Source organism: Leptodactylus fuscus, chromosome 4 (genome assembly GCF_031893055.1).
Source record: "Leptodactylus fuscus isolate aLepFus1 chromosome 4, aLepFus1.hap2, whole genome shotgun sequence".
Taxonomy (NCBI): domain Eukaryota; kingdom Metazoa; phylum Chordata; class Amphibia; order Anura; family Leptodactylidae; genus Leptodactylus; species Leptodactylus fuscus.
The window spans coordinates 215,265,950-215,331,713 of NC_134268.1; the positions used below are offsets into that span (position 1 = coordinate 215,265,950).

Below are 65,764 nucleotides of genomic sequence, written 5' to 3' on the forward strand. Positions count from 1 at the left end.
TTAACACATAGGCTACTTTTATCCCGGTAAATGACATGACTTCATGACTGTTCTAAATTTATGTTCACATACTATATTACACTGCTCCTGCAGCAACTTATCTCAGATTCTGATAAAGCCAGGTCTGTTATCTCTCTGTGTAAACACTCAGCTAACCCTCAGTGGCTTCTGTACAATCATTTGCATATTATCTGATCTGCTCCAGGCAGTGCTGACAAACTGACATGGGAAAACACCTTCAATCCAAATTGGCAGTTTGCCAATTTTAAACATGCCTGAAAAAAGAAAATCTAATTTGTCACAAACAACGAGAGCTATGAAGGAAGCCAGAAGTCACATAGTTCTCCTCAAGCGGAGCTGAGGGGGATCATCGACGCCAATACCAAGCTCATTATATGGCGTCCCAGCAAGCTGCTGAAATGCCAGAACAATCATAGGCACGGTGTGAGGAACAAGGTCAGCAGCAGGACAGCTTAAGAGCTACCGAAACGCCGGAGCAGGCAAACCATCGCCGGTTGCAACAAGTCACTGCCGAAGTTTTCCCTGGCCAATTGAAAATGGAGACCACGATTTTTCCAATGACGTTAACTCTTGAGAAATCATTCACTAGATATTTACTAGAAGTCTCCTTATTTTCAATAACCATTTTCACAGACCATAAACCCTTTCATATATTCATTCTCAACGCTCGCCAAGCCCGTTGCGCTTTGTTTTCACCGTGCAGTAAATACCGTAAAAACAAAACCTGTAAAACACACTGAAATCACATTACTTATCAGATTTATCCTCATAAATAATGGGGGGGTTTCAGTTTCCCAATAGATTGTAAAGAACATTAGATGGCACCAATCCAAAATGATTTTGGCCACAACTCCAAACTGGACTGCCCTATGACTCTTTCAATAATGGGGTTATTTTACAACCCCACAGTTGCTGAGAGCAGGGGTGTCGCTATAGGGGGTGCAGTGGTAAGCGGTTGTTTCTAGACCCTGACGCGATCCCAAAAGTCCCACTGCCACATAACATATACCACTATTGTAAATGGCACACGTGAGGCTAGCATCAAACAAAAGAGGCGCAAAACATTGGTTATGTCCTTTTTTGGTTGTTTCATGCATCCTTGGGTGCAAAAAGGCCGTGCAAATGTGTCACAGCCTTCTTGCGCCCAAGGATCCATGAAATGACGTAAAATAGGACATAACGTATATTTTGATGGCCCATGACAACAGACCGTCAAAATAACGGTCCTGTGAAGAGCCCCCATTCACTGACAGTGAAATTAAAGCTGCCAGGTGACGTCCGTTAAAAAAAAACAGATGTCAGGCCTCGTTCACATTTGCGTTGGTGATCCGTTCGGAGGAGTCTGAATGCATTTGCAGGCAGTGTGAAGTGAAAGCACATGGACCCCATTGACTATAATGGGGTCTGTGTGCTTGCTGCGAGATCTCCGGATGGGAAAGTACTTCACAATCTACTTTCCTGTCCACAAGATTCATGCGGGCAGCGCGCGGCAGGCACACGGACACCATTATAGTCTATGGGGTCCATGTGCTTTCACGGCACACCGCTTGCAAATGCGTTCGGTATTCCGTTCGGGGGGGTCCTCATGCATTCTCCCCAAATGGATTACCAAACACAGATGTGAACCAAGGGTCATATGGCCTGTATTCACTGTTATGCAGGGCTAGATTTTTTGGTGACTACAAGTTGCCGTCCCAGCATCTTCAGACGTGCGCTGTATCTCTATTCACTTCCAGTAGTGAGGGAGCCATTGTTATTTTTGATGGCACATACCTAGGCCTAGCCTTAGGGATCTGATAGCTTAACCCCTTGAGCACCAGACCAATTTTGCTTTCCAGTAAAAACCTTTTTATTATCAAGTAGACAAAGCCAAACAAGGCCATGTTGTTTATAGAACGAGTAGTTTTTGCCCTATTTTTTATTATTAATATTGCCGTAATTATATAATTTTCTTTAAATCCAAAATTAGGAAATAGCAGCGTTTCCATAGGTATAAATAACATGTTGCAATTTAAAACAACAACACAACGAATCGCAGCATTTCTGCAGCAGATTTTTTCTGCAATATGTGAATGGGGTTAGCCGGAATCCCATCCGCTTTGCAGGTCATGTAAAATGCTGCGTTTTTGCAATGTTGGGCCACGTTCTTAACCACGTTTTTATTGCTGCACTTCAACAACAGACTCAATATCTGTAGACAGCCCTGGGCTCCTTCACCGGACCCTGATCTGTCCATCGATGGATGTGATAGCTGCCTAAACAGTGCAAATAAAACAGGGAGCAAAACTAGTGCAAATAAAACATGGAGCTGTTGCCAAAAGCAATCAGATCACAGCTGTAATTGATTAAAAAATGAAAGCTGCAACCTGATTGGCTGCTATATGTGGCTATTCAACTCCTTCAACTAAGTCCTGGAGCCGTGGCCATTAGCAACCAATCAGATGTCAGCTTTCATCCGTGCAGGACATGATGGAAAATGAAAGCAGGAAGCTGATTGGTTGCTTTGGGCAACCAATTGATTACATGTACAAGGCCCATACTGTCTTTATAATAGCTATAATGATAATAGCCAGCACTCTATAGGGGAATAGACTCTATAATGTCCAGGGCTAGCAGATTAAAGTCACACCCGCAAGTTTCTGACTCATTATATTTAGCTATTTGATTAACCACGCCTCTTAGCCGGAACGTGAGCGACGTGATGACGTAGTGACGTAAGTTTCACTTGTGCTGGGTCAGATTTAGAAGCGGACGGGGTTGTCCTGTATCACCGGTGACACCTGGCCGCTCCGGGGGCGGCGGGGCCTGCTGCTCATCCCGAGGAAGGTAACAACATGGCTCTAGTGCTGCAGCTGCGACACACCCGGAGACTGCAAGGAATGCTGGGACTTGTAGTTTCACCGTGGCTGCCATTATGGCTGTATAATATCTGCAGGGTCACGTAGTCTGTGTGTAATTCTATGTATATAGTTATATATGTGTCCTGGAGTATATAGCTATCTGTACTATGGAAGGTTCACTGCAGGAAAACTGCTCAGCGCTCACTATACATACACTGTATTATACTCCAGAGCTGCACTCACTATTCTGCTGGTACAGTCACTGTGTACATACATTACATTACTTATCCTGTATTATACTCCAGAGCTGCGCTCACTATTCTGCTGGTACAGTCACTGTGTACATACATTACATTACTTATCCTGTATTATACTCCAGAGCTGCGCTCACTATTCTGCTGGTGCAGTCACTGTGTACATACATTACATTACTTATCCTGTATTATACTCCAGAGCTGCGCTCACTATTCTGCTGGTACAGTCACTGTGTACATACATTACATTACTTATCCTGTATTATACTCCAGAGCTGCGCTCACTATTCTGCTGGTGCAGTCACTGTGTACATACATTACATTACTTATCCTGTATTATACTCCAGAGCTGCGCTCACTATTCTGCTGGTGCAGTCACTGTGTACATACATTACATTACTTATCCTGTATTATACTCCAGAGCTGCGCTCACTATTCTGCTGGTACAGTCACTGTGTACATACATTACATTAGTTATCCTGTATTACACTCCAGAGCTGCGCTCACTATTCTGCTGGTACAGTCACTGTGTACATACATTAGTTATCCTGTATTATACTCCAGAGCTGCGCTCACTATTCTGCTGGTACAGTCACTGTGTACATACATTACATTACTTATCCTGTATTATACTCCAGAGCTGCGCTCACTATTCTGCTGGTGCAGTCACTGTGTACATACATTACATTACTTATCCTGTATTATACTCCAGAGCTGCGCTCACTATTCTGCTGGTACAGTCACTGTGTACATACATTACTTATCCTGTATTATACTCCAGAGCTGCGCTCACTATTCTGCTGGTACAGTCACTGTGTACATACATTACATTACTTATCCTGTATTATACTCCAGAGCTGCGCTCACTATTCTGCTGGTACAGTCACTGTGTACATACGTTACATTACTTATCCTGTATTATACTCCAGAGCTGCGCTCACTATTCTGCTGGTGCAGTCACTGTGTACATACATTACATTACTTATCCTGTATTATACCCCAGAGCTGCGCTCACTGTTCTGCTGGTACAGTCACTGTGTACATACATTACATTACTTATCCTGTATTATACTCCAGAGCTGCACTCACTATTCTGCTGGTACAGTCACTGTGTACATACATTACATTACTTATCCTGTATTATACTCCAGAGCTGCGCTCACTATTCTGCTGGTGCAGTCACTGTGTACATACATTACTTATCCTGTATTATACTCCAGAGCTGCGCTCACTATTCTGCTGGTACAGTCACTGTGTACATACATTACATTACTTATCCTGTATTATACTCCAGAGCTGCGCTCACTATTCTGCTGGTGCAGTCACTGTGTACATACATTACATTACTTATCCTGTATTATACTCCAGAGCTGCGCTCGCTATTCTGCTGGTACAGTCACTGTGTACATACATTACATTACTTATCCTGTATTATACTCCAGAGCTGCGCTCACTATTCTGCTGGTACAGTCACTGTGTACATACATTACTTATCCTGTATTATACTCCAGAGCTGCGCTCACTATTCTGCTGGTACAGTCACTGTGTACATACATTACTTATCCTGTATTATACTCCAGAGCTGCGCTCACTATTCTGCTGGTACAGTCACTGTGTACATACATTACATTACTTATCCTGTATTATACTCCAGAGCTGCGCTCACTATTCTGCTGGTGCAGTCACTGTGTACATACATTACATTACTTATCCTGTATTATACTCCAGAGCTGCGCTCACTATTCTGCTGGTGCAGTCACTGTGTACATACATTACTTATCCTGTATTATACTCCAGAGCTGCGCTCACTATTCTGCTAGTGCACATTAATACTTTAAATTTATTTGTATTATGATCTTTGTCGTTAATTTACATATTTTTTGGGTTTTTTTCTTTTAGTTTTTGCTGACCTATAACCATGAGTGGGTCTAAGCCGGACATCCTGTGGGCCCCCCATCACGTGGACCGGTTTGTGGTGTGCGACTCTGAGCTCATCCTCTATCACATTGAATCCAGGGCCAATGACAACTCTGAGCTGAAGGCCGGATCGTTACGACTCTCAGAAGAGACCACCGCCACCCTCCTGGCCATAAACTCTGATACCCCTTATATGAAATGCGTTGCTTGGTATCCAAAATATGACCCCGAATGCCTCTTGGCCGTGGGCCAGGCTAACGGCAGGGTAGTACTGACCAGCCTGGGCCAAGACCACAACTCTAAATGCAAAGATCTGATTGGTAAGGAGTTTGTCCCCAAACACGCCCGGCAGTGCAACACCCTTGCCTGGAACCCCCTGGATAGCAATTGGCTGGCGGCGGGCTTGGACAAGCACAGGGCTGACTTCTCGGTATCGATTTGGGATATCAGCAGTAAGTACGCCCCTGACATCACCGTCCCCATGGAGAAGGTCCGCCTTTCGACTGGTGACAACGAAACGAGCTTGGTGGTGACGAAACCGCTGTATGAGCTGGGCCAGAATGACGCCTGTCTATCCCTCTGCTGGCTTCCTAGGGACCAGAAGCTCCTGCTGGCCGGGATGCATCGTAACCTGGCCATATTTGACCTTCGAAACACCAACCAGAAAATCTTTGTCAACACCAAAGCGGTGCAAGGCGTGACGGTGGACCCCCACTTCCACGACAGGGTGGCCTCTTTCTTTGAAGGCCAAGTGGCCATCTGGGACCTTCGAAAGTTTGAGAAGCCGGTGCTGACTCTTACCGAGCAGCCAAAGCCGTTGAGCAAAGTAGCCTGGTGCCCGACACGGACGGGGTTACTCGCCACCTTAACCCGGGACAGTAATATAATCCGCCTGTACGATATGCAGCACACCCCCACACCCATCGGGGACGAAACGGAGCCCACCATCATCGAAAGGAGCGTCCAGCCCTGCGATAACTACATCGCCTCCTTCGCGTGGCACCCCACCAGTCAGAACCGGATGGTAGTAGTCACCCCCAACAGGACCATGTCAGATTTCACTGTGTTCGAGCGCATTTCTCTGGCCTGGAGCCCTAACACGTCGCTGATGTGGGCGTGCAGCCGACAGCTCTATGAATGTACGGAGGAAGGGAAGGACAGCTCTCTAGAGAGGGACATCGCCACCAAGATGAGGCTCCGGGCCTTGTCACGCTACGGCCTGGACACGGAGCAGGTCTGGAGGAACCACCTGCTGGCGGGCAATGAAGACCCTCAGCTCAAGTCTCTGTGGTACACCTTGCACTATATCCTTAAAATCGTCACCAGATAGGTCGGTACGGTTATGATTAGTTAGGCTAGGACTAGATGGCGACTTTGGTCGTGCAACGCTTACGCTAGGTTCACACTAATGTTCGGGGACTCTGTTCTCCATGTGACCATGCGAAGTGATGCCACCATGACCCTAAAATCTCCCCAATGTCACCCTATAACCCTAGCCCACTTGACAGATATTTTGCAGAAACTTCACAGGGCCGATGCCGCAGTAGGTGCAGGGACTTCTGTAAGCCCCATGGAGCAGTCTTGTGCGGTTTATCACATACGGATACCATAAATATCGTGTGAGAACGCTGAGAGATCCGCGTACCTAGAATGAAGGCGTTGCGGCATTTAGTATATGGCTATACTGAAAGCGTAACGTCACATGAGGGCTCTATGGCGCCACCTACTTCAGCAATTTTATAATGCATAGTGACAGGTTTTCTTAAAGGAATCCTATCACTGGATTCCTTTTTTCTTCTCCCGAACACGTAGGAATAGCCTTAAGAGAGGCTATTCTTCTCCTATCTTTAGATGTCTTCTCCGTGCCGCCGTTAAGTAGAAATCCCGGTTTTCTTCAGTATGCAAAGGAGTTCTCTCGCAGCACTGGGGGCGGGCCCCAGCACTCAAACAGCAGTGGAGGCGTCCCCAATGCTCCAGCACCGCCTCCATTTTCGTCTGGAACGGCCTCTTCCGGAGCTGGGTTTCAATCTTCTAGGCCTCAGGCAGAGCCGACTGCTCATTCCTGGGTCACAAGAAAATGGCCGCTTACACAGTAGGCAGTTGTAAGCGGCCATATTCTTGTGGCCGGCAGGCATGCGCAGTCGGCTCTTCCTGAGGCCTAGAAGATTGAAACCCAGCTCCGGAAGAAGACGCGTGAAGAGCCCTTTCCTGAAGATGGAGAGTTCTCTCGCAGTATTGGGAACGCCCCCAGTGCTGCGAGAGAACTCCTTTGCATACCGAAGAAAACTGGGATTTCTACCAAATGGCCGCGTGGAGAAGACATCTAAAGATAGGAGAAGAATCGTCTTTCTTAAGGCTATTCCTACATGTTAGTCAGAAAAAAAGGGAATCCAATGATAGGATCCCTTTAAGGCTGAGGCTCCACATTGTAATGCCCAGACCCCCTACTGATCAGAGCTGCATTCCCAATGCTATGTATGGTACGACGCTGTGCTTGGTATTCCGTATTGGCGTCAGCTGATTGGTGTCGTATCCCCAGCGATCACAGTATAGGTGTCCTGGAAAGCCCTATAGGCTAAGGCCATGCATTGCAGCAAAACCAGTGTATATCTCCCCCCCCCCCCCCCTCCCCCCGATTGGCCTCCGCCGTAGATTCTCCCATAAATGTAGGGGACAAATGAATGATTTTTGGGGGTCTGCTGGGATTCATCCTCAGAATGTGTGACCGTTATTCATAGCACGGTCCTATAAGACATTAGTCCCGGCCTGTTCCCCCACCAGCCACTAGGGGCAGTAGTGATCTGCTGTATACCGTAGTCTATGACTTTTGCGCTGTTTTCCTATACCTCTTGATACTTATGAAGCAGTACGCCGAAGACATCGACCAGAAATCTTCAAGTAACAAAGGGTCGCTGGTTTATGCCGGGATCAAGGCAATTGTGAAATCCTCATTGGGTAAGACGATGTTATGGACTGACCTATGGTTATCTTATCTCCATAGATAAGCGGCGCCAGACAGTAGTTGATACAACTGTAGCAAACACTCACCTGTAGAAAGTCTGCGCAAGAAGTATCTCTGCCCCCTGACGACGAAGATCTAGCAAGTTATTGCACAGAGATGACCCTTCACGTCCACAGATGTAATGATATATTCGGTATATATGTATAAGTGTCGCTACATTGTCTTACAGGGGCGACGGAGAGTGTCCGGAGTAGCTGGAGCGGCTCTGACCGCCAGGCGGACGCGGTCCATTACGTCAGCGAGGAGCGCAGTTTGGCGCTGCAGCTTTGCGGCTGGAGAAAGAAAGGGTCGGACACAGATATCGGACCGTTCCTGAACTCGCTGGAACAGGAAGGCGAATGGGAGAGAGCGGCGGCCATCGCGTTGTTTAACCTGGATATCCGTCGGGCCATCCAGATCCTGAATAAGGGGGCGTCCACTGGGAAAGGTAGGGGGCGCCACGTCGCCTAGACCATCACCAGATAAATCCAGTTTTTCTTCTTTGGCTCATTTAATACATCAACGCAGTCTTGAATTTGCAGCTGTCTCAGTAGGGGCCTTGGTGCTGCACCTCTAGGACGGGGTAGGGAACGCACGGCTCTCCAGCTGTTGCAAAACTACAACTCCCAGCATGCATACTTGCTCTGCTGTTCTTGGAACTCCCGTGGAAGGGATTGGAGCATGATGGGAGTTATAGTTTTCTTTTAGTAATGGCTTGCCTTCATTTTGCAGGCGATCTGAATCTCAACGTTGTAGCGATGGCGCTTTCTGGATACACAGATGAAAAGAATTCCCTGTGGAGAGAAATGTGCAGCTCCCTGCGAAACCAGCTGAGTAACCCTTACCTCGCCGTCATGTTTGCGTTCCTCACCAGTGAACCCGGCAGCTATGACACCGTTCTGGTAGGTCGGTCAGTCATACGAAGTCATAAAAGGGGTTAATGCAAACTAAAGTCTTACACATATTAAGTTATTTGTATCTTAAAGGGACCAAATCTCTTGTCACCTTTTAGTGGTGGTAGGAAGGGTCCTATGACATGTCCCCTTTTATGGTGGGCTTGGTCTCATAATATAGACATCACCCATCACATACCTCTTGCTGCCTCTGCTTCATAGCTCTCTCCTCCATCACTGTATCTGAAGGGATAATGTTTCACATGCTGGGCAGCCATATGTGCAGTGTTCGGTGAGCAGCAGATCAGTAGAGCTGTGTTATATGAATTGTCATTACAGACCCAACTTATACCTTGTCATAGAGAGGCAGGCAGCTGTAAGTAGACACCATGGGGCAAACAAACTAAAACTGTACAACTCTTAGACAGTTTTAAACTGCACCAAATTTTCCAAAGTGTCTACTGCTGTGTGATAAATCTGGTGCACTTTTACATTACGTCTGGTCTAACTTTAGACCACATTTCGGCTTAGTTTACAACACAAATTTGACGCAGCGGTTGACATCTTGGCACAACTTCGGAAATTCTGGCCCCAAGTCCTGCCCACATGTCATACGAGGATGTCTAAAACAGACAGAAAATACGGTATAAGGCACGTACACCAGTTTTTGTCCAAATTTTAGCAGCTTTCTGGTGCACATTTATTAGTTTATCTGCCCCCCAATATCTCTGATTGGGGAGAACAATGATGGGATCCATAGTATTTCACTGGTGAGCAAGCCCTGGTAGCATCAAAACAAGGGTCCTGCACAGGATAATGGCAAATCACCTCCGACCCATGTGGTTTCACCAGATGATACCAACCAGCCACATGTAGGTCCTAAATTTTTCGGAAGGTCAGATCCATTGGGTTCTATTGACCCAATGAAGGACAAAGGAGTCTCTTTGGCTTCTCAGACCACTATATAGAGGGGGGAGGGGACATTCAGGTTTCTTGTCTGTACTAACTAATGTCCGGCTTTCCATGTTGTTTCAGTTTGAATGCACTATGGCCGTGAGGGATCGGGTGGCCTTCGCCTGCTTGTTCCTAAATGACGCTCAGGTGAGATATTAAGGATTAAAGAGGATTTCTGTGAGTTAAATATTGATGATCTACCCTTAGGCTAGGACACCGGTATCTGATGAGTGCGGACCTGATACCAATGACCCCCACAGATGGGTATGTGAAGAGTCTGCAGTGTTCAGGTGAGTGCTGCGGCCTCTTCACCGAATACCAAGCACAGCGCTATACATCGTATAGTGGCCGTTCTTGGTATTGCAGCTCAGCCCCTCTCACTTGAATGGGTCTAAGCTGTAAATAAAGCAGCTGATCTATGTTGGTCCCAGATGTCAGCTCCCCACCCCCACAATGACCTTTTGTTGAGATAGGTCATCAATATTTAACTCTTGACAACACCCCAAATGATGGATTTGTGCCCCATGGGGTAAGCGATATCTCTGCAGCGCCAGAGGTTTGATCTCTATGGAGTCGTTCAGACGGTCCTTCGTTTGTTTCAGCTAATAAAATACATTGACAAGCTGACTCAGGACATGAAGGACGTCGGGAACCTTGAGGGGATCGTCCTGACCGGGCTGACGAAGGACGGCGTGGACCTGATCGAGAGTTATGTGGATAGGACAGGTGACGTTCAGACGGCCAGTTACTGCATGCTGCAGGTCAGTACTCCCTGTACTCTGTATATTACATACTCACCCTGATCTCTGCACACTTCTGTATTGTCCCTGACACCGTGGAGGAGATACAGCCTCCAGCAACGTCCTTCTAGTCCAGTATCTGGGATTGCTGAGGTGTCTGCTTATGTGAACTATTTATTTATTTTATTCCACAAAGATGAGACCTCCAGATGGCGCGCTTCACCTGCCACAGACTACACTTTTTAGGCTGAAGCCCCACAGCGGTTTGTTTGAGCCAAAGCCAAGAATGGCTACAAGGGAATGGAAAATGTACAGGAAGTCTGGAAGTTCTTCTTCTTCTTCCGTCTGCTCAATCCACTCCTGGCTTTGGCTCTAAAAAACGCACCAAAATCTGCAATAAAAAACAGCCAGTTGTCCACAATGTGGGACCTCAGCCTTAGGCTCCATTCACACACAGTAACGTTGGCGTTTTTTGTGCTTATTTTGGCACTTTGCGCCGCGTATACGCCGCGTTTGCGCCGTTTAACGCGACCGCAAAATAGCGTGGCGTTAACGCGGCGCTATGTGCCAAAATAAGCACAAAAAACGCCAACGTTACTCTGTGTGAATGGAGCCTTAAAGAGGACCTTTCATCAGATCGGGCACATGCAGTTCTATATACTGCTGGAAAGCTGACAGTGCGCTGAATTCAGCGCACGGTCAGCTTTCCAGCAGTATATAAAACTGCATGTGCCCGATCTGATGAAAGGTCCTCTTTAAAGGGATCCTATCATTGGATACCCTTTTTTTTTTTTTTTTTCTCGATAACACGTAGGAATGGCCTTAAGAAAGACTATTCTTCTCCTACCTTTAGATGTCTTCTCCGTGCCACCATTTGGTAGAAATCTGTGTTTTCTTTGGTATGCAAATGAGTTCTCTTGCAGCACTGGGGGCGGTCCTCAGCGCTCAAATAGCACTGGGAGCGTCCCCAAGGCTGCGAGAGAACTCTCCAGTGCCGGCTAAATCTTCTTCTGGAACGGCCTCTCCCTGTGTCTTCTTCCGTCCTGGGTTTTCAATTTTCTGGGCCTGGGCCCGAGCCAACTGTCGCATGCCCGGATTACAAGAAAATAGCCGCTTACAGCATAAGCAGCCATTTTCTTGTGGCCCAGGTATGCGCAGTCGGCTCGGCTTGAGGACCGAGGCCTAGAAAATTGAAAACCCAGGACAGAAGAAGACGCACAGAGAGGCCGTTCCAGAAGAAGATGGAGGCAGCGCTGGAGAGTTCTCTCGCAGTATTGGGCCCGCCCCCAGTGCTGCAAGAGAACTCATTTGCATACCAAAGAAAACCGGGATTTCTACCGAAAGGCGGCGTGGAGAAGAAATCTAAAAGTAGGAGAATAGTCTTTTCTTATGTGTTATCGAGAGGATCCCTTTAAAGCATTTTTTCAGGACACGCCTATTGGGATAGGTTAATATGTGATTTTCTAGAAGTCCACAACCCTGGATCCTACTGATCGATGCCTCTTGTGCACTGAATATCAAACATTTCATAGGAGCAGAGCTTTGTATTACAGCTCAGACCCATTCACTTGAATGAGACTGAGCTGCTGCCGTGCCATGTGATTGATTCAGGTAACGGCACAGGGAAGAGGCCTCGGCTCTCCTGAGGGCTGCACTTCTCCATGCAGGACTTTGCGTCCGTCCAAAAAAAAAAAAAAAGAGGAGAGGCTGTAAAGACACCAGTGGATTGCTTTAAAAACCCATTGAATTGACTGTTTGCAAACCGTTCCCAATCTGTTTTTCTGCCATTTCGGCGGGTATGTGACGGACAAGTGTGGACACCCCCTAACAGGAAGGGTTAATAGGAATTGCACTATAGTAGTGTGGTGTCCTCAGTTGCCAAAAACCCTGAATTCTTTGTAAGGATGTTGTAATGGGGAAAAAGTATCTGAATTTTTATTTATTTTTTTTTGCTATGTAGGGATCCCCGTCTGATGTTCTGAAGGACGAGCGGGTCCAGTACTGGATAGAAAACTACAGGAACCTGCTGGATGCATGGAGGTTCTGGCATAAGAGAGCCGAATTCGATATTCATCGGAGTAAACTGGATCCCAGCTCCAAACCTCTTGCCCAGGTTGGTATCAAGAATAATAATAAGAATTATACTACATTTATTATTAACTAGCAAAACCCGCGACTGCGTCCGCGGCTCGGGTTCCCGCCCTGCTCAACACACCTGGAGCGCGCACCCCCCACCCCCCATTGCCTTGCAGCCGTCGCAATCCCGGCCTCCCCTTCCCACCTCCAAAACGCGTCCTCAGCTTCCTGTGGCCACCCTCCCTGCGACCCCAACCAACCGCCGACCCTAACCCCGCCACCCTCCACAACACCAACCTGACTCCACCCCCCCTCGGGACCCCGACCAACCCCCTTCCCAAGGACCCACTCCCGCCCCACCCCCACACAGCATCTGCGGTCATGCACAGCGGATGCCGGGCAGTCTGTGGGTTTGTGAAGTACGCTGCAGCTTCAGTGTGTGAACTTCGCTTCTCACCCGGACTTCCCTGGCGGACTTACCGTTCCGCGCACCGGCCTCCACCGATGCTGGCACGTGCGGCACTTCGCATATGCGCCGCCATGTAATTTGTCTCGCTTGGCGGCCGGCTTGAGATGCGATAGCTCCGCCCCCTGTAAAGGCCGGTCCAGTCTTAGCCCAGCGTGATGGCTCTGCGGCCGGCGTGAGTCTCTCCAGCTCCGCCCGCTCCATCATTTGCTCCAATTGCAGTTCAGCATCATCTCAGGTCCGTGCTTGCGGTTGGGAAACCCGGGAACCTGCGGGCATGGTAAGGCGCCTATATTTCCTTCCGGGCGCCATTCCAGGTGTGAAATCTCACTGTAATCCATTCGGCCCTTTGACTGTGATTGGGAGCAAACATCCAAACCCATTATAATATTAGCAGGATTAAAAAAAAAAAAAAATGGACACTGAAAAACTGTAAGATCTCACTGATCCTATATAAAGCTATATATACTATATCACCCCTATATACTATAGTGAACAGAGTAACCAGGACCGGTAGGATACCTCCATCAATAGCCATTGGAGCTCCCCCCTCTACTTACCCGTTATGATTGGTCTTTCCTTAAAGATGACCTTTCACCTCTTGGGGCACATGCGATGTAATACACTGCTAGAAAGGCAACAGGGCGCTGAATTCAGTGCACTATCGGCTTTCCCGTTCTCTGCTGGTACCGTAGCTCTTCAGCGTCAGACAGACAGTCTGTTACATTGCGGTTTTTATTAGACTCCTCTTGTTGACGTCACGGCCAGGTTTCGTGACCTCATCGTACCCTATATCACTCAGACCTGGTGTACACAGCCTTCTATATGTGCCCATAGGGGTGTGATCATGTGACCAGTAAAACCGGCTATAGATCATGTGTGACCCTTCACCTAAAAAGCCTCAATACTATTAGGGCTAGTTCATACAAGTTTTTGGCAAGCCGATTTTGTTGCAGAATCCGCCTGCCAAAACGGCTCCCATTGACTTCCATGGGAGCGAGCCCTGCTACATTGCACTAACCTATATGCACATGGCTTGTCTAGGCTGGATAGAATTCTAGTATTAGGTCTGTCCATTCACTGACAGCAAGCAGACATCATGGTGAGGACACATAAACATAGTAAGCGGCAGTGCTGAGAACTTACTTGGTTGGATTTTCTTTCCTTGCAGGTATTTGTGAGCTGTAATTTCTGTGGGAAATCCATCTCGTACAGCTGCTCCTCCGTACCGCACCAGGGCCGAGGATTCAGTCAGTATGGAGTCAGCGGATCGCCAACCAAGTCAAAGTTCACCAGCTGCCCCGGCTGCCGGAAGCCTCTTCCCCGCTGCGCCCTGTGTCTTATTAACATGGGAAACCCGGTCTCTAGCAGTCCAGGTAACGCCTGCAAAATCCTAAATTATAGATCTAAGAGGGGTTTTCTGGAACGCTTTTAGCGGATAGGTTATCTTAAGGATGTCATCGGGTGTAGATCAGAGGGGGCCGACACCCAGGACCCCCCTCATAGGTCACATGGTCTGATTGCAGCTCAGTTCCATTCAGATGTAATACCAAGCACAGCCACTATACAATGTGCTGTGCTTGGTAAGGACTTACTAACCCTGCAGTCTCTGCAGCTGATAGGCCGGGGTCCAGAGGTAAGGATAGGTCCCAGAAAAATCCACTTTAGGCTGGGGCCTCAAATGGCGAATCCCATCCACACATCATGGAAAAATATGCGCAGTGGATACGCTGCAATTTCCAAAACGGTTGTGGTTTTGGAAAGTGCAGCATTATACCTACAACCCAGTTTCCCTATAAGTTTCGAGGAAACCCCTGCAAACTTTCTGTGGAAAGTGCTGAGTGACAGACCATGCTGCATTACTGCCGCAGTTATTCCAGCAGCATTTTTTTTTTTTTTCTTGCTGTGGCCTCAATGTTAATAAAACTTGAGAGGATTCTATCATTAAAATCATTTTTTTCTTGAACACACGTAGGAATAGTCTTAAGAAAGGCCATCCTTCTCCTACCTTTAGATGTCTTCTCCGTGCCACCCTTCGCTAGAAATCCAGGTTTTCTTTGGTATGCATATGAATTCTCTCGCAGCACTGGGGGCGGTCCTCAGCGCTCAAACAGTACTGGGGCGTCCCCAATGCTGCGAGAGAACTCTCCAGCGCCGCCTCCATCTTTGCCTGGAACGGCTTCTCTGCGCATCTTCTTCCGCCGCTGGCTTCAAACTTCTAGGCCTGGGGCCTCAAGCAGAGCAGACTGTGCATGCCCAGGCCACAAGAAAATGGCTGCTTACACAGTAAGTTGGTGTAAGTGGCCTGTGGGCATGTACAGTCTGCTCTGCTCGAGGCCTAGAAGTTTGACCCCACCACCCGTGCCGGAAGAAAACACAGGGAGAGGGCTGGAGAGTTTTCTCACAGCATTGTGGACGCCCCAAGTGCTGCGAGAGAACTCATTTGCATACAGACAAAAAACAGGATTTCTACCAAACAGCAGTGCGCAGACCTCTAAAGGTAGGAGAAGAATTGGCTTTAAGACATAATTTCTATGTGTGATTGAGAAAAAATGTGATTTTAATGATAGAATCCCTTTAATCTCTATAAAGCCAGAAGGAAAGTTTCTACAATGTTCTCATAGACTTTCTGCCAGAATTTTTCACTATTTCCAAGTTCTCTGATAGTGAATGCGAGGACTTTTGTCCATTCATAGTCAGCAACCCTGTATACGGCTCATGTCCCGGTCTCAGCTCATATATTTGGTGATGTGCTGAGCTCACAGAGCATTGTCCAGACTGGATACAATTTGGCCTCTGAATGACCACAGGAGTCTTCACAGTCGCTGACAGTGAGCAGACATCTTGAACGTTGTAAAAATTAGAAACACAAAGTGTATTAGAAAATCATTAGACAAGAGTTTAGTTACAGAAGCAGTAAATTCCTCCCCCCTTCTCCTTTTCATCATTATAACCTGGATGACCCCCCCCCCTGACCCGGATCTGTCCTCTACACAGGAGCGTCCAAGTCTGACGAGAAGGTCGACCTCAGCAAGGAGAAGAAAGTGGCGCAGTTCAACAACTGGTTCACCTGGTGTCACAACTGTCGGCATGGCGGTCACGCCGGGCACATGATGAGTTGGTTCAGGTGAGGGGGGGGGGAGCTACTTAACCACTTAGTGATCGGGTTATTTTCCCTGGTTCATGACGGGACACGTTCAAGTTTTTGAAATGTTTTTAAGTAATATTTTTTTAATATGACAATGTCGAACAGGAAAAAAACATAGGGGGAAATCTATTTCGTGTATTCGTAGCAATTCTTCAGATAGTTTTGTGTTGCTGGGACGGGGCTAGAACCTGTGTGTGGTCCATACTAGAGATGAGCGAGTACTGTTGGGATCAGCTGATCCGAACAGCACGCTCGCATAGAAATGAATGGACGTAGCCGGCACGCGGGGGGTTAAGCGGCCGGCCGCCGTCAAAGCAGAAGTATCAGGTGCATCCATTCATTTCTATGGAGCGTGCTGTTTGGATCGGCTGATCCCAACAGTACTCGCTCATCTCTAGTCCATACACTATCTAATGGAAAGAGAACCCAATCCCTGCAGAGGGTACGTCTGTGTCCCCTGGGAATAGCCCTGCTGCTGGCCCTGACCCCACAGGATAGTAGAGTTGTCTGCAGTCTCATTCTTGCCTATGTTTTGCAGAGATCACACGGAGTGCCCGGTTTCGGCCTGCTCCTGTAAGTGTATGCAGCTGGATACAACGGGCAACCTAATACCTGCAGAGACTGCACAGGCCTGAGTCTGAGCCGGGACAATGAAGACGGCCGCCCTGTTGTGTACAAGGAAATGTGATGGACAGCTAATATTACTGACAGTGTTAGAGCCATGAAGGATCGGAGTACGGACAGGAGGACTGTGATCTGCACAATGCAGCGTGGTACAGAAAATTGTATAAAAGTATAAATATATATTTTTAAAAGGGACATTCTCAGTTTCTGGATTCTTTCAATTCACAACTCCACATGCCTTTTACTAAGGCTGGCTATAGACTAGAGGGGGGAGGGGATCTGCAGTTCTGTTTCCCCAATTTATTGCCGATTGATAAGTCTTGTTACACCTAACTGAAAAATAATCTATGGAAATGCCAATCTGTTTCATTGTGTTTTATTCCTGCCTTAACTGTATCTGTATTATCACATGTGACTGTACAACTACAGCCATTGTCAGTTTACAGAATAAATCCACTTTATAAATAATTAACTTATACCGATTCTGTATTATACTCCAGAGCTGCGCTCACTATTCTGCTGGTACAGTCACTGTGTACATACATTACATTACTTATCCTGTATTATACTCCAGAGCTGCGCTCACTATTCTGCTGGTACAGTCACTGTGTACATACATTACATTACTTATCCTGTATTATACTCCAGAGCTGCACTCACTATTCTGCTGGTGCAGTCACTGTGTACATACATTACATTACTTATCCTGTATTATACTCCAGAGCTGCGCTCACTATTCTGCTGGTACAGTCACTGTGTATATACATTACATTGCTTATCCTGTATTATACTCCAGAGCTGTGCTCACTATTCTGCTGGTACAGTCACTGTGTACATACATTACATTACTTATCCTGTATTATACTCCAGAGCTGCACTCACTATTCTGCTGGTACAGTCACTGTGTACATACATTACATTACTTATCCTGTATTATACTCCAGAGCTGCGCTCACTATTCTGCTGGTACAGTCACTGTGTACATACATTACATTACTTATCCTGTATTATACTCCAGAGCTGCGCTCACTATTCTGCTGGTACAGACACTGTGTACATACATTACTTATCCTGTATTATACTCCAGAGCTGCGCTCACTATTCTGCTGGTGCAGTCACTGTGTACATACATTACATTACTTATCCTGTATTATACTCCAGAGCTGCGCTCACTATTCTGCTGGTACAGTCACTGTGTACATACATTACATTACTTATCCTGTATTATACTCCAGAGCTGCGCTCACTATTCTGCTGGTGCAGTCACTGTGTACATTACATTACATTACTTACCCTGTATTATACTCCAGAGCTGCGCTCACTATTCTGCTGGTACAGTCACTGTGTACATACACTCACCGGCCACTTTATTAGGTACACCTGTCCAACTGCTCGTTAACACTTAATTTCTAATCAGCCAATCACATGGCGGCAACTCAGTGCATTTAGGCATGTAGACATGGTCAAGACAATCTCCTGCAGTTCAAACCGAGCATCAGTATGGGGAAGAAAGATGATTTGAGTGCCTTTGAACGTGGCATGGTTGTTGGTGCCAGAAGGGCTGGTCTGAGTATTTCAGAAACTGCTGATCTACTGGGATTTTCACACACAACCATCTCTAGGGTTTACAGAGAATGGTCCGAAAAAGAAAAAACATCCAGTGAGCGGCAGTTCTGTGGGCGGAAATGCGTTGTTGATGCCAGAGGTCAGAGGAGAATGGCCAGACTGGTTCGAGCTGATAGAAAGGCAACAGTGACTCAAATAGCCACCCGTTACAACCAAGGTAGCCAGAAGAGCATCTCTGAACGCCGCACAGTACGTCCAACTTTGAGGCTACAGATGGGCTACAGCAGCAGAAGACCACACCGGGTGCCACTCCTTTCAGCTAAGAACAGGAAACTGAGGCTACAATTTGCACAAGCTCATCGAAATTGGACAATTGAAGATTGGAAAAACGTTGCCTGGTCTGATGAGTCTCGATTTCTGCTGCGACATTCGGATGGTAGGGTCAGAATTTGGCGTCAACAACATGAAAGCATGGATCCATCCTGCCTTGTGTCAACGGTTCAGGCTGCTGGTGGTGGTGTCATGGTGTGGGGAATATTTTCTTGGCACTCTTTGGGCCCCTTGGTACCAATTGAGCATCGTTGCAATGCCAAAGCCTACCTGAGTATTGTTGCTGACCACGTCCATCCCTTTATGACCACAATGTACCCAACATCTGATGGCTACTTTCAGCAGGATAATGCAATGCCATGTCATAAAGCTGGAATCATCTCAGACTGGTTTCTTGAACATGACAATGAGTTCACTGTACTCCAATGGCCTCCACAGTCACCAGATCTCAATCCAATAGAGGAGCATCTTTGGGATGTGGTGGAACGGGAGATTCGCATCATGGATGTGCAGCCGACAAATCTGCGACTGCAACTGTGTGATGCCATCATGTCAATATGGACCAAAATCTCTGAGGAATGCTTCCAGCACCTTGTTGTATCTATGCCACGAAGAATTGAGGCAGTTCTGAAGGCAAAAGGGGGTCCAACCCGTTACTAGCATGGTGTACCTAATAAAGTGGCCGGTGAGTGTACATTACATTACTTATCCTGTATTACACTCCAGAGCTGCGCTCACTATTCTGCTGGTGCAGTCACTGTGTACATACATTACGTTACTTATCCTGTATTACACTCCAGAGCTGCGCTCACTATTCTGCTGGTACAGTCACTGTGTACATACATTACTTATCCTGTATTACACCCCAGAGCTGCGCTCACTATTCTGCTGGTACAGTCACTGTGTACATACATTACTTATCCTGTATTATACTCCAGAGCTGCGCTCACTATTCTGCTGGTGCAGTCACTGTGTACATACATTACATTACTTATCCTGTATTATACTCCAGAGCTGCGCTCACTATTCTGCTGGTACAGTCACTGTGTACATACATTACATTACTTATCCTGTATTATACTCCAGAGCTGCGCTCACTATTCTGCTGGTACAGTCACTGTGTATATACATTACGTATCCGGTATTATACAGATAAGCACACCCCATGTATTGGACACTAATGCTTTATGCACAGTTGGGGGACAATCCCTAATACAGATATACGCCTGTTTTGGCCTCAGTGCAGATTACGCTCCTGTGCAGGTATCTGGGGTGCCTGTTCTGCTGCGTTCCTCCCTTTTACTTGGCTGTGCACCACTTGCTGACAACACTGGATGTCCACCCCCCACATGACGGGTCATGAGAGTAGAATACACATGGGGGTTTGGGTGGCCTCTTTAGTCCATGCCTATAGAGCAGCTGTAGTGTCCCAGAGCACAGACAGCAGCGGCCATGACCGTCCCAGTCTCGTAGATTATCCGGCCCGTTCACCGCTATCCAGCAAGGACGTTACTATCTGCTGGGATTTATCATCCCTATCCAGTGGTGGCAACAACTGGCGTTTCTGCTCATAGTCTCCAACACCAGCAGGGGGCACCTTTCCAAAAATCTGATTTAGAACCCAGTGACACACACAAGAGTAAAGACATTCTAAAAAATAACAGAACTGTATTTCCATTGTGAACACATGACATTTACAGAAGAACGCCCGGACCCCCCGTCCCCTCACCCACCAGTGTATCCAGGGCAGTCTATAACAAACATAAATGGATTTTTCTCCGATTCTGTTCTCATTATATACCAGGAAAAAAAAAAGCAGACGCCGAATCCTGCTGCTGGAATACAATGATAAATAGAGGAGGGGGCCAGGCTGCAGAATCCAGACATCCAGGGGGGAGGGGAGAACATTTACTCCATTCCTTTCTGTCCAAAGGGATAATACTGAGGAAATTCCTGTAATATCTTCACGGCTTCATCATACAGGCCCAGGTCTGGGGAAATAGCCAATAGGAACAATGAGAACAAAGCCATACAATCATAGACATGGGCAGACATGAGGGCGTCGGTCACTAGGGGGCGTCCTTCAGTTGTCTTGAAAGGATTTCCCCACAAAAGCAAGTCCCCTATTGGGATTAAAGGGGCTCTATCAGCAAAATTATGCTAATAGAGCCCCATATATGTGTGAATAGACTTTAAAAAGGCTATTCGGGCCCCGTAAATCTTATATTAACCCCCAGTCCCGTTTTTTTAAATAAAGGGATAAAAACATATATGCAAAACTTACCTGAACGTGCACCCTGGGCGGGGGTGCACGGTGCGACGTCATCTTCGGGCACGCCCGCCTCTTCTGTCTTCTTGGAGTAACGCCCTCTTGGTCCGTGTCTTCTTCCGGCTTCTTCTCGTGAAATCCCGCGCCTGCGTAGTAGCGCTTCCCTCCGAATCGCTACTGCGCAGGCTCAGTCCCCGTAGACGTACGCGACAGTACTGCGCATGCGCAGTACAATCGCAAACTGCCATTAAGTGAAATGGCAAGTGAGCCTGCGCAGTAGCGATTCGGAGGGAAGCGCTACTACGCAGGCGCGGGATTTCACGAGAAGAAGCCGGAAGAAGACACGGACCAAGAGGGCGTTACTCCAAGAAGACAGAAGAGGCAGGAGTGCCCGAAGCTGACATCGCAACGTTTATCCCCGCCCAGGGTGCACGTTCAGGTAAGTTTTGCATATATGTTTTTATCCTTTTATTTAAAAACGGGACCGGGGGTTAATATAAGATTTACGGGGCCTGAATAGCCCTTTTAAAGTCTATTCACGCATATATGGGGCTCTATTAGCATGATTTTGCTGATAGAGCCCCTTTAATGTGGATGCAGCCACTCAGAACGAGGCCCACCTCCTGCTACACTGCACCAAATACTCAGCTCTGAGGGCCGTCTGCTACCAAAGACTCTCTGCCCACATCCCAGATTTCACATCTGCAGATAAGAAGAGGAAACTCTACATCCTACTGGGAGAAGAAGAGGCCACGGACTGTTATACCCCAATTCCCCCCCCCCCCCATACAGTAGTCACCAACTAAGAGGAAGATGAGACCCGGCGGACTGTTATACCCCAAATCCCCCCCCCCCCCCACTTTACTAGCTTTGGCAATGCGAAATATCTATTTGGACGTGCCAATAAAGCTTGTTTGATTGTTGATCGATTCTTGACCCACAGCAATGTGCCAGTAAAAGCACACGGACCCGATACACTATAATAGGGTCCATGTGCTTGCCGCCAGTTCTCCGCAGGGATCATGCGGACATGAAAGTAGATCACCATCTACTTTCCTGTCCGCATGATTTGTGCGGGCAGCGTGCAGCAAGCACACAATCCCCATTATAGTCTACAGGGTCCGTGTGCTTTTACTGCACAGTGCTTGCAGTTGTGTTCGGTATTCCTTCGGGGGGGGGTTTCCATGTGGACTCCCCCAGACAGAATACGAACGCTGATGTGAACGAAGGGTTAGTAATCTTGAAATGATGAGAATAAATCATCAACTACTCCAGAGTGGAAAACATCATGGCCGCCAATTCCCCAGGACGACACCTTGACAAGCAGATTCATCAGCAGGACTGAAGTCCCAAATCTTCTCCTTGACGTCGACACATTTTGGCCATTCTACAATCTACTTACCAAAAGAGGCGACGTCTTCTCTGAAAGGCACATAAGAGACCCCCAGGATTGTGGCTTTCTGGGTGACTTTCCCAACAACTTCAATCACTCCCGATAATTCTTCATCAAGCTAAAATAAGAGAAAGACAGAACGTGGGGATCCATGAGGAACCAAAGAGGTTTCCTGCGCTGCGCCCCTCCCCCTCAGGCCCTGCACGATGGGTAAGTGTCAATCAGCTTTGCCTTTAAGGACTGTATCCCTGGTGGTTTGGGGTAATGAAGGAGTGAACAGCTGTATCCCTGGTGGTCTAGGGTAGTAAAAGTGTAACCATACCAGGTAATCTACAGCAGTCAGAGACAATGTCACAATCCCTGGTATCGCAGGGCAGACATGGGGTTAACCCCTTTCCCGCCGATGGCATTTTCTGATTTTCGTTTTTGACTCCCCTCCTTCTAAACCCCATAACTTTTTTATTTCTCCGCTCCCAGAGCCATATGAGGTCTTAATTTTTGTGGGACACATTTTTCTTCCTGATGCCACCATTATTTATTCTATATTATGTACTGGGAAGCAGGAAAAAAATTCAGAATGGGCTGGATTTGAAGAAAAAATGCATTTCTGTGACTTTCTTACGGGCTTTGGTTTTACGGCGTTCACAGTGCAACCAAAATGACATGTCCCCTGTATTCTGTGTTTCGGTACGATTCCGGGAATACCAAATTTATATGGTTTTATTTATATTTTGACCCCTAAAAAAATTTCCAAAACTGTGTTAAAAAATTTTTTTTTCTAAAAGTCGCCATATTCCGACAGCCGTAACTTTTTTATACGTAAGTGTACGGGGATGCATAGGGCGTCTTTTTTTGCGGGGCCGGGTGTACTTTTTAGTTCTACCATTTTCGGGAAATGTTATTGCTTTGATCACTTTTTATTCAAATTTTTATCAGAATCAAAACAGTGAAAAAAACGGCGGTTTGGCATTTTCGACTATTTTTCCCGCTACGGCGTTTACCGAACAGGAAAAATATTTTTATAGATTTGTAGAGCGGGCGATTTCGGACGTGGGGATACCTAACATGTATGTGTTTCACAGTTTTTAACTACTTTTATATGTGTTCTAGGGAAAGGGGGGGGGGATTTGAACTTTTAATTCTTTTTATATTTTTTTTTTAACTTTTTTTTATTTTATTTTTTTGCATTTATTAGACCCCCTAGGGGTGTTGAACCCCAGGGGATCTGATCACTAATGCAATGCATTACAATGCTAATGCATTGCAAAAAATCATCCTTTCTTTTGCAGGCTGCATAGACCAGCCTGCAAAAGAAAGGATTTGAAGACAAGCCTGGGAGCCTGTACAAGGCTCCCGGCTGTCATGGCAACGGGACGTCAGCCCTGGAGCATGCTCCAGGAGCCGGCGATCCCGGCCAAAATGGCGGCGCCCATGCGCCGCCGGGAAAATGGCGCCTCCGACTGCAGCGCCGGAGGGGTTAATGCCTCCGATCGGTCCGGGGACCGATCGGAGGCATGAGAGCCGGTTGTCTACTGCTTAAAGCTTAAAGCAGTAGACACCCGCCGGCTATGGCGCCCGCCTGGCTCCCGGGCGGTCACCATAGTTACAGACCCGACATGTGCCGTACTATTACGGCGCATGTCGGGAAGGGGTTAATAATGATCTAGGAAATTTAGGAAGTTCATTTCATTATCTAGTGGTCTTGGGCAGTAAGAGGGTTATTGTAAGGTGTGCTGCAGTCAAATAATTAAAGGACCCCCCTCCTCTATCTATATATACACACACACACACACACACAGATATACACATCTCCAACATATAGCTCCCTATAGCATACACTTACTGGTTCTGCCAGCTCCACCGTAGTGTTCTTTCCTGCTCCATCTGTGAGGACAAACGACGTCCCTGTGGGGTGAACCTGTCAAAAAAAATTACCAAAACCATCAGTGGAGATTTATAGACGGCAGTCAGACTAAGTCCTATATAGTAAGACGCCATCACATACAGCTGCACCGCTCAGATATAATGTGTACTGTACTAGGATGCAGAATGTATAAAGTTACAATCTCATGTAGTATATAGAGGATCTGTCCTGTGTGGTGTAGTATATAGAGGACCTGTCCTGTGTGGTGTAGTATATAGAGGACCTGTCCTGTGTGGTGTAGTATATAGAGGACCTGTCCTGTGTGGTGTAGTATATAGAGGACCTGTCCTGTGTGGTGTAGTATATAGAGGACCTGTCCTGTGTGGTGTAGTATATAGAGGACCTGTCCTGTGTGGTGTAGTATATAGAGGACCTGTCCTGTGTGGTGTAGTATATAGAGGACCTGTCCTGTGTGGTGTAGTATATAGAGGACCTGTCCTGTGTGGTGTAGTATATAGAGGACCTGTCCTGTGTGGTGTAGTATATAGAGGACCTGTCCTGTGTGGTGTAGTATATAGAGGACCTGTCCTGTGTGGTGTAGTATATAGAGGACCTGTCCTGTGTGGTGTAGTATATAGAGGACCTGTCCTGTGTGGTGTAGTATATAGAGGACCTGTCCTGTGTGGTGTAGTATATAGAGGACCTGTCCTGTGTGGTGTAGTATATAGAGGACCTGTCCTGTGTGGTGTAGTATATAGAGGACCTGTCCTGTGTGGTGTAGTATATAGAGGACCTGTCCTGTGTGGTGTAGTATATAGAGGACCTGTCCTGTGTGGTGTAGTATATAGAGGACCTGTCCTGTGTGGTGTAGTATATAGAGGACCTGTCCTGTGTGGTGTAGTATATAGAGGACCTGTCCTGTGTGGTGTAGTATATAGAGGACCTGTCCTGTGTGGTGTAGTATATAGAGGACCTGTCCTGTGTGGTGTAGTATATAGAGGACCTGTCCTGTGTGGTGTAGTATATAGAGGACCTGTCCTGTGTGGTGTAGTATATAGAGGATCTGTCCTGTGTGGTGTAGTATATAGAGGATCTGTCCTGTGTGGTGTAGTATATAGAGGACCTGTCCTGTGTGGTGTAGTATATAGAGGACCTGTCCTGTGTGGTGTAGTATATAGAGGACCTGTCCTGTGTGGTGTAGTATATAGAGGACCTGTCCTGTGTGGTGTAGTATATAGAGGATCTGTCCTGTGTGGTGTAGTATATAGAGGATCTGTCCTGTGTGGTGTAGTATATAGAGGACCTGTCCTGTGTGGTGTAGTATATAGAGGATCTGTCCTGTGTGGTGTAGTATATAGAGGATCTGTCCTGTGTGGTGTAGTATATAGAGGACCTGTCCTGTGTGGTGTAGTATATAGAGGACCTGTCCTGTGTGGTGTAGTATATAGAGGACCTGCCCTGTGTGGTGTAGTATATAGAGGACCTGTCCTGTGTGGTGTAGTATATAGAGGACCTGTCCTGTGTGGTGTAGTATATAGAGGATCTGTCCTGTGTGGTGTAGTATATAGAGGACCTGTCCTGTGTGGTGTAGTATATAGAGGACCTGTCCTGTGTGGTGTAGTATATAGAGGATCTGTCCTGTGTGGTGTAGTATATAGAGGACCTGTCCTGTGTGGTGTAGTATATAGAGGATCTGTCCTGTGTGGTGTAGTATATAGAGGATCTGTCCTGTGTGGTGTAGTATATAGAGGACCTGTCCTGTGTGGTGTAGTATATAGAGGACCTGTCCTGTGTGGTGTAGTATATAGAGGATCTGTCCTGTGTGGTGTAGTATATAGAGGACCTGTCCTCTCTCCTGTGTGGTGTAGTATATAGAGGACCTGTCCTGTGTGGTGTAGTATATAGAGGATCTGTCCTGTGTGGTGTAGTATATAGAGGACCTGTCCTGTGTGGTGTAGTATATAGAGGATCTGTCCTGTGTGGTGTAGTATACAGAGGATCTGTCCTGTGTGGTGTAGTATACAGAGGATCTGTCCTGTGTGGTGTAGTATATAGAGGACCTGTCCTGTGTGGTGTAGTATATAGAGGATCTGTCCTGTGTGGTGTAGTATATAGAGGACCTGTGCGGTGTAGTATATAGAGGACCTGTCCTGTGCGGTGTAGTATATAGAGGACCTGTCCTGTGTGGTGTAGTATATAGAGGACCTGTCCTGTGTGGTGTAGTATATAGAGGACCTGTCCTGTGTGGTGTAGTATATAGAGGATCTGTCCTGTGTGGTGTAGTATACAGAGGATCTGTCCTGTGTGGTGTAGTATATAGAGGATCTGTCCTGTGTGGTGTAGTATACAGAGGATCTGTCCTGTGTGGTGTAGTATATAGAGGATCTGTCCTGTGTGGTGTAGTATATAGAGGACCTGTCCTGTGTGGTGTAGTATATAGAGGATCTGTCCTGTGTGGTGTAGTATATAGAGGACCTGTGCGGTGTAGTATATAGAGGACCTGTGCGGTGTAGTATATAGAGGACCTGTCCTGTGTGGTGTAGTATATAGAGGACCTGTCCTGTGTGGTGTAGTATATAGAGGACCTGTCCTGTGTGGTGTAGTATATAGAGGACCTGTCCTGTGTGGTGTAGTATATAGAGGACCTGTCCTGTGTGGTGTAGTATATAGAGGACCTGTCCTGTGTGGTGTAGTATATAGAGGATCTGTCCTGTGTGGTGTAGTATACAGAGGATCTGTCCTGTGTGGTGTAGTATACAGAGGATCTGTCCTGTGTGGTGTAGTATATAGAGGACCTGTCCTGTGTGGTGTAGTATATAGAGGATCTGTCCTGTGTGGTGTAGTATATAGAGGATCTCTCCTGTGTGGTGTAGTATATAGAAGATCTGTCCTGTGTGGTGTAGTATATAGAGGATCTGTCCTGTGTGGTGTAGTATATAGAGGACCTGTCCTGTGTGGTGTAGTATATAGAGGACATGTCCTGTGTGGTGTAGTATATAGAGGACCTGTCCTGTGTGGTGTAGTATATAGAGGATCTGTCCTGTGTGGTGTAGTATATAGAGGATCTGTCCTGTGTGGTGTAGTATATAGAGGATCTGTCCTGTGTGGTGTAGTATACAGAGGATCTGTCCTGTGTGGTGTAGTATATAGAGGATCTCTCCTGTGTGGTGTAGTATATAGAGGACCTGTTGTTCCTCCTCCTGTGTATACAAGGACATCAGGGTCTCTCTATATACTATATATCTGATACAGGACAACCACTCTCGGTACTGACAATGACTCGGGGACTATAAGACTCCTGTTCTATTATTCCGCTATTTCCAGGAGAACATCAGAGGTCGGAGACGGCTGCAGGTTATAAATGGCTTCCTATGGCAGAGACGTCATATAATGTGGTAACTTTACAGCAGAACTCCACCCCCGCCTCTCCTCGTCAATCAGGTTCTGCTGGGCTTTGTAGTCCCAGCCCATGCTCAGTGCCATTACCTTCTCCACCCGGCCCACAAAGCACACCGGCTGTCCAATGTACTGCGCCAACATGCTGGTGTTGATCCGGACCCGCGGCACGTCATTGAGATCCCCCATCATTATCCGCCACACACTTCACAATCCTCCTCTGGCGGGAAAAACACTGACACGACCACCTGATACCGGCCAGCCAATCATAATCACGCTGACGGCCGCTACGCGCCGCAACACCACCTCAGCCAATCAGGGCCAACCTTTCAGTCTGATCAGCCAATCCAAAGAATCGCTGCGGTGCGCAGCGTAAGGGCGGAGTCTCGACTCACACCCCGCCATATTGGATACGGGCAAACGTTTATACGTGCAGCTTGCTCTAGTCCGTAGCCATTTCTTAATATACAGAAGAGGCGTGAAATGGTTAAATAATCGATATGACAGAGTCAGGGCCCGTAAAGTGACGAAGGGATTGAATTTTTATAGTAGGAACTAAAGGTGACGGGGAACCTTAGTAACAGGGAAGGGGGAAGTATTTTTGTGCTGGACTGGGGCGCATGCGCAGTTTGTAATTTAGGGATAGTGACGTCATTGTGATTAGTCACTTGAGTGACAACTGGTTAGTGGTATAGGGAGAGTGAGGAGGTGTCCGGTGCGGCTGGCATTGAGGTAAGTGGGGCTGGGGGTGGCTGGTATCAGGTTGTCATGGTATTTGGGCAAATTGTCACCTTTTACTACTTTGGAGTGTCGCCTTGTTTACCTTCCTGCTAGAAGTGACCAGTAAAAGTGGCGCAATGGCTATTGTTCACCTTCCTCTGCGATTGGCTGATGAAAGTCACATGACTGGCGGATGTCACCCACAGTTACGGTCACATTCGAGTCATTGCTGGACTGCGCTACGGTATATGTGTCACATAGTAAAGCTTCAAGGGGTTAAACCGAAAAATCTCTCATCTATATTGTGTTCTGTACATAGCATAGTGGCTACAGTCAGACCGCGGGGTGTCTTGAGGGTGGGGGTACAGCTTGCACCTATTCACTCCAGTGAGTGCACTAGAGATAGCCGAAGTCACACCCCAGCCCATTCTCAGGATTGGTGTCCGCTGTCAGACCCTCACCGATCTACCCTGTGACCCCTTACAAAATCCTAACGTCTTGGCTCATTGTGATACTTCTTAGTGTCTGATCACAAATTGTAACCTTATCCCCTATCCACAGGAAACGGGGTCCTGCCCTATAGGACGTCCTCTAGTGGTAGGCTATATGTCCCCCATCTGCTTGTAGCGGGTGGCTGAGCATGCACATTCTCTGTGGGACCGCTGGAGGTAACAGGGCATTACCATATAGAATGACTGATGAACCAGGAGCAGCGTGCATGCTCGGCCTGCTGCTCCATTTGGACATGAGAATGAGACCCCCCCCCCCTATACTTGTAATTGGATCTCCCCCTATTAACCTGTGATCCGTTACCCTGTGGATAGCATTAGTGTGTTGTAACCAGAATACCCCACTTTGCAAAAATGCAGTTTGTTGTTGCAGATTTTGCTGCATTTTTTTGGAGCCCAAATCAGGAGTGGGAAATATCTACAAGGTTCTAAGAGCTTTCTCTTTAGTTAAATCCTCTCCTGGCTTTGGATCAGAAAACCGAAACAAAATCTGCAACAAAAATCTGCTTCTTCTTAGGCGATTCCATCCCATGTGTTGGTCACGTGGCCATTCTACAACTCAGTCTCATTTATCTTAATGGGACTGAACTGTAGCTGTGGAGTATGAGGTCACTTCCTGAGAAGAAGGCGGCCGTGTCATCCTGGGTCAGGCCTGGTTCCCGTCTGCGTTCAGTATTCTGTTTGGGGAGTCCACTTGGGGTCCCCTCTAAACAGAATACCAAACGTAATATAACCCAGTTAGCAAAGAAACCACACGGACCCAATAGACTAGAATGGGGTCCATGTGTTTTCTCTCTGCACGATTTGTGCCGACATCGCGCAGAAAACACACGGATCCCATTCTAGTGTATGGGGTCCATGTGGGTTCTTTGCTAACTGGTTTTTGGAGATGATTTAGAGGTGGAAAATCCTTCTCTAAATTAGGCAATGGAGTAAGATAGCAATGGAGTAATATACAGAGGTGTTGGGTCATCCAGTTCACGAGGGGGCGCTGTATTGCTATCATTCGCGTGAAAAGTAAAAGTGGAATCCTCTATGAACTCATAATTTCAGCTTTGAAGTTTTAATAAACAATTTTTTTTTTCCTTTTAAAGGGCCATCAGTAAAGCTCCACAATGTTCAGCTTTTTCCGGAAAAGCCAAGATACGAAGAAAAGTGTAACGACAGACAAAGAGACCGATGGTTTTGTTTTCTTAGGTAAGTGGTTGTTCTGTAGAGAGACTGGAGTACTTAAAGGGGGGCTCCACCAAGGACAGCTCCTATCCATCTCTAGATTGTCAGCATAGAGAAGGTTCTGGCTCATTCCTTCCCTCCCATGACATAAGACACCCCAGTATGGAGACCCCTAGACATATATATATATATATATATATATATATATATATATATATATTATATATACAGTAACATTGGAAAGAAAGCACAACCCAGCACAGTCCAGGATCCCAACTTTCACTTTATGGTCAAAAGTCCTGGATCAGTCCCTGTCACGGTCAGATCTCAGAATGATGAAATAGACCGCTGCAGCTCTTTACTACTTGCCAAGCACAGTGCTGCACATTGTATAGTGGTTGTGCTTGGTATTGCAGCTCAGCCCCATTTAGGTGAATGGGACTGAGCTGTAGCATGGCCATGTGACCGATAGACATTGTGTCAGTGGACTATGGGGTACTTCTTAATGTCATAGTCTGACCTGATTCTACATAGAAGCCGTAGAATCAGGTTAAACAAGGAGGACAGATGCTTACACTCAGTAAATCCGGTCTAGTAGGCGCCCTAGGGTGCAGAGTCGCCCCTTTTCCTTCTATATAAAGACCATTACCAAATTCTTATTTGCTGCTTATTCCAGTGCACCTTGCACGGTTCCATTTGTCCTTGACATGTGCAACTGTTTTTGACAGTCACATGTTAGGAAGGGTTAATTATTTGTCAATCCTGCTCACATGTGTGAGGCCTGTGCTGTAATCTGCCTATAGGTGGAGGGGAGTTGTTTTGGTATGTGACGGCTATCTCTATACCGGAGTTCTGTTTCTTTCATGGTATTGTTAGGCCTGGTTCGGGTCTCTGTTCGGGTCTCTGTTCGGGTCTCTGTTCGGGTCTCTGTTCGGGTCTCTGTTCGGGTCTCTGTTCGGGTCTCTGTTCGGGTCTCTGTTCGGGTCTCTGTTCGGGTCTCTGTTCGGGTCTCTGTTCGGGTCTCTGTTCGGGTCTCTGTTCGGGTCTCTGTTCGGGTCTCTGTTCGGGTCTCTGTTCGGGTCTCTGTTCGGGTCTCTGTTCGGGTCTCTGTTCGGGTCTCTGTTCGGGTCTCTGTTCGGGTCTCTGTTCGGGTCTCTGTTCGGGTCTCTGTTCGGGTCTCTGTTCGGGTCTCTGTTCGGGTCTCTGTTCGGGTCTCTGTTCGGGTCTCTGTTCGGGTCTCTGTTCGGGTCTCTGTTCGGGTCTCTGTTCGGGTCTCTGTTCGGGTCTCTGTTCGGGTCTCTGTTCGGGTCTCTGTTCGGGTCTCTGTTCGGGTCTCTGTTCGGGTCTCTGTTCGGGTCTCTGTTCGGGTCTCTGTTCGGGTCTCTGTTCGGGTCTCTGTTCGGGTCTCTGTTCGGGTCTCTGTTCGGGTCTCTGTTCGGGTCTCTGTTCGGGTCTCTGTTCGGGTCTCTGTTCGGGTCTCTGTTCGGGTCTCTGTTCGGGTCTCTGTTCGGGTCTCTGTTCGGGTCTCTGTTCGGGTCTCTGTTCGGGTCTCTGTTCGGGTCTCTGTTCGGGTCTCTGTTCGGGTCTCTGTTCGGGTCTCTGTTCGGGTCTCTGTTCGGGTCTCTGTTCGGGTCTCTGTTCGGGTCTCTGTTCGGGTCTCTGTTCGGGTCTCTGTTCGGGTCTCTGTTCGGGTCTCTGTTCGGGTCTCTGTTCGGGTCTCTGTTCGGGTCTCTGTTCGGGTCTCTGTTCGGGTCTCTGTTCGGGTCTCTGTTCGGGTCTCTGTTCGGGTCTCTGTTCGGGTCTCTGTTCGGGTCTCTGTTCGGGTCTCTGTTCGGGTCTCTGTTCGGGTCTCTGTTCGGGTCTCTGTTCGGGTCTCTGTTCGGGTCTCTGTTCGGGTCTCTGTTCGGGTCTCTGTTCGGGTCTCTGTTCGGGTCTCTGTTCGGGTCTCTGTTCGGGTCTCTGTTCGGGTCTCTGTTCGGGTCTCTGTTCGGGTCTCTGTTCGGGTCTCTGTTCGGGTCTCTGTTCGGGTCTCTGTTCGGGTCTCTGTTCGGGTCTCTGTTCGGGTCTCTGTTCGGGTCTCTGTTCGGGTCTCTGTTCGGGTCTCTGTTCGGGTCTCTGTTCGGGTCTCTGTTCGGGTCTCTGTTCGGGTCTCTGTTCGGGTCTCTGTTCGGGTCTCTGTTCGGGTCTCTGTTCGGGTCTCTGTTCGGGTCTCTGTTCGGGTCTCTGTTCGGGTCTCTGTTCGGGTCTCTGTTCGGGTCTCTGTTCGGGTCTCTGTTCGGGTCTCTGTTCGGGTCTCTGTTCGGGTCTCTGTTCGGGTCTCTGTTCGGGTCTCTGTTCGGGTCTCTGTTCGGGTCTCTGTTCGGGTCTCTGTTCGGGTCTCTGTTCGGGTCTCTGTTCGGGTCTCTGTTCGGGTCTCTGTTCGGGTCTCTGTTCGGGTCTCTGTTCGGGTCTCTGTTCGGGTCTCTGTTCGGGTCTCTGTTCGGGTCTCTGTTCGGGTCTCTGTTCGGGTCTCTGTTCGGGTCTCTGTTCGGGTCTCTGTTCGGGTCTCTGTTCGGGTCTCTGTTCGGGTCTCTGTTCGGGTCTCTGTTCGGGTCTCTGTTCGGGTCTCTGTTCGGGTCTCTGTTCGGGTCTCTGTTCGGGTCTCTGTTCGGGTCTCTGTTCGGGTCTCTGTTCGGGTCTCTGTTCGGGTCTCTGTTCGGGTCTCTGTTCGGGTCTCTGTTCGGGTCTCTGTTCGGGTCTCTGTTCGGGTCTCTGTTCGGGTCTCTGTTCGGGTCTCTGTTCGGGTCTCTGTTCGGGTCTCTGTTCGGGTCTCTGTTCGGGTCTCTGTTCGGGTCTCTGTTCCGGTCTCTGTTCCGGTCTCTGTTCCGGTCTCTGTTCCGGTCTCTGTTCCGGTCTCTGTTCCGGTCTCTGTTCCGGTCTCTGTTCCGGTCTCTGTTCCGGTCTCTGTTCCGGTCTCTGTTCCGGTCTCTGTTCCGGTCTCTGTTCCGGTCTCTGTTCCGGTCTCTGTTCCGGTCTCTGTTCCGGTCTCTGTTCCGGTCTCTGTTCCGGTCTCTGTTCCGGTCTCTGTTCCGGTCTCTGTTCATGGGGTCCACTTGGGGACCCCCTGAATGGAAACCTAAACCACTTTAAAAAAAAAAAAAAAGCAGTTACCCGCAGAAACGAATATGGACTATAATGGGGTCCGTGTGGTTTCCACTAGTTTCCATTTGAAAAACAAAAATTTAATGTGGAGAGGGGAACGGAATCCCTGATGGTAGTGCAAGCGCTGGTGTGAACTCGGCGTCCCTCAGAAAGGGATCAATAGTTTTTGTTTTGCTTTTTAACATTCTAGTTAAATGGGTTAATTCTTAGAGGGTCCCGGGATGACTATTAAAATAAAATAAGTGTGATGAGATACTCCTGAGCTGCAGATTCCATAGGGGCCCCATTGTATGTTATGCACTAATATACGCCCATCTTGTTTGATGACCTCTAAAGGCTCCTGGGCATCCTGTGACCCCCAACTGAAGCCAAATATCACAATAGAGTTTATAGTAGTATAGGAAGGGGTGAGGGGAATCCTGGATGTATCTAATAATATGGCCAGAACAGATCAATAACATATCCATGGCTGGACAGCAAGGAGTCCGTACAGACTGGTCAGTAAGGCCCCATTCCCACGGAGTAACGCGGTGCTTCAAAACAGATCCCATTGACTTCAATGGGTGCCGGCTTATGGGCACTACACCTTGAAATCAATGGGAGGCTTTATAACCCATTGATTTCAATGCGTAGTGTGCGTAAGCTGGCACCCATTGAGGTCAATGGGATCTGTTTTGAAGCGCCTCGCTCTGACATGTGTTTACGTGTCTAAATAAGCGGTGCGTTACTCTATGGGAACGGGGCCTAAGACGTTAACCCTGTCATGTCTCATCATAGTGGTTTTATGAAAACCCGTGGATGTAGACCAGGGGTCAGCAATCTCCAGCGCGCCTGCTGTTGTGATATTGCAACTCCCAGTGTGCACGCTACTTGTGATGTTCTTAGAACTCTTATAGAAGTGACCAGAACATGCTGAGAGTTGTAGTTTAACAACAGCTGTAATGGAGGAAGTTGCTGAGCCTTGATGTGGACTTAGTCATGTATGGCCCGTATACACGCTGCACATCTGGAGGAGTTATTCTTAGACACCATGCATCTTATTTTCCACTTTTTAGACACAGACATCAAGTTTTACACCGATTTATGGAAAAAAAACAAAAAAAAAAACACTGAAATTAAATGACACAAGGGCGCCCGTATATAAAGTATTCAGTGACTTATAGCCAGGTGTCTGCTGCTAGGGCGTCTATGTACACTATGTGATCAAATGTATCCAGACACCCCCAAAAACATCAGTTTTTCCTATTAGGTGCATTGTGCTGCCCCCTACTGCCAGGTCCTCCATATCAGCGACCTCAGTAGACATTAGACATCGTGAGAGAGCAGAATGGGGCGCTCCGCGGAGCTCACGGACTTCGAACGTGGTCAGGTGATTGGGTGCCGCACATCATGCAGGTCAATGCCAAACGACGCCTCGCTTGGTGTAAGGAGCGTAAACATTGGACGATTGAACAGTGGAAAAACGTTGTGTGGAGTGACGAATCACGGTACACAATGTGGCGATCCGATGGCAGGGTGTGGGTATGGCGAATGCCCGGTGAACGTCATCTGCCAGCGTGTGTAGTGCCAACAGTAAAATCCAGAGGCGGTGATGTTATGGTGTGGTGGTGTTTTTCATGGAGGGGGCTTGCACCCCTTGTTGCTTTGCGTGGCACTATCACAGCACAGGCCTACATTGATGTATTAAACACCTTCTTGCTTCCCACTGGTGAAGAGCAATTCGGGGATGGCGATTGCATCTTACAACACGATGGAGCCCCTGTTCATACTCCACGGCCTGTGGCGGAGTGGTTACACCACAATAACATCTCTGTAATGGACTGGCCTGCACACAGTCCTGACTTGAATCCTATAGAACACCTTTGGGATGTTTTGGAATGCCGACTTGGTGCCAGGCCTCACCTACCTACATGGATACCTCTCCTCAGTGCAGCACTCCGTGAAGAATGGGCTGCCATTCCCCAAGAAACCTTCCAGCACCTGATTGAACGTCTGCCTGTGAGAGTGGAAGCTGTCATCAAGGCTAAGGGTGGGCCAACACCATATTGTATCCAGCATTACCCATGGAGGGCGCCACCAACTTGTAAGTCATTTTCAGCTAGGTGTCTGGATACTTTGGATCACATAGTGTATGTAGGTTTTATGTGTGTATGTGAAAACTGTCCCGACTATCAGAGCCACCTTCTATCCGCACACCCTGGCAGCAAAAGGGTTAAACCTATGGCCACTAAAGTGCCCAGTAAGACAGACTGTTGAGTCCTGTACAGATTTCTGAGATTTCTTGACTTTCCACTGGTGTCGTATTTTACTATATTACAATTTTTTTCCCCTATACCGATAGGTAAATTGGCATTCTATAAGGCCGCGTTCAGATCTGTTGCAGGTTTTAACCCTCTGACGTCCCCTTGCCATCTTCTGAAGGTCCTTTGTCCTCTGACTGAGCGCTAGCTGTCAGCAGCCTCTCGCTTTATGGCGGTTTAACTCTTTGATCACCAGGGTCTACGACCACAGCATGATCATAGTGGCTGTTCAGGCTGCCACGTTAGTCCACCCATTAAGGGGTTACGGCCTGCGACCAATTACAATCCCTGTGTCAGTCAATGGGGATTTGTCAATTTTTACAAATTTTCAGATCATCTCAGAGTTTTGTAGAAAATGGTCAAAGTCGCCGCAGAATCTGCTAGAGACGCCTAGTGGTACGTTCACATGCCCCTATATTGCTATATAACAGATGGCTGTTGTGCTTATTTCCACAAGGTGGCGCCATGCCATCTGTTATAGAGAGAACCACGTGCGGTATAATCTCATCGTCTCCTTGGAGAACCCCGACCTTCTCTTATACCGCGTCTATTCTTTACATGGACATTAAACCGATTTCCATCTGCTGCTTAGTCACGTGCACGCTATTGTTCTCTGTTATCAGCCACTCGAGGCCAATGAGAGGCCGCAGGACTCTACCATCACAGGAACGATAGGAAGTTTGGAGAAGTCCCTGTCCCCCATGATGTCTCCCTCGTGTCATGTATGGCCAAAGCTCCATCCGTCTGATATCAGCCGCCCCCGCCCCAATGTCAGAGCTCACCTTACACATTGTGAAAGTCGCACAGAACAAAATCCGTCTCATTGTGGCGGCAGAGATTTCCTTCTGTTTACGTTCCAGTCTATGACATTGTTAGGAACCTGTTTGTCCAGGACAGGATCAGCTTTTCATGCCGATCTGGCACCGAGCAGGCAGCGGCCATTTAATCCACTCCACGGTTTCTTAAAGGCGATGTCCACCTTCGCTGCCGCATGTCTTTAGCGTGACGATCGGTCTAAAATGAAGAACAAATCAAGTTTACAATAAGTCGTAATGAATCAAAATCCGTTCTTCATTTTATACGCATCGAGCGAAGGATACGAAGGTTTGCAAAGGTGGACATGGCCTTTAACTGCAGAATGGAAATGTTCTGGAACTTTCTAGTGTTTGCTCTCAGTACATGGAACCCTGAAAACTTTTACACAGCTGAGGTTTTGTTACAACTGTATCCAGTCAAGTTGGTGATCACATTGGACCTGATCTAGATTATGGAGATCCAGGGTAGTCACCAATGGGGGCCGGGCTGTTTGCCAAGCAACATATGAAAGCTCCGCCTCTTCTTACCAGCAACCCTGCTGATCTTTAAAGGGGTATTCCATCTTACACATGCTCGGTGCTCTCCCGTAGGAGTGGTAGTCACACGTGCGTGGTCACATCTGCTTTCAAATTGGCTGTGGCACCATTCTAGACATAGGTGGGGCCCTGATCTGTCAGACGTGTCCAGTGGCGGAATACCCCTTTAATATGCTGTCCATGATATGTGCAGCAGAGTACAGTGAAGCCATTTGACCAAAGGTCCCAAACCTGTTACCCTAAATTTGGAATGAAATTCCTGAAATACCGCCTAGTGATTAAGCTTCTGATGATACTGTCTCTGGAAACGTACCGCAGCGTGATTCACTAAGCTGAACCATGTGAAATAGCTGGAATAACTGGACATATTAACTTTTTATCATCTGCTTCACCCCTAATGTGCTTCTGGAATAACACGGATCAGGTGGGAGTATATACCGTATACCCAATCCTTCCACTCTGTACGGCATAGCCCCATAGGACAGTCAGTGACTCCAGACCTGGTATACATGTAGTCACTGACACGAGTATGGAGGACGGCGCTCTCCTCACCACTATATCATATTCCTGGCAGCTAATTGGGGTTTTCTGTATTGATGTGAATGAGGAGAAGAAGAGAAAACGGATTTGCTGTTTTTCGTGTGTTGCCGCGCTGCTGTCCATATGTATTTCCTTGCGGTTTTGCTCCTTGTATGGGGGATTGTCCAGGAGTATTTCAGCAGTCCTGAGGATTGAGTCCCTGCTAGGCGACCTGTTAGTAGCCATCTTCTTGTATGTTCTCCACCCCCATGTGGACTTCACCGTCACCCTGTCCATGTTCACCATCCCCTCTGATGTCACACATTGCCCCTTGTTTGTTTTCCATCTCCCTCTGACATCAGCCTCTCTGATATCACACATGGCCCACTGTGCGTCTTCTCTCTGACATCCAAGGTGGCCCCATGTACGGTCTCCACCTCCCTCTGACATCACACACATCCCCCTGTATGCTCTCCACCCTCCTCTCACACCTCTACACTACACCCTGTATCCCCCCCCCCCCCGACATCACACATGTATAGTCTCTACCCCATCTGACATCACACACAAGCCCATATTTGGTCTACACCCCCCTCTGACATCACACATAACCTCCTGTATGGCTTCCTCCCCTATGACGTCACACACAAGCCCATATTTGTCTCCACCCCCATCTGACATCACACACAAGCCCATACTTGGGCTACACCCCCTCTGACATCACATACAAGCCTATATTTAGTCTCCACCCCCTGACATCACACACAAGCTTATATTTAGTCTCCGCCCCTTTGACATCACACACAATCCATTATTTAGTCTCCACCCCCTCTGACATCACACACGCCCATATTTAGTCTCCACCCCTATGACATCACACACAAGCCCATATTTAGTCTCCACCCCTCTGACATCACACACCAGCCCATATTTAGTCTCCACCCCCTCTGACATCACACACGGCCATATTTAGTCTCCACCCCCTCTGACATCACACACGCCCATATTTAGTCTCCACCCCCTCTGACATCACATACAAGGCCATATTTAGTCTCCACCCCTTCTGACATCACACACAAGCCAATATTTAGTCTCCACCTCCATCTGACATCACACACAAGCCCATATTTAGTCTCCACCCCCTCTGACATCACACACGCCCATATTTAGTCTCCACCCCATCTGACATCACATACAAGCCCATATTTAGTCTCCTCCCCCTCTGACATCACACACCCATATTTAGTCTCCACCCCTTCTGACATCACACACGGCCATATTTAGTCTCCACCCCTATGACATCACACACAAGCCCATATTTAGTCTCCACCCCTCTGACATCACACACCAGCCCATATTTAGTCTCCACCCCCTCTGACATCACACACGGCCATATTTAGTCTCCACCCCCTCTGACATCACACACGCCCATATTTAGTCTCCACCCCCTCTGACATCACATACAAGGCCATATTTAGTCTCCACCCCTTCTGACATCACACACAAGCCAATATTTAGTCTCCACCTCCATCTGACATCACACACAAGCCCATATTTAGTCTCCACCCCTTCTGACATCACACACAAGCCAATATTTAGTCTCCACCTCCATCTGACATCACACACAAGCCCATATTTAGTCTCCACCCCTTCTGACATCACACACAAGCCAATATTTAGTCTCCACCTCCATCTGACATCACACACAAGCCCATATTTAGTCTCCACCCCCTCTGACATCACACACACCCATATTTAGTATCCACCCCCATCTGACATCACACACTAGCCCATACTTGGGCTACACCCCCTCTGACATCACACACAAGCCCATATTTAGTCTCCACCCCCTCTGACATCACACACAAGCCTATATTTAGTCTCCAGCCCCTCTGACATCACACACGCCCATATTTAGTCTCCACCCCATCTGACATCACATACAAGCCCATATTTAGTCTCCTCCCCCTCTGACATCACACACCCATATTTAGTCTCCACCCCTTCTGACATCACACACGGCCATATTTAGTCTCCACCCCTTCTGACATCACACACGGCCATATTTAGTCTCCACCCCCTCTGACATCACACACGCCCATATTTAGTCTCCACCCCCTCTGACATCACATACAAGGCCATATTTAGTCTCCTCCCCCTCTGACATCACACACCCATATTTAGTCTCCACCCCTTCTGACATCACACACGGCCATATTTAGTCTCCACCCCTTCTGACATCACACACGGCCATATTTAGTCTCCACCCCTTCTGACATCACACACGGCCATATTTAGTCTCCACCCCCTCTGACATCACACACGCCCATATTTAGTCTCCACCCCATCTGACATCACATACAAGCCCATATTTAGTCTCCTCCCCCTCTGACATCACACACCCATATTTAGTCTCCACCCCATCTGACATCACACACGCCCATGTACAGCAAACATACTATAGACTAATCCCAACTAATCAACATTTATTGCAAACAAATGTTCGTAATCTTAAGTAAATTCTAAGGAGACGTCTGATCCGGAGATTAGCTGTGCTGATGATTTGCAGATTATTTGAGTTTCTTATGTTACGATTTCTCAGTATTTGGTGGATTTCCATGGTGTCTACTCCCAGGAAGGCTCCATTCTATCTGCAGGCCCAGGTCGTATCCCCAGGGGGCAGCACTTTTAGTGTTAAGCATCAATATCCAAAATCAAGGACTTTATTATTGGCCAGCATTTAAAGGGAGTCTCTACCTGTACCAAAATTCTATTTGGAGTCAATTCTGGTAACTTTTTCCAATACGGACCTCTAACCCGTCTGGCATTCTGCATGTGGACGTCGTGTAATACCATATTTCACCTGCAGTGGGCGCTGTCTGCTCTAGATTCCAGACCCACAGCACACACTGCTACTGTAAAGTATAAATTGCTGAAAAACGTCCTACTTTCCACGATAGAAAGGTGTCAGTAGATAAGCGTGACCCCTATAGACTGCCTCGGCGCATCAGGTCTGGACCATGGAGCAATGGAGGTAAGCGCCCGGTCTGATGGGTCAGAGAGCAGTACACCAGCAACAGAACGTACAAAGCAGTCCTGCTGAAGCGGGATGCCTGGGAGGTCAGTGTTTACACTGCGCTGTATGTGTAGGGTTCATGGTTTTGTCTTCTGCAGGCTCAACCTACGTCAGAGACACCGGCAGGGCTTATTATGGAATGTATACATGGCGATATACTTAAAGGGCCACTACACCTGCTGCCGGTCTATAACACTGCTGCAGCATGCCAAACAGGAGCGGAACTACCGGGGTAGCGGCTGCCACAGGGCCCGGGACATCAGGGGCCCGGCGGCAGCCACTACCGCTGGGTTTTTTTTGTTTTTTTTTCTCAATAGGCCTTTACTCCAGCCAGTAACTGACCCTATTTACTTACCGATCCTGGCAGGGGCCGGGATTGGTAAGTGATGCTGTGGGCCCCACAAGTACTATTATAATACTCAGGGGTCTTTTCAGACCCCCGAATATAATGATCGGAGGTCCCGGAGAGGTAAGAGAACATGAAAAATAGTGTTACTTACCTCTACAGACAGGTTTCAGGCCTAGTTGTGTGACATCCTTGACGTCACATGAGCGGGCCTGGGTCATGTGACGTCCGGACGTCATTGAAGATGGCCGACACCACCACTGAGGACTGCAGCTGAGGCGGAGATAGGTAAGTTACAGTGTTTTTTATGTTGGTATCCCCCCTTCCCCCTCTGATTATTATACTCTGGGGCCTGAAAAGACCCAAGAGTATAATAATTGTTCAGGGTTGTTCATTATGGGGCATAATACTGTGTGCAGGGGCCACTATAGGGACATAATACTGTGTGCAGGGGTCACTATGGGACGTAATACTGTGTGCAGGGGCCACTATGGGACATAATACTGTGTGCAGGGGCCACTATGGGACATAATACTGTGTGCAGGGGCCACTATGGGACATAATACTGTGTGCAGGGGCCACTATGGGACATAATACTGTGTGCAGGGGCCACTATGGGACATAATACTGTGTGTAGGGGCCACTATGGGACATAATACTGTGTGCAGGGGCCACTATAGGGGGATAATACTGTGTGCAGGGGCCACTATGGGACATAATACTGTGTGCAGGGGCCACTATGGGGGATAATACTGTGTACAGGGGCCACTATGGGGCATAATACTGTGTGCAGGGGCCGCTATGGGGCATAATATTGTGTGCAGGGGCCACTATAGGGACATAATACTGTGTGCAGGGGCCACTATGGGACATAATACTGTGTGCAGGGGCCACTATGGGACATAATACTGTGTGCAGGGGCCACTATGGGGCATAATACTGTGTGCAGGGGCCACTATGGGGCATAATACTGTGTGCAGGGGCCACTATGGGGGATAATACTGTGTGCAGGGGCCACTATGGGGGATAATACTGTGTGCAGGGGCCACTATGGGGGATAATACTGTGTGCAGGATCCACTATGGGGCATAATACTGTGTGCAGGGGCCACTATGGGACATAATACTGTGTGCAGGGGCCACTATGGGACATAATACTGTGTGCAGGGGCCACTATGGGACATAATACTGTGTGCAGGGGCCACTATGGGGCATAATACTGTGTGCAGGGGCCACTATAGGGGGATAATACTGTGTGCAGGGGCCACTATGGGACATAATACTGTGTGCAGGGGCCACTATGGGACATAATACTGTGTGCAGGGGCCACTATGGGGTATAATACTGTGTGCAGGGGCCACTATAGGGGGATAATACTGTGTACAGGGGCCACTATGGGGCGTAATACTGTGTGCAGGGGCCACTATGGGGTGTAATAGTGTGTGCAGGGGCCACTATGGGGCATAATACTGTGTGCAGGGGCCACTATGGGGTGTAATAGTGTGTGCAGGGGCCACTATGGGGCATAATACTGTGTGCAGGGGCCACTATAGGGGGATAATACTGTGTGCAGGGGCCACTATGGGGGATAATACTGTGTGCAGGAGACACTATGGGGTGTAATAGTGTGTGCAGGGGCCACTATGGGGTGTAATAGTGTGTGCAGGGGCCACTATGGGGTGTAATAGTGTGTGCAGGGGCCACTATGGGGTGTAATAGTGTGTGCAGGGGCCACTATGGGGTGTAATAGTGTGTGCAGGGGCCACTATGGGGTGTAATAGTGTGTGCAGGGGCCACTATGGGGTGTAATAGTGTGTGCAGGGGCCACTATGGGGGATAATACTGTGTGCAGGGGCCACTATGGGACATAATACTGTGTGCAGGGGCCACTATGGGACATAATACTGTGTGCAGGGGCCACTATGGGGGATAATACTGTGTGCAGGGGCCACTATGGGGTATAATACTGTGTGCAGGGGCCACTATGGGGTGTAATAGTGTGTGCAGGGGCCACTATGGGGCATAATACTGTGTGCAGGGGCCACTATAGGGGGATAATACTGTGTACAGGGGCCACTATGGGGGATAATAGAGCACGCAGGAATGTGGGGGGGCGGGAGGTCAGGGCCTTCGGTGTCGGTCAGGGGTTGGGCATTTCAAAAGTTCGCCATGGGGCCCCGCCATTCTTACGCCACTGGTGCCCAACACTATAATATGGCGGAATATTCCTGCCCCTGCCTTTGATAAACACCGCGCCATACATGCTATAGTGGTTGTGCTTGGTATTGCAGCGCTTGAATGGGACTGCGCTATAAACGGGTCATGAGACCGATGAACGTGTCATCACATGACCTCACACAAGCACCACTGATTCCCCCCCCCCCCCAGGTTTCAGACACCCATGTACTTGATACTGATGACCTACCCTAAGGATAGATCCTCTGTGCAAGAGTCCAGGAAAGTCCTAAATGATCCTGCCAAGATAAAACAAGGCGTGGACAGCTGTGCTGGAGTAAGATAAATAAAGTTCTGACCATGTGGGCCGTCCGGAGCAAAACTGTTATTGGATCCAGAAGCCAAAAATGATGTAAAAGCTTCTCTGCTTCAGACAATCCCGACTTGTAAGATGGATCCCATGATAATAAGCCCAGCACCAAAGTCTCCGAGCCATCAGCTGTGATTCGTAAGGAAAACTGGCAGCGCCACCACAGGAGAAATGTGGCATTACACTGTGTCCATTCACATTAATGTAGGACAGGACAGAGAAACTTTCTCATCACTGACCACGAGAGCACGATCCAGAACAGAGGACCCCCCTCCCCCACATTACAGGGCATGAAAATGGGTTTTGTAAAGAGAACAGACAGTTTAAAGGGGTATTCCACTTCTGATTGACTTCTCCAAGTACTATCACTGGGGTTAGAGACTTGATTAGAGGGGTTGTCTGGAGCCATAATCCCCTTCTCATGCCTGTACCATCACCTCCATTGGTCACATGGCCAAATGAGAATGAGATGGTGCCGGACTGCAATACCAAGCACAGCCACTACACAAGGCATGGCGCTGTTCTTGATAAATAATGAAGAGGTCACAGAAAACAATATTATACTCCCTGACAACCCCTTTAATGCATGTAAAACCCCTTTAAGGGTTTATACATTCAATCTAACAAATCTCCAACAGTCTTTTCTCCCTCTTCTGATAGTCCAGCACTTGCTTGAGGCCACAAATCGGGGTTCTCCCACATAATATACAAAGGATGGCAGCAGATTTTATGTTCGTCTCTTCCCCGCAGGTTTCTACCCCGTACAGGTAACCCAGTATTCCAGATAATCTCCTAATCCTCCCCCCACCAGATTACTGCTGTACCTCTGAGAGTATCAGATTTTGGCTTCACCCTGAGATTGGGCTCATGTAACGTTCCTTTGTGTCTTGTACAGGACAGACCCCCGCAGAGCGCAGAGACAGCGCACCCCCGTTTCCTGGGAGCGATCTCTCCTACAATCTGCCTTACCAGGTAATGTAGACGCCGCGCTTGTCCTCAGGATCTACAGCAATGCTTTTTGGCTTTGGTCTGCGGCCAAGTTCCCCGAGCCTTTCAGAATTAAAAGCTTTGGAATCCAAGAAAGGTCAATGAATAATGGAAGTGTGTGAGCTTCAAGTGAGCGGCGTCGCCGGGGTTCTTGGAGCATGGACGACTCAAGGAATTCTTATGTCGAGAAACCTCTGCATAACTGAATTCATCTGGTGTAGATATCACATACAGGATTACATGTATACTACCGTCTGCAGAGTGCAGGAATAAGAGATTTCCTGTTAACTCTCAACTGTTCTACCCCTCAGATTATATACAAAGTAATCTTCATAAAGAGTACAGTCACTGTGTACATACATTACATTACTTATCCTGTATTATACTCCAGAGCTGCGCTCACTATTCTGCTGGTACAGTCACTGTGTACATACATTACATTACTTATCCTGTATTATACTCCAGAGCTGCGCTCACTATTCTGCTGGTGCAGTCACTGTGTACATACATTACATTACTTATCCTGTATTATACTCCAGAGCTGCGCTCACTATTCTGCTGGTGCAGTCACTGTGTACATACATTACATTACTTATCCTGTATTATACTCCAGAGCTGCGCTCACTATTCTGCTGGTACAGTCACTGTGTACATACATTACATTACTTATACTGTATTATACTCCAGAGCTGCACTCACTATTCTGCTGGTGGAGTCACTATGTACATACATTACATTACTTATCCTGTATTATACTCCAGAGTTGCGCTCACTATTCTGCTGGTACAGTCACTGTGTACATACATTACATTACTTATCCTGTATTATACCCCAGAGCTGTACTCACTATTCTGCTGGTACAGTCACTGTGTACATACATTACATTACTTATCCTGTATTATACTCCAGAGCTGCGCTCACTATTCTGCTGGTACAGTCACTGTGTACATACATTACATTACTTATCCTGTATTATACTCCAGAGCTGCGCTCACTATTCTGCTATATTCTGTTATATTCTTGTATATAGTAGTAGTATTATAGTAGTTATATTCTTGTACATAGGAGTAGTATTATAGTAGTTATATTCTTGTACATAGGAGTAGTATTATAGTAGTTATATTCTTGTACATAGGAGCAGTATTATAGTAGTTATATTCTTGTACATAGGAGTAGTATTATAGTAGTTATATTCTTGTACATAGGAGTAGTATTATAGTAGTTATATTCTTGTACATAGGAGCAGTATTATAGTAGTTATATTCTTGTACATAGGAGATAGTATTATAGTAGTTATATTCTTGTACATAGGAGTAGTATTATAGTAGTTATATTCTTGTACATAGGGGCAGCAGTATTATAATAGTTATATTCTTGTACATAGGAGGCAGTATTATAGTAGTTATATTCTTGTACATAGGAGTAGTATTATAGTAGTTATATTCTTGTACATAGGGGCAGCAGTATTATAATAGTTATATTCTTGTACATAGGAGGCAGTATTATAGTAGTTATATTCTTGTACATAGGAGCAGTATTATAGTAGTTATATTCTTGTACATAGGAGTAGTATTATAGTAGTTATATTCTTGTACATAGGGGCAGCAGTATTATAATAGTTATATTCTTGTACATAGGAGGCAGTATTATAGTAGTTATATTCTTGTACATAGGAGCAGTATTATAGTAGTTATATTCTTGTACATAGGAGCAGTATTATAGTAGTTATATTCTTGTACATAGGAGCAGTATTATAGTAGTTATATTCTTGTACATAGGAGTAGTATTATAGTAGTTATATTCTTGTACATAGGAGTAGTATTATAGTAGTTATATTCTTGTACATAGGAGTAGTATTATAGTAGTTATATTCTTGTATATAGGTGTAGTATTATAGTAGTTATATTCTTGTACATAGGGGCAGCAGTATTATAGTAGTTGTATTCTTGTACATAGGAGTAGTATTATAGTAGTTGTATTCTTGTATATAGGAGTAGTATTATAGTAGTTATATTCTTGTACATAGGAGTAGTATTATAGTAGTTATATTCTTGTACATAGGAGTAGTATTATAGTAGTTATATTCTTGTACATAGGAGCAGTATTATAGTAGTTATATTCTTGTACATAGGAGCAGTATTATAGTAGTTATATTCTTGTACATAGGAGTAGTATTATAGTAGTTATATTCTTGTACATAGGAGCAGTATTATAGTAGTTATATTCTTGTACATAGGAGTAGTATTATAGTAGTTATATTCTTGTACATAGGAGCAGTATTATAGTAGTTATATTCTTGTACATAGGAGTAGTATTATAGTAGTTATATTCTTGTACATAGGAGTAGTATTATAGTAGTTATATTCTTGTATATAGGTGTAGTATTATAGTAGTTATATTCTTGTACATAGGGGCAGCAGTATTATAGTAGTTGTATTCTTGTATATAGGAGTAGTATTATAGTAGTTATATTCTTGTACATAGGAGTAGTATTATAGTAGTTATATTCTTGTACATAGGAGTAGTATTATAGTAGTTATATTCTTGTACATAGGAGCAGTATTATAGTAGTTATATTCTTGTACATAGGAGCAGTATTATAGTAGTTATATTCTTGTACATAGGAGTAGTATTATAGTAGTTATATTCTTGTACATAGGAGCAGTATTATAGTAGTTATATTCTTGTACATAGGAGTAGTATTATAGTAGTTATATTCTTGTACATAGGAGCAGTATTATAGTAGTTATATTCTTGTACATAGGAGCAGTATTATAGTAGTTATATTCTTGTACATAGGAGGTAGTATTATAGTAGTTATATTCTTGTACATAGCAGTAGTATTATAGTAGTTATATTCTTGTACATAGGAGGTAGTATTATAGTAGTTATATTCTTGTACATAGGAGGTAGTATTATAGTAGTTATATTCTTGTACATAGGAGCAGTATTATAGTGGTTATATTCTTGTACATAGGAGTAGTATTATAGTAGTTATATTATTGTACATAGGCGTAGTATTATAGTAGTTATATTCTTGTACATAGGGGCAGCAGTATTATAGTAGTTATATTCTTGTACATAGGGGCAGCAGTATTATAGTAGTTATATTCTTGTACATAGGAGTAGTATTATAGTAGTTATATTCTTGTATATAGGAGTAGTATTATAGTAGTTATATTCTTGTACATAGGGGCAGCAGTATTATAGTAGTTATATTCTTGTACATAGGAGCAGTATTATAGTAGTTATATTCTTGTACATAGGAGCAGTATTATAGTAGTTATATTCTTGTACATAGGAGCAGTATTATAGTAGTTATATTCTTGTACATAGGGGTAGTATTATAGTAGTTATATTCTTGTACATAGGAGGTAGTATTATAGTAGTTATATTCTTGTACATAGGAGTAGTATTATAGTAGTTATATTCTTGTACATAAGAGCAGTATTATAGTAGTTATATTCTTGTACATAGGAGTAGTATTATAGTAGTTATATTCTTGTACATAGGAGCAGTATTATAGTAGTTATATTCTTGTACATAGGAGTAGTATTATAGTAGTTATATTCTTGTACATAGGAGCAGTATTATAGTAGTTATATTCTTGTACATAGGAGTAGTATTATAGTAGTTATATTCTTGTACATAGGAGCAGTATTATAGTAGTTATATTCTTGTACATAGGAGTAGTATTATAGTAGTTATATTCTTGTACATAGGAGCAGTATTATAGTAGTTATATTCTTGTACATAGGAGTAGTATTATAGTAGTTATATTCTTGTACATAGGAGTAGTATTATAGTAGTTATATTCTTGTATATAGGTGTAGTATTATAGTAGTTATATTCTTGTACATAGGGGCAGCAGTATTATAGTAGTTGTATTCTTGTACATAGGAGTAGTATTATAGTAGTTATATTCTTGTACATAGGAGTAGTATTATAGTAGTTATATTCTTGTACATAGGAGTAGTATTATAGTAGTTATATTCTTGTACATAGGAGCAGTATTATAGTAGTTATATTCTTGTACATAGGAGCAGTATTATAGTAGTTATATTCTTGTACATAGGAGTAGTATTATAGTAGTTATATTCTTGTACATAGGAGCAGTATTATAGTAGTTATATTCTTGTACATAGGAGTAGTATTATAGTAGTTATATTCTTGTACATAGGAGCAGTATTATAGTAGTTATATTCTTGTACATAGGAGCAGTATTATAGTAGTTATATTCTTGTACATAGGAGGTAGTATTATAGTAGTTATATTCTTGTACATAGCAGTAGTATTATAGTAGTTATATTCTTGTACATAGGAGGTAGTATTATAGTAGTTATATTCTTGTACATAGGAGGTAGTATTATAGTAGTTATATTCTTGTACATAGGAGCAGTATTATAGTGGTTATATTCTTGTACATAGGAGCAGTATTATAGTAGTTATATTATTGTACATAGGCGTAGTATTATAGTAGTTATATTCTTGTACATAGGGGCAGCAGTATTATAGTAGTTATATTCTTGTACATAGGGGCAGCAGTATTATAGTAGTTATATTCTTGTACATAGGAGTAGTATTATAGTAGTTATATTCTTGTATATAGGAGTAGTATTATAGTAGTTATATTCTTGTACATAGGAGTAGTATTATAGTAGTTATATTCTTGTATATAGGAGTAGTATTATAGTAGTTATATTCTTGTACATAGGGGCAGCAGTATTATAGTAGTTATATTCTTGTACATAGGAGCAGTATTATAGTAGTTATATTCTTGTACATAGGAGCAGTATTATAGTAGTTATATTCTTGTACATAGGAGCAGTATTATAGTAGTTATATTCTTGTACATAGGGGTAGTATTATAGTAGTTATATTCTTGTACATAGGAGGTAGTATTATAGTAGTTATATTCTTGTACATAGGAGTAGTATTATAGTAGTTATATTCTTGTACATAGGAGTAGTATTATAGTAGTTATATTCCTGTACATAGGAGTAGTATTATAGTAGTTATATTCTTGTACATAGGAGTAGTATTATAGTAGTTATATTCTTGTACATAGGAGTAGTATTATAGTAGTTATATTCTTGTACATAGGAGCAGTATTATAGTAGTTATATTCTTGTACATAGGAGTAGTATTATAGTAGTTATATTCTTGTACATAGAAGCAGTATTATAGTAGTTATATTCTTGTACATAGGAGCAGTATTATAGTAGTTATATTCTTGTACATAGGAGTAGTATTATAGTAGTTATATTCTTGTACATAGAAGCAGTATTATAGTAGTTATATTCTTGCACATAGGAGTAGTATTATAGTAGTTATATTCTTGTACATAGGAGTAGTATTATAGTAGTTATATTCTTGTACATAGGAGTAGTATTATAGTAGTTATATTCTTGTACATAGGAGCAGTATTATAGTAGTTATATTCTTGTACATAGGAGCAGTATTATAGTAGTTATATTCTTGTATAATGGAGGTAGTATTGTAGTAGTTGGTGTGAGATGGATGTCTGTGCAGGCAGTTATCCGCTACCTTCTCCTCCTTGACTTCAGTTGATTTAAAGGTTATTTCTCAGCAGGGGGCAGTAGTGGTCATAGGCAGAGTAACAGAATATGATGTCTGCTGTGTCTTCAGGTGGCATTCACATGATGTAACGTGGCGCTGATTCTGGCACAATAACTCGCGTAAGAATCAGTGCTACAGAACAGAATTCTATTGACATCAATGGGTTGCGTTTATCGCACGTAACTCATTAAAATCAATGGGAGGCTGAATGTTGCAGTTACAGTAACGCAATGTGCGGCCATGATGGATGCGATTTGTGTAATTTGCTTCAGTGTGTGCAGTGAGAACTATCGATCCTTTGTATCTTATGATTCTTGTCACCATGTTCCGCAGTATTTACAGCATTTATTTCTCATCTGCTTTTACCTTTATCTTTCAGTTGCCGCCAGGAAACTTCTCGCAGGTGAACAGCAATAACTCCGGCGCTCCTAAGCTGACCAGTCAGGTCTCCGATGGAAGCTCCGCCATGGCCGATTTGCTGAATGACATCCCCTTCATCCTGGCGCCCCATGTCCAGGAGGTCCAGAACATCTGCCAGGAGCTTCCCGAGCCGGTCCCCGTGTACAGCCCAGATGAGACTTTCGCCAGATTCCATTATGACTTCACCCTGGAGAACTCTGTGCTGTGCGGACTCTGAGTCCTCGCCACCGCCGCCGCTCTTCTCACCTGTTCATGCACTTTATATGTGTGATCAGTTCTCATCATGTTTGTGCTGCTGTCATCAGAAGAAGGGGACTGCCTACTAATGGCTTCATCCTAATTGCACCGCCATTGTGTGTGCTGACCCATTGCGCGTCCTCATTCACTTACCACCCGCTACTGAGGAAGAGAAATATTTATTTTATTAGAGGACAATGGTGGCGCTGAGGTACAGGGGTGGAACCTTCCTAATGTACATTTCATTGGCAGTAGAGTGGAGGATTGGATAATGTTACTTCTTACCTTCTGTAATACTAAACCGGAACTCAATAATGTTACATTGTGTATTATGCTTCAGAGCTGCATTCGCTGTATTGATCCCAGTTACATTCTGTATTCTACTTCAGAGCTGCACTCACTATTCTGCTGTCGGGATCACCATGTACTAATCCTGAGTTACATCCTGCATAATGCTTCGGAGCTGTACTTACTGTATTGATTCTGAGTTACATTGTGTATGATACTCCAGAGCTGCACTCACTATTCAGCTGTCGGGATCGCCATGTACTAATTCTGAGTTACATCCTGCATAATACTTCAGAGCTGCACTTACTGTATTGATTCTGAGTTACATTGTGTATGATACTCCATTGCTGCACTCTCTATACTGAAGTACAGTCACTGTACTTCAGAGCTGCACTCACTATTCAGCTGTTGGATCGCCATGTACTAAGCCTGAGTTACATCCTGCATAATACTTCAGAGCTGAACTTACTGTATTGATTCTGAGTTACATTGTGTATGATACTCCAGAGCTGCACTCACTATACTGAAGTACAGTCACTGTACTGCAGAGCTGCACTCACTATTCTGCAGGTTTCGGAGGTGCATTCTTGTAATAATCCCTACTAGCTACCTAGAGCTTGTTCTGGGGAAGTGATGTTTTTACACCCCACCCACGGGCCGGGCACACCGCAGGAAAAATCACTGTGTTGTACAGTACTTGCAAAGTAGATGGGATTCATGCTGACTTCTGTCTGACCAGTAGCTTTGTGAATGCAGCTCTGAGGTATTTTTCAGAATATAACGCGTCCTCTGATAAGCAGGGTCTGTATACAATGTCATCTGTATTGCGATGCTGCCGCCTCTGTAGGATGCACGGCGTCCTTCCTCAGTACCCACGTATACACTGGCCATTGTGTATATGGCCGCACATCGTGGCCGCTCCTTTGAAGAGGGGGGGGGGGAGGGGCCAGGTGTGATTTCGGCATTAACAATCACTAATGTTATTTTCTGTGTTCGTTGGTTCTCTGCATTTCATTCACTACAGAATATACCAGCAATATCGAAATAAAGCTGAAACTATCCTTATTATTTTATAGAAAAATACCCCCTGGGATTTCATAGATAAGAACAATTTCATGTATCTGGAAAAAAAGGCCTTTGTTTTTGTTTTGTTTTTTTTTGGGGGGAGGGGGTTATGTAGATGGTGAGCCCCATGTAGGAATCACAATGTACATTTTTTTTCCCCTATCAGTATGTCTTTGTAGTATTGGAGGAAATCCACGCAAACATGGAGAGAACATACAAACTCCTTGCAGATGTTGTTCCTGGCAGGATTCGAACCCAGGACTCCAGCACTGTAAGGCTGCAGTGCTAACCACTGAGCCCCTTTTTTTGTATGAAACTACTTTGCTGACTTTTCACCTGGTGAAGACATGAGGTGATTTATCCACTTCATTGTGAGAGCTCTCCTGGCCCCCAAAAAAGATGTTTTCCCTGAGCAGGATCTGTGTATGGCGATGCCAGATGAGGTTATCTAAATAGACCTTCTCTGGGGTGCATGGTAGTGAGGAGTAGTAGACAGGAACGTGTAATCGCCATCCAAAAGGTTGGTGACTGATACGCTAACTAGACTCCCTAATGTCAAGCGGGTGGGGTCAGGGCGCAATAGGCAAGGGGGTATGATTAAGAGTTCCCATCTCAGTGTCTGAGCTTATAATCACAACCCCTTGCCTGACCCCATCTACTTGACATTAGGAACTCTCGTTAGCACATCCAGCACCAAAACCAGTTGCTCAGGAATGGTGGGGGCTAGAGAAATAATTCCAACTGCTGCAGAATCCATGAAACGACACCTATTAAAGGATGGAAAGAGATTAAGGAATGAAATGTCCTCTTCAATACAGCTCCTGTTGAGCTCAATAACAAGTGTGTATGCAGCAGGCTCTTAAGCTCCCCCTTGTGGAGGCTACAGGGACCGAGAAATTTATCAATTAGGTGGGACGGGGGTTAAACTTTGTTGGCATAGTGCTGTGAACCCAAGCTTTGGAAACAGAAGGAAGTGGCTCCTAACCGAGCGCTAGTAGCTGAATCCCCCCCCCCCCATTGAATCCAGGATATGCCATAACCTGCGCCATGCTGCTGGGTCTGCCGCCTTCCAGTGTCAGGCCAAGACATTGCAGAAGGAAATGATGTGAGGAAGCTCACACCTCGCTTCTGTGTCTGCTTGTGAGCATAAAGCGTGCAGGGAGAATGTGTGTGTTAATCTCTATCTTGTGCAATCAGATAACAATATGTAGATTGTATCAGCGGCCTAGACTGAAGGAGGAGGAAGGTTTCGTCATACGCTACAGAAGACGCGAGAAGCCAATAGTGAAGGCCACGTCATCCCAACCTAAAAATATCACCAGTGGATTAAAGTCCCCATGTCATGTCAGCATGGGGGAAAGCTGTCTGACAACCAATATGGCCGCCTTCTCAGGAGTTGTCATCCAGCTTTACCGGTCTCCCTGTAATAAGGACTGCCTGAAGATGAGGTCGCTGATGGAGACGATCTGCCTAAAGCCTGGCGTTAGACCCCACTACTGTCCCCCAAATCTGTGCCTTACTGCCATGATCCAGGGATTGCTGTTACTAATCTCATAGACTACAGCTGGTTTGTGATGGCAGTGAGGACTCTGGCCACCCTTTCTCTGTAGTTCTACTAAACCAAATCTTTGAGTCTTGCATTTGCAACATGGATGATGATTTTCCTGAGCATATGCATGACTCTCATGTAGAGTGTGCTGTGCAGGAGGAGAATGCTGAGCCCCAAAGTGCTTCATAGTATATATACTATATCTTCTAAATATGCAGCTATGTTTATAAGTAAAGTATAAACATGTGACCTATAGCTCTACTACTATGCCCCCCCAACCAGCCTGTGTACAGTAAGATAGGTCTGGGTGATAGATACCGCCATAGGGCAAAAGTTCCAGGAATGATCCAAGATGGTTCGACAACAGGTGAACACGGAAGGGCATAAATTCAAAGGTCAAGGGGGAGGAAAAGACTAAGCATAGCAAAGTTTATAACCCAAACCAGAAAACCCAAAAAAATTCCAATACCACAAGCAGTCAGGGGATCACGAACCGGACGTAACATCATCAGGCCGCACCTGCAAATAAAACATGGACAAGAATATTGCCTAGAAAGCCATCAGCAAGACTGCAGTATGTGACCATCCCGATTTCCCTTCCAAATTAGACAATCTGACAATAGCCTGGTGTTAGACCCCACTACAGTCCCCCAAAACTGTACTTTACAGCCATGATCCAGGGATTTTTGCTATTCACATAAACCACAGTCTGTTTTTGATGGCTGTAGATAGGTCCAGGACTCTGAGCACCTTCACAAGAGCTCTAGTTACATCTCAACCCAGACCTCCACTTACTTGGACCATCAGGGTTTTCTTCCAAATTAGACAATCTGCCTAAAGCCTGATGTTAAACCCCATTACGGTCCCCCAAAACTCTACTTTGCAGCCATGATCCAGGGATTTGTGCAGTGATCCTCAGACCATACCTGTTATCTAATCTCCATAGTATAGACACGACCCAGAGCGCCCTTCCCTGAGGCTCTACTCAACCAAATTTACAAGTCTTATGTTCACAACATGGATGTTAGTTTTAACCGTATCCTGTCTACCTGACACTGGCCTAAAGTTGAATTCACAAGAGCTCTGGTTATATCTCAACCCAGATCTCCACTGTCTGATTTGGATTTTAATTCCAAATTAGACAATCAGCCTAAAGCCTGGTGTTGGACCCCACGACGGTCCCCCAAATCTGTGCCGTACTGCCATGATCCAGGGATTTGTGTTACTATTCTCATAGACTACAGCTGGTTTTTGATAGCAGTCAGGACTCTGGCCACCCTTTCCCTATAGTTCCTCTAAACCAGGGGTAGGGAACCTTCGGCTCTCCAGCTGCTGTGAAACTACAACTCCCAGCATGCTCCATTCACTTCCATGGGAGTTCCAAGAACAGCAGAGCCAGTATGCATGCTGGGAGTTGTAGTTTTGCAACAGCTGGAGAGCCGTACGTTCCCTACCCCTGCTCTAAACCAAATCTTTGAGTCTTGCATTTGCAACGTGGATGATAATTGTAACCATATTCTACCTGGCCCTGGTCTATGCGCTTATTCACAAGAGGTGCTGGTTTTTACGGCCCAGTCTACTAGTTGGCACACGTCTGTTCTTGCATCCGCCGCTCGGTTAATTGGAACATTTGGGATTTTCAGGTTTACAGCGGCTTCACAAAGGAGTTTCGGAATTCAGAAGAAAATGTGACAAGTGTAATTATCTCTTCAGTTTTATATCTACAATTTGCCAAGAAGTTTTTCGGCTTGTCCAAGTCTTCGCCTTAACCCTTGCTGTATGCGAACGTTTAGTGACCGACGCCGCTTATCAGTCAAAATGCCATCGGGCGGCCATACATGTACAGCGGAGTGAGATGTTCTATTCTGTATCAGACATCTGTCGCGCCCTGTAAATAAGCTCGATGCATTTACCGTTAAACACTGGCACGCTTGTTTGGTCTGCACCTGCAGAGATGACGTTTTCCATAATTTGCAATATTTTTTATTCACTTTTTTTTTTCATTTGTGGCTTTTATGATGTATTACAAGAAAGAAGAAGGTTAACGGGTCAGAGAACAGAGACGCTGCAGATGGTGATATAGGGCGATAGAAAGGAAATCGCCCTGCTAACAGATGAGAGCGGTAGAATTACTATAAACATCTGTTCAGCTGCAACAGTTGTGTGGAAGCTCACCTACTACCAAAATACAGGCCCGTATAGGAAACAGTCAGCATGCATGTGTGTAAGCTCCCTGCTCACCAGTGAGTGCACTGACAACTACACCTACTACCAAAATACAGACCCGTATAGGAAACAGTCAGCATGCATGTGTGGAAGCTTCCTGCTCACCAGTGAGTGCACTGACAACTACACCTACTAGCAAAATATAGGCCCATATAGGAAACAGTCAGCATGTATGTGTGTAAGCTCCCTGCTCACCAGTGAGTGCACTGACAACTACACCTACTACCAAAATACAGGCCCGTATAGGAAACAGTCAGCATGCATGTGTGGAAGCTCCCTGCTCACCAGTGAGTGCACTGACAACTACACCTACTACCAAAATATAGGCCCGTATAGGAAACAGTCAGCATGCATGTGTGTAAGCCCCCTGCTCCCCAGTGAGTGCACTGACGACTACACCTACTAGCAAAATATAGGCCTGTATAGGAAACAGTCAGCATGCATGTGTGTAAGCTTCCTGCTCACCAGTGAGTGCACTGACAACTATACCTACTAGCAAAATATAGGCCCGTATAGGAAACAGTCAGCATGCATGTGTGTAAGCTCCCTGCTCACCAGTGAGTGCACTGACAACTACACCTACTAGCAAAATATAGGCCCGTATAGGAAACAGTCAGCATGCATGTGTGGAAGCTCCCTGCTCACCAGTGAGTGCACTGACAACTACACCTACTAGCAAAATATAGGCCCATATAGGAAACAGTCAGCATGCATGTGTGGAAGCTTCCTGCTCACCAGTGAGTGCACTGACAACTACACCGACTACCAAAATATAGGCCCGTATAGGAAACAGTCAGCATGCATTTGTGTAAGCTTCCTGCTCACCAGTGAATGCACCAACAACTACACCTACTAGCAAAATATAGGCCTGTATAGGAAACAGTCAGCATGCATGTGTGGAAGCTTCCTGCTCACCAGTGAGTGCACTGACAACTACACCTACTAGCAAAATATAGGCCCATATAGGAAACAGTCAGCATGCATGTGTGGAAGCTTCCTGCTCACCAGTGAGTGCACTGACAACTACACCTACTACCAAAATATAGGCCCGTATAGGAAACAGTCAGCATGCATGTGTGTAAGCCCCCTGCTCCCCAGTGAGTGCACTGACAACTACACCTACTAGCAAAATATAGGCCCATATAGGAAACAGTCAGCATGCATGTGTGGAAGCTTCCTGCTCACCAGTGAGTGCACTGACAACTACACCTACTAGCAAAATATAGGCCCATATAGGAAACAGTCAGCATGCATGTGTGGAAGCTTCCTGCTCACCAGTGAGTGCACTGACAACTACACCTACTACCAAAATACAGGCCCGTATAGGAAACAGTCAGCATGCATGTGTGTAAGCTCCCTGCTCACCAGTGAGTGCACTGACAACTACACCGACTACCAAAATATAGGCCCGTATAGGAAACAGTCAGCATGCATTTGTGTAAGCTTCCTGCTCACCAGTGAATGCACCAACAACTACACCTACTAGCAAAATATAGGCCCGTATAGGAAACAGTCAGCATGCATTTGTGTAAGCTCCCTGCTCACCAGTGAGTGCATTGACAACTACACCTACTAGCAAAATATAGGCCTGTGTCTTAAAGGGAAAGTCCCATTGTTTGGTATGTATAGGAAACAGTCAGTATGCATGTGTGGAAGCTCCCTGCTCACCAGTGAGTGCACTGACAACTACACCTACTACCAAAATACAGGCCCGTATAGGAAACAGTCAGCTTGCATGTGTGTAAGCTCCCTGCTCACCAGTGAGTGCACTGACAACTACACCTACTAGCAAAATATAGGCCCGTATAGGAAACAGTCAGCATGCATGTGTGGAAGCTCCCTGCTCACCAGTGAGTGCACCGACAACTACACCTACTAGCAAAATATAGGCCCGTATAGGAAACAGTCAGCATGCATGTGTGTAAGCTTCCTGCTCACCAGTGAATGCACCAACAACTACACCTACTAGCAAAATATAGGCCCGTATAGGAAACAGTCAGCATGCATGTGTGGAAGCTCCCTGCTCACCAGTGAGTGCACCGACAACTACACCTACTAGCGAAATATAGGCCCGTATAGGAAACAGTCAGCATGCATTTGTGTAAGCTCCCTGCTCACCAGTGAATGCACCAACAACTACACCTACTAGCAAAATATAGGCCTGTGTCTTAAAGGGAAAGTCCCATTGTTTGGTATGTATAGGAAACAGTCAGTATGCATGTGTGTAAGCTTCCTACTCACCAGTGAGTGCACTGACAACTACACCTACTAGCAAAATATAGGCCCGTATAGGAAACAGTCAGCATGCATGTGTGTAAGCTCCCTGCTCACCAGTGAGTGCACTGACAACTACACCTACTACCAAAATACAGGCCCGTATAGGAAACAGTCAGCATGCATGTGTGTAAGCTCCCTGCTCACCAGTGAGTGCACTGACAACTACACCTACTAGCAAAATATAGGCCCGTATAGGAAACAGTCAGCATGCATGTGTGTAAGCTCCCTGCTCACCAGTGAGTGCACTGACAACTACACCTACTAGCCAAATATAGGCCTGTATCTTAAAGGGCAAGTTCCATTGTTTGGTATATATAGGAAACAGTCAACATGCATTTGCATAAGCTCCCTGTTCACCAGTGTATGCACTGACATCTACACAAAGTGGCAAACTATGGTCCTCAATCTTAAAGGGCAAGTCTCATTTTTAGGTATGTTATCGGAAACATTCAGCATGGATGTGTGTAAGCTTCCTGCTCACCAGTAAATTTACTGACATCTATGCATATTAGCAAAAACGGGCCTGTATCTTAAAGGCCAAGTTCCTATAAGAAACAGTATACAGGCATATTTGTAAGCTCCCTGCTCACTAGTGAGTGCACTGACAACTACAACTACTAGCCAAATGTAGGCCTGTGTCTTAAAGGGCAAGTCCCATTGTTAGGCATGTATAGGAAACAGTCAGCATGTATGTAAGCTTCCTGCTCATGAGTAAATTCACTGACAACTACACATATTAGCAAATATGGGCCTGTAGCTTAAAGGGCAAGTCCCATAGGCGCATATAGGAAACAGTCAGCATGCATGTGTGTAAGCTCCCTGCTCACCAGCGATGCAGAGACTTTCAATTAAATAAAAATGATTGAAAATGAAATCTTATTATTTCTTAGTTATTATTATTATGAGATATTTCTATTTGCAGCAGTCCAGAATCGCAGCCCCAGTTCTGGATGTTTCCTGCACGTGCTCAGTGTGATTTCCCAGGCCTCGGTGCACAGTCCTTATCTCTGCATTCATAGTTATGTAAGTGCCATTGAGGAGCTGCAGCCAGGACAGTCCCACCCCGCACTAGGACTATATTGACTTAACACAGCTTGCATTCCATGGAAGGGATACTTGTTAGATTTGCCAAAGCAACCTCTCAGCTTATCGCCTAAAATAGCTGGAACATTAGTCATGAGAGTTTGCCGGTTTTTACACAAAGACAGATGGTATCGCACCAGCATGAAAACTGTAAACATTTGCTGTTGCCGAATCGTTCTGACGTATTCAGCATGTACAAACAGGCTCGTTGTAAGGGCATCGGCGGAACGGATTCGATTCAGGATAGACAAGAATGCTCTTGTGAGAAAATGAGACCCACAGGAGGGTAATGTGTATTCCATCGCAGATAACTGTATCCGCGGCGGCCAATCACGTGTCAGATTTCATCATCCCGAAGATTAAAGGGCAACTCCAGGAACTAAAGATAATAACATAAATAGTGAAGAAGACAGTTAAAGGGATTCTATCAGTGTCTCTTGTGATTTGTAACTAAGGATATATTTGCATGGCCTTTAGACAGACTGTTCCAGACGTACCTTTTATTTAGTAATCCTCTCAGCCGTTTTTGAATTAGCCCGCTTTTATTGATATGCTAATTAACCAGCACGGAGCACCGGAAGTCCACTGAGCACTGTCTGCTGTGTGTACACAGGGGGAGGTGAGAGCAGGGAAGGCTGATGAGTCATTATAATCATCAGCAGCATCAGCAGCAGCCTCCCTGCTCTCACCTCCCCCCTGTGTACACACAGCAGACAGTGCTCAGTGGACTTCCGGTGCTCCGTGCTGGTTAATTAGCATATCAATAAACGCGGGCTAATTAAAAAACGACTGAGAGGATTACTAAATAAAAGGTACGTCTGGAACAGTCTGTCTAAAGGCTATGCAAATATATCCTTAGTTACAAATCACAAGAGACAATGATAGAATACTTTTAATGTTTTTCTTCACCATGGGAGGAGATTCCCAAAGCTATAGATCCTCTCTATACACTATGTACATGGAGAAAACCAGTACTGAGATGTCCCTATATACAAAAATTACTAAAGTACTGCCTCCTATGTACAAGAATATAACTACTATAATACTACTCCTATGTACAAGAATATAACTACTATAATACTACTCCTATGTACAAGACTATAACTACTATAATACTGCTCCTATGTACAAGAATATAACTACTATAATACTACTCCTATGTACAAGAATATAACTACTATAATACTGCTCCTATGTACAAGAATATAACTACTATAATACTACTCCTATGTACAAGAATATATCTACTATAATACTACTCCTATGTACAAGAATATAACTACTATAATACTACTCCTATGTACAAGAATATAACTACTATAATATTGCTCCTATGTACATGAATATAACTACTATAATACTGCTCCTATGTACAAGAATATAACTACTATAATACTGCTCCTATGTACAAGAATATAACTACTATAATACTACTCCTATGTACAAGAATATAACTACTATAATACTGCCCCTATGTACAAGAATATAACTACTATAATACTACTCCTATGTACAAGAATATAACTACTATAATACTGCTCCTATGTACAAGAATATAACTACTATAGTACTACTCCTATGTACAAGAATATAACTACTATAATACTGCTCCTATGTACAAGAATATAACTACTATAATACTACTCCTATGTACAAGAATATAACTACTATAATAGTACCTCCTATGTACAAGAATATAACTACTATAACACTACCTCCTATGTACAAGAATATAACTACTATAATACTACTCCTATGTACAAGAATATAACTACTATAATACTACTATGTACAAGAATATAACTACTATAATACTGCCCCCTATGTACAAGAATATAACTACTATAATACTGCTCCTATGTACAAGAATATAACTACTATAATACTACCTCCTATGTACAAGAATATAACTACTATAATACTGCTCCTATGTACAAGAATATAACTACTATAATACTGCTCCTATGCACAAGAATATAACTACTATAATACTACCTCCTATGTACAAGAATATAACTACTATAATACTACTCCTATGTACAAGAATATAACTACTATAATACTACCTCCTATGTACAAGAATATAACTACTATAATACTACCTCCTATGTACAAGAATATAACTACTATAATACTACTATGTACAAGAATATAACTACTATAATACTGCCCCCTATGTACAAGAATATAACTACTATAATACTGCTCCTATGTACAAGAATATAACTACTATAATACTACCTCCTATGTACAAGAATATAACTACTATAATACTGCTCCTATGTACAAGAATATAACTACTATAATACTACTCCTATGTACAAGAATATAACTACTATAATACTACCTCCTATGTACAAGAATATAACTACTATAATACTACCTCCTATGTACAAGAATATAACTACTATAATACTGCTCATATGTACAAGAATATAACTACTATAATACTGCTCCTATGTACAAGAATATAACTACTATAATGCTACTATGTACAAGAATATAACTACTATAATACTACTCCTATGTACAAGAATATAACTACTATAATACTGCTCCTATGTACAAGAATATAACTACTATAATACTACTCCTATGTACAAGAATATAACTACTATAATACTACTCCTATGTACAAGAATATAACTACTATAATACTACTCCTATGTACAAGAATATAACTACTATAATACTACCTCCTATGTACAAGAATATAACTACTATAATACTGCTCATATGTACAAGAATATAACTACTATAATACTGCTCCTATGTACAAGAATATAACTACTATAATACTACCTCCTATGTACAAGAATATAACTACTATAATACTGCTCCTATGTACAAGAATATAACTACTATAATACTACTCCTATGTACAAGAATATAACTACTATAATACTACCTCCTATGTACAAGAATATAACTACTATAATACTACCTCCTATGTACAAGAATATAACTACTATAATACTGCTCATATGTACAAGAATATAACTACTATAATACTGCTCCTATGTACAAGAATATAACTACTATAATGCTACTATGTACAAGAATATAACTACTATAATACTACTCCTATGTACAAGAATATAACTACTATAATACTGCTCCTATGTACAAGAATATAACTACTATAATACTGCTCCTATGTACAAGAATATAACTACTATAATACTACTCCTATGTACAAGAATATTACTACTATAATACTACTCCTATGTACAAGAATATAACTACTATAATACTACTCCTATGTATAAGAATATAACTACTATAATACTACTCCTATGTACAAGAATATAACTACTATAATACTACTCCTATGTACAAGAATATAACTACTATAATACTGCCTCCTATGTACAAGAATATAACTACTATAATACTACTCCTATGTACAAGAATATAACTACTATAATACTGCTCCTATGTACAAGAATATAACTACTATAATACTACCTCCTATGTACAGGAATATAACTACTATAATACTACTCCTATGTACAAGAATATAACTACTATAATACTACTCCTATGTACAAGAATATAACTACTATAATACTGCTCCTATGTACAAGAATATAACTACTATACTACTCCTATGTACAAGAATATAACTACTATAATACTACTCCTATGTACAAGAATATAACTACTATAATACTGCCTCCTATGTACAAGAATATAACTACTATAATACTACTCCTATGTACAAGAATATAACTACTATAATACTGCTCCTATGTACAAGAATATAACTACTATAATACTACCTCCTATGTACAGGAATATAACTACTATAATACTACTCCTATGTACAAGAATATAACTACTATAATACTACTCCTATGTACAAGAATATAACTACTATAATACTGCTCCTATGTACAAGAATATAACTACTATAATGCTACTATGTACAAGAATATAACTACTATAATACTACTCCTATGTACAAGAATATAACTACTATAATACTGCTCCTATGTACAAGAATATAACTACTATAATACTGCTCCTATGTACAAGAATATAACTACTATAATACTACTCCTATGTACAAGAATATTACTACTATAATACTACTCCTATGTACAAGAATATAACTACTATAATACTACTCCTATGTATAAGAATATAACTACTATAATACTACTCCTATGTACAAGAATATAACTACTATAATACTACTCCTATGTACAAGAATATAACTACTATAATACTACTCCTATGTACAAGAATATAACTACTATAATACTGCTCCTATGTACAAGAATATAACTACTATAATACTACCTCCTATGTACAGGAATATAACTACTATAATACTACTCCTATGTACAAGAATATAACTACTATAATACTGCTCCTATGTACAAGAATATAACTACTATAATACTATCTCCTATGTACAAGAATATAACTACTATAATACTATCTCCTATGTACAAGAATATAACTACTATAATACTGCTCCTATGTACAAGAATATAACTACTATAATACTACTCCTATGTACAAGAATATAACTACTATAATACTGCTCCTATGTACAAGAATATAACTACTATAATACTGCCTCCTATGTACAAGAATATAACTACTATAATACTACTCCTATGTACAAGAATATAACTACTATAATACTGCTCCTATGTACAAGAATATAACTACTATAATACTACCTCCTATGTACAAGAATATAACTACTATAATACTGCTCCTATGTACAAGAATATAACTACTATAATACTGCTCCTATACTGAGGAATATAACTACTATAATGCTTCTCACTTTAATGATGATGATGCTTCTGACAAATCCGGCAGATGCTTCCTTTTCTAGACCTTTCCATTTTGAGCTATTTTAAGTCTTTTTCTGCTTTTTTTTATGACATGTTTGAGATTCTTCTATAATAAGACAAGACGTCTTGCCGGGCTGTGTTCTTACACTCCAGGAGGCAGCTCTTCTTCTCTTGGGATAAGGTTCTGTTAATGGCGCGGCGACTTCTATCCGTTTTAATTAAATGTTAATGTGTCACTGGGCGCTGTACACACCACACATAGTCTTAGTTTGGGGGTGACTCAGAGCAGTAAATATGGCGGCACATCCACAGCACGAGGAGGATTCTCAGAGCCTGGAGAGACAGATTTCTAGAGGAGAATGAAGACTCTATGGGGACTCTATGATGAGAATGTTCCTGCTGGAGCTTTAGGTTTGACTTGTCACCTATTCCGTGGATGGGTGGGATGTTGCCTGGACTGCCTAATGTGGTTGCCACCTATCTTTCTAGAATCCCTGAATGGCATGTAAATCCAACACACACCAAAATGTTCAATTCACTCTGCTACTTCTCTGCCAGTCCGATTTCACACATTTCCGTTATATGCCCATGGACCAGGAAGCTCAGGATGAACAGCGCTATCGGTCTTACTTTGAGAATTTTATAGTGATAGGAATTGTGGTGGATCATGGGGAATTGTAAAGAGTTGGGTAGATGATGTCACCATATCCTCCATCTAGAAGACATACATGGAGGCCGCACCTCACAACCTACAGAACCTATACGATCTGTCGCTAGCGTCTTGGTGCCAGGCTTGGACTGGCTCACAAGGGAGCAGGTAAATGTCTAGGTGGACCCCCAACTCAGGGTGCGCCCTCTTGCCCCATCACCACAGCACAATATACTATATCTGCTGATAGACAGCATACTCCCTACCTGAGATAGCTCCAATAGTCAGTGTCTGCAAGGTCTGCCGCTTTGTGAGCATGCATCCCATACTTACCAACCTTGACGTTGGTAAAATTGGCATGTCCCGGTGCAGGATCTGCCCCTAAACCAAGTGGGAATACCCACTTTGAAGTTGTGTTTCATAAGTCACATCCCCATGTCAACTGTGTCAAAACTGTTTCCAAAAATGAGGGACTGTCTCAGCAAATTGGTATACCTAGATGAAGAGGTCTCTTGCTTAAGGCATGAGTCAACCTGGAGATCACTGGCAGGGCCTCTAGACAAAAAGTCCAAGGCGAGGACTAGGCAGTTGGCTAGTAGTAATAAAAATGTGCCAGAGCAGCTTTAGGAACTGGCAAATGGGTGTGAATATTTCATGTGGCCATAGAATGGACCACCAGAATGAATTTTACTGTTTTGGCCTTAGGTACCCCACTACCGGATAACATAAGATGCCTTCAGAGGTCTTTTGGTGGCCATGCCTCAACGGGTCAGAGCTGTTTTGTTGGCAGGGGGAGCACTACACAAGACTGGTGGTTTTATGGTGTATTCTGTTCACAAATTACCTCATATCTACTTGACAGGGGGTCATTTGCTGATCGTGTGGGACCTCCAAGAACTTGGTTGTTTTTCCCCCAGTTTGAATGCAGCGGCAGGTTGAGAATGCACTTCCGGTCTATTCATTTTAATAAGGACCACCGGAGACAGCCGAGTGCTTACTTGGGCTATCTCCTGAGGTTCCCATTGAAATGAATGGAGGGGGCACACATTTATGCCCTTCTGCTGCATTCAAACTGGGGTGCAAAACATCCCGTCTCTCACGATCAGTGGGGTCCCACGTTGTTGAACTTCTATAGATCAGTAACTTGTGGATAGAGG

At 44.8% G+C, this 65,764-nt stretch overlaps 3 protein-coding genes across 4 annotated transcripts; 2 read left to right on the forward strand and 1 right to left on the reverse strand.

Moving 5' to 3' along the window:
* Positions 1–2,713: 2,713 nt before the first annotated feature.
* Positions 2,714–17,321, forward strand: MIOS (meiosis regulator for oocyte development). Of its 2 annotated transcripts, none has more exons than XM_075271783.1 (11): positions 2,714–2,735; positions 5,015–6,336; positions 7,889–7,987; positions 8,224–8,481; positions 8,766–8,935; positions 9,962–10,027; positions 10,483–10,641; positions 12,581–12,733; positions 14,334–14,538; positions 16,160–16,289; positions 16,849–17,321. In XM_075271783.1, the coding sequence occupies exons 2-11, from the start codon at positions 5,034–5,036 to the stop codon at positions 16,943–16,945; spliced, it is 2,640 nt and encodes an 879-aa protein (XP_075127884.1). In that variant the 5' UTR covers positions 2,714–2,735; positions 5,015–5,033; the 3' UTR covers positions 16,946–17,321. The 2 variants fall into 2 exon arrangements, with proteins under 2 accessions (XP_075127884.1, XP_075127883.1); XM_075271782.1 differs by lacking the exon at positions 2,714–2,735 and adding an exon at positions 2,751–2,847.
* Positions 17,322–20,520: 3,199 nt separating this feature from the next.
* On the reverse strand, positions 20,521–28,004 carry RPA3 (replication protein A3). Its single transcript, XM_075269893.1, has 4 exons — positions 27,843–28,004; positions 24,336–24,410; positions 22,502–22,610; positions 20,521–20,821 (listed from the first exon to the last, which is right to left on the reverse strand). The coding sequence occupies exons 1-4, from the start codon at positions 27,942–27,944 to the stop codon at positions 20,739–20,741; spliced, it is 369 nt and encodes a 122-aa protein (XP_075125994.1). The 5' UTR covers positions 27,945–28,004; the 3' UTR covers positions 20,521–20,738.
* Positions 28,005–28,397: 393 nt separating this feature from the next.
* On the forward strand, positions 28,398–51,994 carry UMAD1 (UBAP1-MVB12-associated (UMA) domain containing 1). The gene is made up of 4 exons (XM_075269894.1): positions 28,398–28,484; positions 30,076–30,178; positions 44,328–44,404; positions 50,379–51,994. The coding sequence occupies exons 2-4, from the start codon at positions 30,097–30,099 to the stop codon at positions 50,634–50,636; spliced, it is 417 nt and encodes a 138-aa protein (XP_075125995.1). The 5' UTR covers positions 28,398–28,484; positions 30,076–30,096; the 3' UTR covers positions 50,637–51,994.
* The last annotated feature ends 13,770 nt before the right edge of the window (positions 51,995–65,764 follow it).

Bases quoted from the DNA above. Each gene is read 5' to 3' on its own strand.
- MIOS (XM_075271783.1), top strand. From the start codon at position 5,034: ATGAGTGGGTCTAAGCCGGACATCCTGTGGGCCCCCCATCACGTGGAC. The intron at 7,988-8,223 runs GTAAGACGATGT...ATTGTCTTACAG, and splicing joins AATTGTGAAATCCTCATTGG to GGGCGACGGAGAGTGTCCGG. The intron at 12,734-14,333 runs GTTGGTATCAAG...CTTTCCTTGCAG, and splicing joins GCTCCAAACCTCTTGCCCAG to GTATTTGTGAGCTGTAATTT.
- RPA3 (XM_075269893.1), bottom strand. From the start codon at position 27,944: ATGATGGGGGATCTCAATGACGTGCCGCGGGTCCGGATCAACACCAGC. The intron at 22,611-24,335 runs GTAAGTGTATGC...CTCTTATTTTAG, and splicing joins CGGTGGAGCTGGCAGAACCA to CTTGATGAAGAATTATCGGG. The intron at 20,822-22,501 runs GTAAGTAGATTG...CTATTTCCCCAG, and splicing joins AGAAGACGTCGCCTCTTTTG to ACCTGGGCCTGTATGATGAA.
- UMAD1 (XM_075269894.1), top strand. From the start codon at position 30,097: ATGTTCAGCTTTTTCCGGAAAAGCCAAGATACGAAGAAAAGTGTAACG. The intron at 30,179-44,327 runs GTAAGTGGTTGT...TGTCTTGTACAG, and splicing joins CGATGGTTTTGTTTTCTTAG to GACAGACCCCCGCAGAGCGC. The intron at 44,405-50,378 runs GTAATGTAGACG...TTTATCTTTCAG, and splicing joins CCTACAATCTGCCTTACCAG to TTGCCGCCAGGAAACTTCTC.